The 71,931-nt window shown below is 37.8% G+C and overlaps 4 protein-coding genes across 4 annotated transcripts in view; 3 read left to right on the forward strand and 1 right to left on the reverse strand.

Annotated features, from left to right (window-relative positions):
* The first annotated feature begins 1,474 nt into the window (after positions 1-1,474).
* On the forward strand, positions 1,475-8,814 carry LOC104213805 (mitochondrial dicarboxylate/tricarboxylate transporter DTC-like). Its single transcript, XM_009763351.2, has 6 exons — positions 1,475-1,791; positions 2,503-2,586; positions 5,330-5,391; positions 6,604-6,965; positions 8,234-8,448; positions 8,539-8,814. Exons 1-6 carry the CDS (start codon positions 1,669-1,671, stop codon positions 8,593-8,595), a joined length of 903 nt encoding a protein of 300 aa, XP_009761653.1. The 5' UTR covers positions 1,475-1,668; the 3' UTR covers positions 8,596-8,814.
* Positions 8,815-10,322: 1,508 nt separating this feature from the next.
* On the forward strand, positions 10,323-28,334 carry LOC104213806 (uncharacterized). The gene is made up of 8 exons (XM_009763352.2): positions 10,323-10,521; positions 14,231-14,380; positions 15,265-15,441; positions 26,096-26,184; positions 26,277-26,341; positions 26,750-26,852; positions 27,765-27,875; positions 27,953-28,334. Exons 1-8 carry the CDS (start codon positions 10,422-10,424, stop codon positions 28,076-28,078), a joined length of 921 nt encoding a protein of 306 aa, XP_009761654.1. The 5' UTR covers positions 10,323-10,421; the 3' UTR covers positions 28,079-28,334.
* Positions 28,335-29,245: 911 nt separating this feature from the next.
* On the reverse strand, positions 29,246-33,576 carry LOC104213807 (mitochondrial dicarboxylate/tricarboxylate transporter DTC-like). Its single transcript, XM_009763354.2, has 5 exons — positions 33,127-33,576; positions 32,140-32,201; positions 30,133-30,491; positions 29,619-29,827; positions 29,246-29,498 (listed from the first exon to the last, which is right to left on the reverse strand). Exons 1-5 carry the CDS (start codon positions 33,382-33,384, stop codon positions 29,442-29,444), a joined length of 945 nt encoding a protein of 314 aa, XP_009761656.1. The 5' UTR covers positions 33,385-33,576; the 3' UTR covers positions 29,246-29,441.
* A 32,960-nt stretch (positions 33,577-66,536) lies between these two features.
* Positions 66,537-71,931, forward strand: part of LOC138877329 (uncharacterized) — a 5,446-nt gene continuing 51 nt past the window's right edge. The window contains exons 1-4 of the mRNA XM_070156930.1: positions 66,537-66,696; positions 70,592-70,899; positions 71,402-71,533; positions 71,611-71,931. The exon at positions 71,611-71,931 is cut by the window's right edge and continues 51 nt beyond it. Coding sequence (XP_070013031.1) covers positions 66,537-66,696; positions 70,592-70,899; positions 71,402-71,533; positions 71,611-71,931 — 921 coding nt within the window. The remainder of the gene's footprint in view (positions 66,697-70,591; positions 70,900-71,401; positions 71,534-71,610) is intronic.

The following is a 71,931-nucleotide window of genomic DNA, read 5'->3' on the forward strand; positions in this document are numbered from 1 at the left end:
AATAAAGCGAAAGATTTCTATTTTATATTCACAAAAGTATACAAGAATAACAGGCGAAATAGCACGGTATAGCCAGTTTTCAGACTGGTCATTCAAAAATAGCCAGCGTTTACGAAGTCAATAAAAAATAGCCACTATTTTGCGGCAACAGAGACTGGTCCAACATAATATACTGGAGTTCGGTGCACCTGTGTATGAACTCCAGCATATTATGCTGGATCGGTATACTTTGCTGACTCCAGTATAATATACTAGAGACTGGAGCACCGAAGCTCCAAACTCCAGTATATTATACTTGACAATTATACTTGCTGGAACTCCAGTCTATTATGCTGGAGTTCTAGTGTACTTATGCCGGAACTCCATCATATTATTCTGGAGTTTCAGCATACTTATCCTGGAACTCCAGTATAATATGCTGGAGTTCAAGCATACTTATGCTGGAACTCCAGTACAATATACTGGCGTATTTTTCGGGTTTTGAACAGTGTTTTCGCTCAAATTTATCTTTACATGAAAAATGGCTAAATTTCGATTACTTTTGAAACTAGGCTATTTTTGAACGACCAGTTGTAAATCTGGCTATTTTTAAATTTCTCCATAATAACATAGGTAAAGAGTACCAGTCTGATTTTTACCTTATGCAGGTGAAAAGGCTGTTTCTAAGAGTGCTTATCGGGCGGATAATTATGCTTAACGATTCACCTTATCAGTTATCGAATTATAAATATAGTAATCTGCTAGCCATCCAATAAAACAACAAGCGGATTGATGTCGAATTAACAATTATCGAGCAGTTTATGGGTTAAATCAGATAAAAAAAGATTGAACAATCAATACTAAATGACGAAATGCATAGTTCAAACTGTCTCTGTTAGTTTTTGAACAATCAATATCATTAGTATTTTTATCCACAAAATAATTAGAAAATCCTACTTACAGACAAACTTCAAACTCTAATTGTAAGTGAAGTAATGAAACAAACACCACTTAAGTAAAATGGCGAGAGAGAAATTCAATTCATGCCCGCTCATAATTCATGAGAAGCAAGAGACGACTGCCATTAGTTACATACAGTTCTATCATTCTATGCACAACTGCTTATGCAACAATGTAGTAACAAATTTATATACATAGGGGTAAAAGCATAAATATAGAAATTCTTAACGGGTTAACGGTTTATTTGAAAAAAATTGAGTAATCCGCCCCCAAACCATTAGCACGTTAATTATAAAATCTTAATCTGTTCATCATTCATTACCCTGATAATCCGATATCAATAAGCCATTGGTTCGATTTGGTTAACGATTTCGGTTCGATGTTAAAAACATCCCTAGCGATTTCCGATAGACCCTACTCGAAAGGGAGCTTGCATGTATTAAAAAAAAAGGTGTAATTTTCTAAAAATCAAGGGCCAACTTGGAAGCGACAAATTAAGGTAGTCACACACACACCACCACCTCGTGAGAGGCCAGGAGGAATTTGATTTTTCTTCTCCTTTTGTTTTAAATTTGTGTCAAAAGAGAATTTGGTGGCTGTGTGGACTCTGTCACACAAAGTAACACTCTGCTATTGGCTACTTATAAATACTTCTCACCTACGTTTTGGAAAGCTTCATTCTGTAAAAACCCTCGAGAGCTTCACCACTCAAACAAGATTCGTAGAAAAATGGGAGACAAGGCGAAATCGACGAGCAGCGCAGGTGCTTGGCCCACTGTAAAGCCATTCGCTAATGGAGGTGCTTCTGGTATGCTTGCCACCTGCGTTATTCAGCCCATTGATATGATCAAGGTACTCTTTTAAATTTAACCCCACATTTTTTCTACAATTATACTCCACTTGTTTGTAAAGATTGTTCTTTTGTAACTCCTTGGTTTTGTTTTGAGTAGTTTTGGGGTCGAATTTTTTGGATCAAAATGAATATTGTGGAATTCTCCTTTTATTTTCTTCTCATTTTGATTGTTGTCTACACTTTTGAGTTTGCTATCTTTGGGTCTTTTTGGAGCCTAAGGATGTGTTTGGTACGAAGGAAAATGTTTTTTGCATTTTCTTGTATTTGGTAACTAACCAAAAATATTGTCGCAAGAGCATTTATATATAATTCATGCAAACACTATGGGGAGGGCTTGAGAGGGTTTGGGGACGAGGTGGGTCGGAGGCAGGTTCGGATTTGGGAGTTTGGGGTAGAGTGTTTTTGGAGTGGGGAGGAGACAATTAGCGTGGAGTGCCACTTATGGAACTTGTTTTCCCTACTTCCACAGCCGATGTCATTTTCCTGACATTTACGGATTTTGTTTTCCTATTGAAAGTATTTTCGGAAACATTTTGGATTGAACGGGGTGACTACAAATTTCAAATTTGAGGTGCTTTTGTAGTAAATGCACAAGCTTTAGCCTTGAAAAGATTAAAATTTGACGCTTATTTCCATTGTGAAGTTACTGTTTCAATTCCAGTATGATGGGTTTCATTTATATTTATGGAATTTGTTTCTTATGATGGCAGGTACGAATCCAATTAGGGCAGGGATCAGCTGGAGAAGTCACGAGGACTATGCTTAAGAATGAGGGATTTGGTGCATTTTACAAGGTTTGTTCATTGGAGTTTTACGTATAGACGATTAACTTTGTCCTTGATGAATAATAGCTGTACTTTGTTAAAGTTGAATCCACTTATCAAAACAAAATAATTAGTAAGATTGAAAAACATACAGATAGGGAGTATTTTATTCATCCATCTTAGGTATAAGTTGGATTTTCCCTCTTTCAGGTAACAAAGACGTGGCTGTGGTATGGATAAAAACATTTTGTTATCCTCAAGAAGTCATTTTATGAGTTTTGAAAATAATTGGATACGGTACAAGCTTACCTATTTTCACCACCAAAAACAAATTTATCTATTTTGACTTTATGCTCTTTTGTATTGCTACCACTTCGTATGCTACTGAAAATTCAAACATTCAAAGCAAAGGAAATTTGAAAATATGCATGCAAAAGCTTTTTGCTTTTACTTGTTTTGTGTCCTCTAGTGCGCTATTTATTGCTTTTAGCGCGTAACAGAGATAATCTGATTGCACTCCACATTAACAGGTAATGCAGTGTATTAAATGGATCAGGGGTTAAACATGTGCAGAGTACCACAATTTACTATGTCAGTTGACTCCCATATTTTATTAATCTGTTTAATCTATGTCAAATTTCTTGCTAGATTGATATGAATATATTGTATCAGTTTCTAGTTCAGCAGCCACGATTTTTAGTGATATCTTTTGGAGAAGTTTGTGTAGTGTTGTTGTTAGATAGTTATGTGCAAATAGTTCTAGTCCCATATGTAGTAGGAGTAGAATATGTCCTAGTTCCATATGTAGTATGAGTAGAATATGTCCTAATCCCATATGTAGTAGGAGTAGAATATGTATTATATACAGGGCTCATTATATCATTGTTAATAAAATAGATTTTTCTCTCGTGTATTCTCACATAGTATCGGAGCTTCAGTGAAAAAATTATCGTCGTGCGTCATTCCAGCGACATCCGGGAAGAAAGATCTCATCGCCGTGCAATTTTCCGACAACTTCGTCTTGTTCCCAGGGTTCATCACTACTGCAGTGTTACCGTGCATATGCCAGTACCACCATCACATCTGAAACCCTTGTGCGACCAAACCTCAAAAATTCCAGTCCCATCGGGATAGAAAAGTCAGTCACCATGCGTTTTTCCGGTTGACGACTCAAGATGCGTTATCTCCTCATCGGTAAGTATTGTGCGAAAACCAACACTACCATCTTGTTCGGAAAAGTCAGGCGACAAAACCCCAATCAATTGCTCCGACAGAAAGTCCCTCACATGCCTCCAGAACTAGGGTTACAACGAGCTACAATAACTTTTCCGGTGTCTGTGAGCCATTCTGGCCATTTTTTGACAAAATTTCTTCAGGACAACTTACTCTCCAATGATTACGAGCCTACCCATATAAATTACATCAAATTCTGACAACTTTTATTTCTTCCGGCATTAACAATGATTTCCCGGCGTGAATAGTGATTTCTAGAAAAAGTTTGTATTCTGGTGGTGTTTTATAACCTATTTTGTAGTGTGGAATTCGGCTTAGTCTCACTATTTTCAAATTTTTCTGACAACTTTTCGGCCAACTTCTGTTTATTAGCAACCACCTGGTTTTGTTGCTCAGGGGGAATCTAGTGGCCTTATATATCGAATGATCAGATTGTAGATATTTTACCAAGTCCCTCACTAGTCCTCGTATTAGTTGCATATGTAACTTGCTCGGTACATATGATTTGTATGCACCGGCTTGAGGAGGCGTGTTAGATAGTTATGGGTAAATAACCCTAGTCCCATATGTAGTAGGAGTAGAATATGTCCTAGTCCCATATGTAGTAGGAGTAGAATATGTCCTAATCCCATATGTAGTAGGAGTAAAATATGTATTATATATAGGGCTCATTATATCATTGTTAATAAAATAGACTTTTCTCCCGTGTATTCTCACAGTTGTATGACATATTCCTCTACAAAAGTCCCATGGGATTGTCTTTACTAATTGACCAATTGATATTTATAACATTAATGCTTGAAAATATATGACTTATCTCAATTGTCATTCTTTTAGTACAGTTGCAACTAGGATGTCAGTATATTGAGAAGTATCATCTGTGCATGACTCCGTTCTGTATTGCGGTGTTCGAAACATGTCGGCTTTGATTTTTCATATATCCATAGATATGCAAGTATGAATGCAAGGATATATACTAGCAAGGCATAAGTAGATTATTTTCACAAAACACTTGGTTGATAGTGTACTTTTGGTCGTATGTTCTAGGAGCTTTCAGAGATTTATATTCTCTAATAAAATATAGAGAACTTCTAGTACATTTTATTTTGTATAACATTGGTACGAGATGAGCTTAAATGGAACAACGTGGTCAATAGGATTCATATATAGTCGACTCCAACTTACTTGGGATTGAGGCTAGTTGTTGTATGGGGATGTAGTTTCAGTTGGAAGTCTTTTGGGAGAGCTTGTGATAATGTTAAACATGGAGAAGCATAGCTTCAAGATAAATTGAATTTTCAAATGGTAAATTATCTTGTCTCAAGATGGGTGTCAGTACTGTTAATGTGCCTGTAACTGAAGACAGGTGTAAGGTGTTGGTATGAGGGTTGTCTAACACGACATCATCATTTTTGGGCCAGGACATCGAAATTTTACCTGCTTATATTCTTTTAATAAGTCATGTTGTTACCTTTATGTGTTGTATACCTCTTTATTTGTCACAGACCTTAATTATGGATTTTTTCATTATTTTGAGCAGGGTTTGTCAGCTGGTCTTCTTAGGCAAGCAACATACACAACAGCACGACTTGGATCGTTCAGGTGAATGCTTGTCCTACATTCCTTTTGCCCCCCTCGTTAGATATATCAAGATCCTTAAAATATTGATTGTGATATGTCAAGGTTATTTAAAACTCTTTGCTGCATTATTATTGCCTCACCAATATGCCCATGGAAGCCTATAGAATGCAGTTGCATAAGCCCAACATATGCTCCGTTCCTCATATGTCTTATATAAGTATATGTAGTGCTAGTAAAAGTCATCGCTTCGCCACTTCTTAGAGAAGTTTGCACTTTAAACTAATGGTGCACATAATGATTCCATTGTGTCTCAACTTTGAGCTGGATTAATATTGGCAGTATTGCATATTGAATGCTGAAATTAGTTATTCTAATTGCAATCTAATTTTTGTTGTACTAAATTCGTTGATGCTTGATATTTTTTAACTTTTCGTAAATCATACTCTTCACTCCAAAGAAACACATGCTTTACTTCTCACTTTTCGCTTCAATCCCCATGGAACTTGTTGCTTTTATGAGTTCTTTGCTTCTAAAGTAACTGTGTATACGGGTGGAGTGTATATTGGAGGTTCCCTTGAATTTTCTAAGTTTGAGGAGCCTTCCTGTCCTGCCTAATAGGTCACCTCCCTCCTTTTGGTGTCTACTCTTTCCATTTGAGATGGTTGAGCTAAAGATACATTCTGAATGAGTCAAATCAAGATGGGTTGAAGTAACCTATATCTACTCTTTTACTTTTTCCTTATCCAAAAAAAGGTTGAAGGTTCTATAGCTACTATTAAATGTTTGAAATGAGATATTTATACTGTCACTAACCTTTAAACCACTCCCTCCTATTTAAAAGGAAAAACACACACAATTGTGCTACTTGATTATTTAGGCCAGTTAATCGTGAGCTTTTATAATGTAGTCTCATCATTCGTCCTGCATATGGATCAAAAATGATCAATGAAATCACGAAATCTGCACTCTTGTTAAAGTTAACTACTAAACATTGTTATTTATAGTACTATGTACTTTCATTTAGTTTCTAAATGTGCAAATTTTTTGTGTCAAAAGAAATAGAAAATCGATGACCGAATTTACCTTGAACCTCGCCATACATTGTTGGACAGAGTGCTTTAATCATTTGGATAGACTGGTGACATATTGGTGTCATATTTTTTGCTTATTTAGTAGTTCTTTTCTATTGAAAAGAAAAAAATGGGACTAACCTTCAAGCTTTTTTGGTGCTAGAGTTTTGACGAACAAGGCTATTGAGGCGAATGATGGAAAGCCCTTACCTCTATACCAAAAGGCTTTGTGTGGTCTGACTGCCGGAGCAATTGGGGCATGTTTTGGTAGTCCAGCAGATTTAGCTCTAATCCGTATGCAAGCTGATGCTACTTTACCTGTAGCCCAAAGACGTAACTACACAAATGCGTTTCATGCACTCTACCGCATTGTGGCTGATGAAGGAGTTTTATCCCTTTGGAAAGGTGCTGGTCCTACAGTAGTGAGGGCAATGGCATTGAACATGGGAATGCTCGCCTCTTATGACCAGAGTGTTGAGTTCTTTAAGGACAATCTCGGCATGGGGGAGGCTGCTACAGTTGTAGGTATGATAGCTTTATTAATAGATGCTTCTCAGCATCTTGATGTCAGCCTTACAATTTTTTCTTCAAGCCTGCGCCGTAATTTGGTCGACTGTTGCTTGTTGAGAAGTAACAAATTTTGTAGATTGACTGCAATTAAATATGCGAACTCAATCCAGGGAAAATTATTATATTCATTGGGAAACCGTCCCTTTTTTTTTACATGGCCTTGGACATAAAGTGTTCTTGGATCTTAATTTTGTTTTATTGCAATTAGTAGTATGAGGATAAAGATTGCGGTCTTAGCAGAACCTTTAATATCTATTATTCTCTTTGTCCCAATTTATGTGGCACTGTTTGGATTTCGAGAATCAAACTTCTTAATTTTTATCGTGAATTCGGACCTCGAATCTTTAAGTTTTTTGAAATAAAATTTACATATTTGGAAACTAAGTAAAAAGTATTATAAATCACAATAATTAACAATTCAAAATATTTAAAAGGCATATGTAAAAAGCACGATCAAAGAAATACTTGTTTGACTCTCGGAATCCGAACGGTGCCATGTAAATTGGGACGGAGGAAGTACTATTTTGCTAAAGTTTTTTATATGTAAAAATAAGTCAAGGTGCTGACTCAGTATATTGATAGGAATTAGAGGGTCTGGAATGCTGGTTAGCTATGTAGAATGTTAAATGCCGAGCTATGCCTGTGAGTGTTTAAAGTTGCGTGTCTGACAGTAAAGGCGGCTGTATTCATCTGCTTTTGGATGCTGTATTTCTTCTTTAGGAACTTGCGCTTGTGTAGGATTCTGCAAAATAGGAAGAAATTAGGCTTGGGAATAGGAAAAGTGTCTCGGGGAATTTTCTAAGGGGTCATTTGGTTTCGAAGCAAGTTATGCAAGGATTAGTAATGATCAGCTCGTGATGCAGAGATTATAGTAATGTAGGGATTGTGTTACAGGGATTGTAATGTAAGAATTTTCTCTGCTTGTTGCATTTGTTTCTCTTTGTATTCTCCTTTTTGCATTTGACCTTCACTGCTTTAGATGTCAGAATTCTCGGACCTTGACTGCCTTAAATGTCAGAAATTTGACAGGTTCACGTTTAATATTGCATGTTTTAGTATGCCTTATTGATCTCGTGGTGGTTAATAGTATATAGGTATATGGCCTGTAATAAAATAATATAGAGTTAGATGGTGAATAATAATAATAATATATGCATAGTCGTGCAGTAATTTCAGAGTTAAAGAATTAGAGTTCAATAGTACTTTCCTCTTTCCTAATACAGGAGCCAGCAGTGTTTCGGGATTCTTTGCTGCTGCTTGCAGTTTACCATTTGATTATGTCAAAACCCAGATTCAGAAAATGCAGCCAGATGCTCAAGGGAAATATCCCTACACCGGTTCATTCGATTGTGCCATGAAAACTTTGAAATCAGGAGGCCCCTTCAAATTCTACACTGGATTTCCAGTATATTGTGTTAGGATTGCGCCTCATGTCATGGTATGTTTTCTCTGTGTCCAACTGAGCATTCAACTTTTGATTATGCCTCGAATAAATTTGGGACATTTTCTCTTCGAATTCTCTGTGCAGATGACGTGGATATTCCTTAACCAAATCCAGAAGGTGGAGAAGAAAATAGGATTGTAACTTGCTGAAGACTACACATTCATGCGTCAAGTTGAGATCTATTAGAATAACACGGCCTTGTATTTAGTTCTGCCTTTTCTTTTCTTGTCTAAATTTAGAATTCTTTGCTTTTGTAATTTCTCACCTTAACTGAAAAGGGGTGCCTCAAGATATTTTCATTGACATGAATTTTACAACAGGGATTTGGAGTTGACAGTACTCCTTCCAATTTCTCTTTAAGAGGATTGCTCATAATTCCCAAAAGTTAGATGATTAACGTGAAGAGGAAATTCTGCTCTTCGATTATGAGTTCATATGCTTCTTGAAAGCATTCTTATTAGAATAATCACTTAATGATTCGAAAAAGGACCTAAATGTTGTGGTCATATCAATAGGTTCCTTCCGTTCTTAATCTCAAGCGTTGCATTCGAGCCCTTGAAATGGATTTTTTTTGAAAACAGAGTGTTTCCTCATTTATGCCACACGAGTATGAATTAGTCCAAGTCAAGTATCAAACACCAGACAATTGGTGGAATCTCAGAATTGTACGATATGCTAGTTTAGTAAGATTTTACATACTGTAAGTCCAAATCTAAAAAATAGAGTTTTTGGCCAATATTGTCCCTTATCTTTGAGGGTAGGTCTATTTTGGTCTTTAAAATATAATCCTGAGCATATTTATAGCCTGTTTGACCAAGCTTATTTTTGGCAAAAAATGTTTTTTTTTTTGGCCAAGCTTATTTTTGGCCAAGTGTTTTTTTTGGCCAAAAGCACTTTTGACCAAAAATTGAGGTGTTTGATCAAAGCTTTTGTAAGGAAAAAAATGCTTTTGAGGAGAAGCAGAAAAAAATAGTTTCTCTCCAAAAGCACTTTTTTGAGAAGCACTTTTGAGAAAAATACACTTAGAAGCAGTTTTTTAAAGCTTGGCCAAATACTAATTGCTGCTCAAAATTGCTTTTCAAACTAATTAACCAAACACAAGCTGCTTCTCATTAAAAGTACTTGTGAGAAAAACACTTTTGAAAAAAAGCACTTATTAAAATAAACTGATTTTTGCAGCTTGGCCAAATGGGCTATTAGTCCCTTAAGTATGCTAAAGTGGAGCACCTTTAATATATATATAGATTTTATCATTTTTTCGGCTATTATTTTTACAACGGTTATACAATATCATTTTCTCATTGAAACTGGCACAAAAGAGGATATTTTCAATGTCAAAATTTTAGAAAACATTATCTTAAAATGAGGAATTAAAGTGATAATTTGGGTAACACCGTTAGTTTTTGAACACATCATGTTAGTGAGACTAAAGATCATCATCCACTTTAGGATACTTAAGGGACTAAATATGCTCGGACTTACATTTGAGGCACCAAAATAGACCTACCCTCAAAGATAAGAAATAACATTGGTCAAACACTCCTAAAAAACACCACCACGGTGTCACAACTTAGTCAATGATTACCAATCTATACAAATAATGGTTTGTAAGTGTTACTTATAAACCTTTAATTCTTATAAAGGTATGTTGAAATACAATTTTAACTTTAACAAACATTATGATATTAACATGAAAATTCTTTTTTCATTTCAACTCTAATATTGTCCAAACCATACTAGTATAGTAATAAAAGAGGTCCATTTCACTTGATTTAGAAGACCCAAAAAAAGATTAAAAAATCTCAAAGGAATGAAGCCAAAGGAGCTGAGAAGGAGCCAAATCAGCTGAAAATGGTTTGACCCACAATAGTGATAGGATAAATGGACCAGAACACGTTGCTAAGGGAGAAAATTCATTTATTAAGTGAAGAGTGAAGAAAGAGAGAGTAGTTGTTTTCTTTGTTGATATGGCAGAAGTAAGAAGTGCACAAGTTAAATCAATATTCATATACCCAGTGAAATCATGCCGTGGTATTTCTGTTTCTGAAGCTGCCCTTTCTTCTACTGGTATGAAATTTCTTAGCTCTTGTTTAATTTTGCATCCTTATAGATGTACAATTACAGGTTTTAGTAACTTTTTTTTTTTTTTTTTTTTTTTTTTTGTGCAAGTTGGAATTCTTAGATAATTGGGGATACGATCATATGAAGTTGGTAAGAGTGATTGGCCAACTGAAATTGAGAACTGATTCCTAACCAATGTGCAATAGATGACTGCTTTCTGTTACAATAAGCCCTCTCATTTCACCATTTTACAGTTACAACACTAGATTTGCTGATATAGAGCGTAAACACTCATCCAACTTGAACCCTCGATCGGGAAAAGATGACGGCTTAGTAAACTTTAAATATCTCTCGTTCTGTCAATATTAGCCCAAATTTGTATAACCCCTCTAATCGAAGTATGACAGGTTAGTTGTTCGTATTGAAAGTATGACAGATTAGGCGATTGATATTATTATGGAAGTGTCATAACGGAGTAACTGGGCTAAAAGAGTGTAGCTCGACAAGTTAATTGTCAACGGAAGTGGCAGAGTCCTTAAGAATAGCTGATGTTGTGATACAGTTTGCAACAGACTTCCAAGTTGCAACAGTAAGGATTGACAATAGCAAATGATTTACTTCCTAAAGTTGCATACTTAGTGTGGATTTTGGTACAGGAAGCTTGCCTTACACTAGATAAATTTGATGAGAATGGGGTTCACATATGTAGTGGATGCTTTATGTGTGAAAAGAAATTGGAAGATGCAGAACATTTGTTTCTGCATTGTCCTTTAGCAACAGAATTTTGGAGTATATTTTTGGACGTATGTGAAGTCAAATCAGTGATGCCTAAGACCTTGAAGCAATCTTTTTGCAATTGGTAGAGAAGGAGAATCTAGAGAGAGGGATCAATCTATGTTTTGAAGGGTGTAGGAGATCTTTGTAAATAATTTAGACATTTTGCTATTTTTGTTAGTTCCCTACATACATAGCTAATAGAGAATATTTTTGTACCTTCTTTATATTTAACCGGCACTTTTCTTGATGCTAAATATGAAGAAGAGGAACCTTACTTTAATAAAGATACAAAAGGTTAAATGGGGCATCTCTCTCTCTTGCCTTTCTTTCTTTTTTGGCTGCAAAATAGCCGTTTCGCTCTTTGGAGATTCAGTTTGCAGAAGCTTCTATGTTTGGCTATTGTCGGTAGAACTAATGGGCTAAGCCTTTGCAGCATGCTGAAAATAGCATATGTCTATGCATTTCAGCCTTTTCTGATCCCATGTGAAATTGCTGAAATTTTAGCTGTCCTACTGTTGCTTGATACTCAGGATATCGATCCCTGCCTAGGTTAATTTGAAGCCCATCAGGAACTGCGCTTTTCAACCTAAATGTATGAACAATATATCTGGCTCCATAGTAGATCTTCTCGTATTGTAGTTCAGTTGTCACCAACTAGACATGGGGTACGTAAATTGTGAAGAGAAAGCCATACTATGATAACCCCTGTCATCTACTAATGTTAAAACGTTCAAAAATAAAAAATTGAAAAAAAAAGAAACAAAGTTATTTAAAAGTCAAATCCATCAACAAATATTTTGATAAATAACGAGCAACTCTAAACTTTGGACAAAAAGGAGCGACTGTGAACTACTTGGGAGGTCTTTAACTGAGGCTTCCTCTATTTTCTATAAACTAGTTTCTGGACGCGTGCGTTGCACGTATATCCCATGTTGATGAGTATACTTTAAAAAAAAATGTAAATAATATTAAATATGTGTGTGATAAGTTGCACTAAATTGAAAAGGGAAAAAGATAAGATCAACCTTGATTGTTGGATACAAAAATGATTAGATATTGTTCAAACTACGAATTTGAACAGATAAATTTAGTTAGTTGGATATGATATATACATATACACACAAACCAACAGAATTGTTATGTGACACTTAGACTAATCCATCAATATAGGGCATAAGTAGTATAAAAGAAAAAAGAGCCTTGAGAGAGATGTAAACGCAAAGCTTTTGGAGGTATTTCGTCTTTGTATATTTAAGACGTCAATATACAATATCAAAGGTACGTGGAACACCTAATCTAATTTCTCGTGGGGTTCAAATCCAAATAAAATCAATCTTTAAAAAAAATGGATTTTGAAAAAAAAAATAACGCCATTTGTCTCCATTTTAAGTCTGCACCTTCAACAATCATTTTGAAGGCCAGAAAACAAAGAAAAAATAAGGAGTGAATTCTAATAAGAGGAAACTGAAGATCTATTACAGCAGGAAAAACCGATAGGAGAAAATCAAAGATAACATATATTTGACAAAAATATATGTGTTGCTACCTGTAGTTTAGCTAGTTTTATCATCGTTAGTGTTGAAGCTTCTCCTTTTCCAAGAGTAAACACGTAATGTTCAATAAAATAGACAAAAATACTCAGCATCTAGAAAAGAGAAAAAAGTGAACATAGAAAAAGAAAATAACTCACTAAATGAAAGACTCATTGAAAATTAAAAAGGAAAGTTACAGATTGTTTGAGTAAATTACATATAACATAATCAATTAAGAATACACTTACCAACAGCTGTATAAAAAAATGGCTGGAAAGAACGAATAAATGAAAGAAAAAAGGTATGGCATTAGCAAAACACTCCTAAAAGTAACAGAAAAGAAATAGTACCTGATTTTAGAGAGATTGCATGGAAAAAAGTCTAAGGAAATGAAAGACTGTAATAGTACAACTTTATCAAGAAATTAGAAGGGTGCAGCAGTTACAACTTTATGATGATTTACTCAGTTCATTGTACCTATCTTTACGGAATTGTCTTTTCATTTACTTGGTTTATTGTAGACTGTAGTACACATTTATGATTCGTTGAAGGTAATTTACTTTTTGGCACAAAACTATAATAGGAAATTAGGAATAGTGTTTTAGAAAAGGGCAAAACTTGTCACTCAAGTTTTAATGGGTAATTTGGTAATTCAAGTTTGACATTTAAAGGTTCCTACTTTTAGTATAATATATATATATATATATATATATATATATATATATATATATGATATGATATGATATGATTGTTCATTTTCCACTTAAGTTTGTATCAAGGTTTGAGTTCTCAATTTGCCTAAACTGTCTTAGATTTTGGTGTGCATCAGCAATGCTTAATAATCTTCGAATTGATTGACTATTTAGTTAACCTATTGTCTCAACCTGTACTTACCAATAGAAGAAAAATAAAAGATATTATCATGTAGTGACTGCATTGTTCTGTATCTCTTTTTTTTTTTTTTTTTTTTTTGAGAAGGTAACATATTTTGTAAATAAAATAAAGTAACCCTTATCACAAAAATTGTGATTGTGCTAAGAGAGTACAAAAAGTTTCAAGACCCCCCTAAAGAGCAAAAACATAGTCTTGTGGTAGTTACAAGGCAACTGCATTGTTGTGTATTATAACATTTACCAATATAGAGGCGTATGTGCAAGATCATAGAATCTGTACGCTGGTATGTAATGAGTTACTGCATATGTTTGGTGGCATGTCTTTATAACAGTCATTTAGCACATTTTGCAGAAATTGAATTTTAGAAGAAAATGTTAGTGAGATATTATAACCCAATGCTTTAAATATATAGTACGCAAATAATTCTTATTAATTTCTTAGTTAATTTGATCACTTTCAAATTCAATGGCGCTTGAACTCAACAATCACTTCTTGTGCTTTGTTGTACTCAGGATTTCGATGGGATCGGCAGTGGATAGTTGTAAACTCCAAAGGCAGAGCATGTACTCAAAGAGTAGATCCATCGCTTGCTCTAGTTGAGGTTGAACTTCCGAAGGAGGCATTATTAGAGGGCTGGGAACCCAATCCAAGCTCATTTTTAGGTTAGCGAGAGAATTAATTTTATGATCCTTGTTTTCTCTTGCCTTTGCTCCATTATCTCTGTGTGTGATTATGAGGAAATTTACTCCCAAATTGGAAAAATTATCAGTAGTTCGTGATAATAGGAAAAAATCCTTTCTTCCTTTCAAATCTCAATGCCATTAAAAGGAGCAAGCCAAAATGTTGTGAATATGGAGAGCAGCGAAAAAGTATGAAAGAAGAATGCAGAAGCAGAAGCAGAGGAGCTCCTGAATTTGTTGTGTTCAGTCATTTATATAGTACCGTTTTTGATCTGGTCATTGAACAGGGAAGAATATTAGTTGAGTATGAGATACATCACATTGTCAACTCTAAGTCTATAACAGTTAGTTCATACTTTCTTGTTCTTTCTCTAGTGTTGATGAAATCGGTTCTAATTGATAATTTTCTTCTTTTCTTTTGAATTTGGAAATTCAGCTATGGAAGACCACTTCTTTACTCGGTCTTTAATGAGGCCAAAAGTTATTTATTTGTACTAAAAGTTGTGGACGCAGGCAACGGAAAGTTATCATGTTATATCCCTTCTAATGAAAATAATATATTCTGAATACAGAACTGAGAAGACAAGTGAAGTTTCTTATTTTGTTTGCATCTTTTGCATTGTACCCTTTAACTGGTTATTTCAATCGCTTTTCATTTCCTGATACAACAACTACTATGCGTCAATCCCATGCAAGTTGCTTTGCTTTTGGTGATACTTAAATAAAAACAATAATAGAAAGAAGCTTTGCAGTTCTCAATCTTCATCATTTCTTTTGAGGCATTGTCCAAACTCCAAAAGTGAGGCAATTTTACCTGCAAAAATGTGAAACTTCACTAGTATCAGTAGTTCACCTTTTCCTGACAGTGATAAAGGCCCCTGGTATGGATGTGCTTAAAGTCCCACTGGTTGAGCCATCTGAAGTAGCAAATGGTGTCTCAGTGTGGGAATGGTCTGGCTCTGCTTTGGATGAAGGAGATGAAGCATCAAAATGGTTCTCCAACTATCTAGGGAAACCTAGTCGTCTCGTACGTTTCAATGAAGGTATACTTCTGTCTGGCTATATTGATGGTTTTGTTACTTCTGCTTATAAATTTCCCTTAGTAATCCACCAAAATTAGTGTGTAGTTTGTAACTTCATTGTATCACGTTTACCCTTGAACTGCTTTTGAACATTTAACATTAGAAGCTTCAACCCAGACAAATAAAAGATCAATGTAATATTACCAACAGTGTCCATTTCTTTAAACACTGGACGGCAGTATTTGCTTTCTATTTTGTATCTTTTATATATCTCTTCTAATGCTTGTATTCAACGCGGCTTCAACTACCTCTAATTCCTTCCTCCCGGGTATAGAAGGGGAAGGGGGTTTAACAGAGGAATCCCAAAAAGAGAATCATACGGTTTAGAGATTGATGTATTGGGAAGCCTGGATGTAATCTAGAATATAACAATCTCGCAAAATACCTATGGTCTCTGAAACTACTTTATTGTCGCTGACTCCATAGTCTAATTATATCTTTTTAAAAGCTTGTTCTTGAATAATCAGTTATATTCTTCCATCTCATTTGACAGTATTTCCTTATTAGTCCGTTCCAAAAAGAATGAGATTTTTGTATATTTGGAAACAATTTAACTTTAAACTTCCTATTTTACCTTCAGTGACATGCTTTTATGGCCATAGAAATCACATGACATGTTTAAGATCACAAATTACGAAAACTTTTTTTTTTTGTAACATATTTGTATATTAGGATAGACTTAACTAAAATTGTGAATTCACCTATAATTACAAAAGGGAGTGCATAAAAAGAAAACACTTATAATCCTTGGTCTTCTCACATGGATTCTAGAACATCAAAATGGATTCATGATCCTCTAAAAACTTTTCTTTACACCAAAAATAGAAAAGAGCCAGACATTTCATCTTCCTCTTCTGGATATTTCTTAACTTGTCTTCAAAGCATCTCTAATTTCTCTCTTCCCCGATTGTCCACCATATGCAGGCTGGGACAATTCTCCATCTCTCTTTATGCCTAGAAAGATTACCCTCTTTATTCTAGAAGGCTAGAACTTCAAGTATTCTACTGGGCATTGCCCATACAATTCTCCTTAAGTTGATGAAAATTCTCCATAATTCTACAGTCAACTTGCAATGCAAAAAGAGATGACTAATTGTCTCTGCCTCCTCTCCACATAAGTAACATCTAGAGCACAAGTGGTAACCTCTCTTGATTAAATTATCTTGTGTTAGAACCGCGTCTTTTGCTAATAACCATGTAAAGCACGCAACTTTGTAGGGAATTTTTACTTTCCATATCATCTTTCATGACCAACATCCAACCTGATTATTAGAAAGGTTGAATTCCTGATAAGCACACTTAATAGAAAACTCCCCATGCCTATTCCCTTGCCATATCATGTGATCTTGAGTAATATTGATTCTACTGAATATCTCCAAAGTATTGTAGAAATCTATTACTCTGCCAATCTCCTAGTCATTTAGTAGTCTTCTGAAGGTTAGATTCCAACCTTGACTTGTCCATGCCTCATCTAATGTTGCTTGTTGTTGTTGATTCAAAATATATATGTCAAGAAAAAGTAGCTTCAAGGGTCCTAGGCCTAGCCAATTCTCTTCCCAGAAGAAGTCTTCATACCATTTCCTACTTTGAATTTTGACTCTATAACGATTTTTGGCCACAAATTCCTTATTGACTTCCACAAACTGTCACCATATGGACTTCTCACAAGTTTGGTTGTCCATTTTCCTTCCATACCATACTTCTCCCTAACTACCTCTCTCCACGGTGATTGTTCATCTGCAGCAAATTTTCATAACCACCTCATCATCAAACTATGATTCTGAACTCTCAGGTTTTTATTCCCATTCCCCCTGCTTTCTTGCTAGTTGTAAGAGAAGTCCATTTAACCAAATGGATTTTCTTCTTCTCACTATTGCCTTCCCATAAGAAATTCCTTCTTAATGCATCAATTCTCTTCACTACATCTGCGGGAATCGGGAATAGAGACACCATATAAGTAGGCATGGCATCAAGTACAGAGTTGATCAGAATTAGTATACCTCCCATAGATAGATATTGATTCTTCTAATTTGCTAACTTCTTTTCACATTTCTCCAGTACACCATTCCAAATTCCTTTTGACTTACTCTTGGCTCCCAATGGCATCCCCAAATATACAGTAGACAATTCACCTACTTTTCCATCAAGGATATCAGCAAGATTTTGTATCTCCATTACCTCATTGACAGGATAGATGAAACTTTTATGCCAGTTTATGTGTAGTCCAGATGTGGCTTCAAAAAAAATGAAAATCACCATTAATACTTTCAGTTGTTCTCTATCAGCTTCACAAAACACAAGGGTGTCAGCAACCTGAAGGTGGGAAATCATCATATTGCTATTAGCCCTGCAATTCACCTTGAAGCCCCTTATCCACTTGTTTGTATGAGCTCTTTTCAACATATCATTCAATCCCTCCATAGCAATAATAAATAGGAAAGGAGATAGGGGATCCCCCTATTTCAAACCCCCCCGAGAAGGAAAACAATAGTTGGTGCCCATTTTTGAGGACTGAAAATCTCACAGTAGTGATGCAGAATTTTATCCAGTTAATCCAACTTCCACCAAAGCCCATTTTCCTGAGAGTTTCTAATAGAAAATTTCAGTTCAGATGGTCATATGCTTTCTCTATGTCCAGCTTACATAGTATCCCAGGTTTCTTGCTTATTTTCCTTGTATCAATGCATTTATTGGCAATTAAGATGGCATCCATTATCTGCCTGTCTCTTATGAATGCCATCTGTTAAGTATCCACCAATTTGTTCACCACCTTCTTGAGCCTCTCAGTTAATAATTTGGATATAATTTTGTATATGCTGCCTATCAAACTGATAGGCCTGAAATTTCTCAATTCTTTGGGCCCCACCTTCTTAGGAATCAATGCCACAAAAGTTGCATTAAAGCTCTTTTCAAATATTCCCTGGTCATAAAAGTTTTGGATAACAGCTACCACTTCTCGGTAATTAATGAAAAAGGCCATTGAAAATCCATCTGGGTCAGGTGTTTTGTCTTCAGCACATGCTTTTACACTATCCCATATCTCATGTACTCCAAAAGGACTCTGAAGCATTAAGTTGTCTTCTGGTGTAATCATGTGACTGTTTCTGATAGCACCTAGTAGCCTCCACCCATCTTCTTCTGTGCAGAGGTTTTGGTAATATTTGATAACCTCCCTCTTGATATCTTCAAGATTCTGCGAAGATTACCCTTCTACTATCAACTGATCAATATTGTTGTATCTCATGTGAGCATTAGCTCTTCTGTGGAAGAATTTAATGTTCCTATCTCCCTCTTTCAACCAAAGGGCCCTAGATCTCTGCCTCTACGCCACCTCTTCTTGTTTTGCAATCTCCTTAAATTCCATAAACAAGGCAGTTTTTGTATATATTTCCTTCTCAGTCAGACTCCTTTGATCATGTATCTCTTCTAGTTCTGCAAGTATGAGAATACTTGCTTTCTGCAATGCTAAATTACCTTGGAGAGTTTTGCTCCATTCTTTAAGCTTTACCTTAAATGCTTTAAGTTTAAAAGCTAGAATGAAATCAGGCCTTCCTTCACAAGCAAAAGAGTTCCACCATTCTTTTATTCCACCTTTGAAGCCTTCAGTCTGTAGCCACCAATTCTCAAACTTAAAGAAGGATTTGACTGGATCCCAATTACCACATTGAAGCATCAGTGGGGAATGATCAGAAGTATCTCTATGAAGCACTGATTGTTTTATATTTCTAAAATCTTCATTTCAGTCAGCAAAAATCAAGAACCTATCCAATCTAGTTGCTATTTCATGCCTGTCACCTTTTCTCCATGTACACCTCCTGATAGTTGGATGTCTACCCGTTCCATGTCTTCAATAAATTTAGAGAACTCATTCATAGCTCTTGTGATTCTGATGCAATTCTTCTTCTCTGATAGGAACCTCACAGTATTGAGGTCCCCACATACCACCCAAGGCCCACTAAAGAGACCTTTAGCGCCTGCCAGCTCCCACTAAACTTCTTCCCTTTCTCTCCTGTCATTAGGAGCATACACAACTGAAAGATGCCATGTGTATTCTGTGTCTTACCAGGAAATATACAAGTAATTGAATGTGCTCCCAAGCAACAAACTTCCCCCTTCCCGATTCTACCATCCCACATAACTATAATACCCCCTCTAGTCCCACTAGCTTCTAGTTGTGCAAATTTCACCCATCTATTATCCCATAATTCTTTTAGTATCTCCCTGATATCCCCTTCTATTTTAGATTCTTGGAAACAAAAAATTCCAACTGAGTATCAGACTTTTAATCAGCCTCCTTTTTCTAACTCTATTGAGTCCCCTAACATTCCATGATACAGTGTTCGCTATCATTGGTCATGACTAATAATGCATCCCCCCTGCTTCTGGTTCCATTACTCTTGAAATTACTCCCAATATCTAAACCTTTCGGCTCTTTGAAACCCCTTTTTTTGGAGTCTATGTCACATGTGTAACTTCTTTCCCTTTATTTACTTGCCTTTTGTTGTCAATTTTCATGAAAAGCTCCAATGCTTCTCTCTCACACCCATTAAAATCCACCCCAAACTCTTTGCTCAATCTGAGGATATTCTGATATACCCAAATCGATGCCTCAAATTCTAGATTCTCTTCTACGTCTAGGCTTTGGAGATTTAGAGGAATTGCTTCTTCAATTGCCTAGTCCACGAACTGATACGCAACAGATTTTATAAAAATCAAAAAAGAAGGAACACCTAAAGAGCAACGAGAAGAACTACTCTTGAACAGTGATTCCATGAGCTAGATGAAGCCCAAAGAGTTGAGAGAATAGAGAAAAGGAAAAGTTATTGATCTTCACAACAATCGTTGAAAATACAGAGAAGGGATTTGTGAGCTATATAGGAACCCACGTGAAGCAGAGTTAGTTACAACTAACTTCTGGAAATCACATGACTTGCACGTGTTCTCTAACAACCTTCACTAACGATTTTTAACTGCTAACAGCTACTAATTCAACTACTAACTTGATTACTAACTATGATTATCCACTAACTATGGTTATTACATTCACATACGTATCAATACCCCTCCCTTCAGATGATCCTTGTCCTCAAGGATTAAAAGGTGGAAACTTGAGCTTGAAATCCTGCAGATCCTCCCAAGTACTGTCCTCTGGAGCAGCATTCAGCCATTTGATAAGGACTTGTGCTATTGCCTTGCCGTGCTTCTTGGCCAGCCTCCTATCCAATATTGCCTCAGGTTCCAGTAGTACATGGCCTGAGTCAGAATGTACCACAGGTAGTGTCACAAAAGCAGTGTGAGCTCCTAATTTCTTCTTGAGCAGGGAAACATGGAATGTAGGGTGGATCTTGGAGTGTGGAGGTAGAGCTAAAGTATAGGCCACCTGGCCTACCCTGGCAATGATTTGGAAAGGTCCAAAGAATTTGGCAGCTAATTTCTGGTAGGAATGGCTCTTTAGAGAGAGTTGCCTGTACGGCTGTAACTTGATAAAGACCCAATCTCCTACTGCATAGCTCCTATCAGTTCTGTCTTTGTCTGCTTGCATTTTCATTCTATGTAGAGCTTTCTCCAAGTGAGCCTTCAAGGCCCTTAGTGTTGCCTCCCTTGCCTGTAAGCTCTTATCTATCATATCCAACTGGGAATCAAAGGGTTGATAGGGAAGTAGAGGAGGTGGTTTCTGACCATAAACAACTTTATATGGTGTCAGATTGGTGGCTGAGTGAAAGGTGGTGTTGTACCACCATTCTGCAAGAGGTAACCAACGGGGCCATTCCTTTGGTTTGTCAAATGTCATGCACCTCAAGTAGCATTCCAAACATCGATTAACAACTTCAGTTTGACCATCTGTTTGAGGATGGTAGGCAGAAGAAGTCAAGAGTGAGACTTTTTGCAGCGTGAATAATTCTTTCCAAAATCTGCTTGTAAATACCTTGTCCCTATCAGACACAATAGTTCGTGGCATTCCATGATGTTTGAACACTCCCTCCATGAAAGTCTGAGCCGCCTCTAAAGCTGTGTAAGGGTGTTTGAGGGCCATAAAATGAGCAGCCTTACTGAGCCTGTCGACTACTACAAAAATGACCTCTTTACCTGCAGCTTTAGGCAACCCTTCTATGAAATCCATAGAGCTATCTTGCCAAACTCCGGCAGGAATAGGTAAAGGTTGTAATAACCCTGGGTAAGCCACATTCTCTCCCTTGCATCTTTGACAAACATCACATTCCCTTACATATTGATACACATCCTGTTTCATCTTTTTCCAATAGAAGTCCTGCTTTAACCTATTGAGGGTAGCAGTGATACCAGAGTGTCCTCCCAAGGCACTGTCATGATAAAATGACAGTAGTCTTTTCCTTAGCTCATGATCAACACCTACCAGCATTCTCCCTTTTCTGCTAAGTATGCCACCTTGAAACAAGTAGTGAGGTTTAGAACAAGTACCAGATTGCAGTCTTTGGAGCAATTGTTGGAGTGCTGGATCTTGGATCCAGCTGTGCTTAACTGCTTCCAGAAGTTCAGAAGAGACCCCAGAAAAGCTAAATTGTTCAATTGAATCTTCCTTCCTAGAAAGAGCATCAGCTCCAATATTGTCCTTAGCTTAACTGCTTTCAGAAGTTCAGAAGAGACCCCGGAAAAGCTAAATAGTTCAATTGAATCCTCCTTCCTAGAAAGAGCATCAGCTGCAATATTGTCCTTGCGCTTTTTGTAGGATATGGTGTAATCATAACCCAATAGTTTGACCAACCATTTTTGTTGGCTAGGAGTGGTGATCTTCTGTTCAAGTAGATACTTGAGGCTGTGATGGTCAGTCTTGATTACAAAGTGCCTTCCCAGTAAATAAGGTCTCCATTTTTGGACTGCAGTGACCAATGCTAGCAACTCCCTCTCATAGGCTGATAGTGCTTTGTTTTTCTCTGATAAACCCTTGCTGAAAAAGGCTATAGGACTGTTCTCTTGAGCTAACACAGCTCCAATTTTAGAACCAGAAGCATCAGTTTCCACTACAAACTCCTTGTTGAAATCAGGTAATGCCAAAACAGGTGCTGTAGTAAGTGCCCTTTTCAGCTCTTCAACTGCCTTAGTGGCAACAGAGTTCCAGATAAAATTCCCTTGTTTCAGCAGGTCATGTAATGGCCTTGCAACAGTACCATATCCCCTTATAAACCTTCTGTAATATCCAGTGAGGCCTAAAAACCCTCTCAAACTCTTTAGAGTAGTTGGTTGGGGCCAGTTCACTACTGCTTCTACCTTCTGATGGTCCATGGCAACTCCTTCTTCAGAGATTATATTGCCTAAGTAGTCTATTTGTTTTACTCCAAAGGCACACTTGCTCTTTTTGACATAGAGCACATGGGATCTCAAAACTTGGAAAGCTTCCTCAAGATGAATCAGATGATCTGCCCAGCTAGCACTGTATATAAGGATATCATCAAAGAAAACCAAGATTGATTTTCTAAGGAAGTCATGAAATAGCTGATTCATTAGGCTTTGAAATGTTGATGGAGCATTGGTTAGGCCAAATGGCATGACCATGAACTCATAATGGCCATGGTGAGTTCTAAAAGCAGTTTTTGGAATGTCAGGCTCATACATCCTGATCTGAGGTCTAGCTTAGAGAAATACTTAGCTCCATGTAGTTCATCTAATAGTTCTTCAATGATAGGAATGGGGAACCTGTCCTTCACTGTGCAATCATTCAATTCCCTGTAATCCACACACATCCTCCAAGTGCCATCTTTCTTTTTCACCATTACAATTGGTGAAGAATAAGGACTGGTGCTATGTCTGATTACACCAGAAGTTAACATCTCATCCACCATCTTCTCTATTTCTTTCTTCTGAATAGTAGGATACCTATAAGGCCTCTTGTTGATTGGAGAGGTACCTTCCTTCAGAGTGATTCTGTGATCATGCATCCTTGAAGGAGGAAGTGTGCTGGGCTCTTCAAATAGATCACCATATTTCTGTAGTATTAGCTGCAATTCTACAGGTTCACTTTGAGTTTCCATTTGAGATTCCAAGGAGAACAGGCTGACATCTCCTTCTGCTGTTTCTTCTGTTAGGATGCCCAATGATATCATGCATAGCTCTGCAGGTTTAGCTAGCAACTTATCCATCTTACCAGATTGGATTAGTTTAACAGCAGGAGGCTGGATACCCCTCAAGGATATCTTTTGGCCCATGATAGTGAACTCCATCTTGAGCTTCCTGAAGTTCCACAGGATATCTCCAAGAGTGATTAACTACTGAATTCCTAGCACCATGTTACACCCTCCAATAGGTAACACTAGCATATCTGAATAAAAGGAAACTCCCTGCATTTTCCATATCAATTTCTTGCACACATAATGACTGTGTACCCTATTGCCATCAGCTACTGAGACTGCAAAGGGTGAGATGGCAGTCAGAGCACACCTCAATCTCTTGGCAGTGTTGAGATCCAAGAAGTTGTGGGTGCTACCAGTATCAATAAGCACATGTACTGCCTTTCCTTTAATAGAGACTGTCACTCTCATGGTCCTAAAGTCATGAATACCATTCATAGCATGAACAGATACATGAGGTAGAATGGACCCTTCCTGATCAGTTTCTAAACCCTGTGCTATCATGGTTAGCAATTCTGCAGGATCCAGCATCTCTTCTTCCTCTAACTCTACTGGTTCAATACTCTTATCCACTTCCATCGAAAAGAACTGCCTCCTTTTTTTTACAAATGTGGCCTGGAGTGTACTTCTCATCACAGTTAAAACATAACCCCTTACTACTCCTTTCCTCCATTTCAGCATGAGTCAAAAGTTTGGCATTTTTGTAGGGTGGTTTAGGGTTAACAGGGTAAGGATGTTGGTGTTTTGGGAAATTCTGGGCGGTGGTTTTTGTGAGTGATTGGCTTGGTCCAAAGTGAGAAGAAGGTGATTTTAGAGGGAAATTTCTAGGATTTGGCAAAATAGGTGTTGAAAGGAAAATTTGTTTTTGGACTTCTAAGGTTTGTTCTTGTATTCTAGCTAGGCTTATGGCTCTGGCTAAAGATCTAGGGTTCAACATTTTAACGGGCAATCCAATTTCAGGTTTCAATCCTCTTATGAAACAACTAACAACATATTCATCTTGCAATTCTACTCTATTAAGCAATTCATCGAATAGGTCAATGTATTCTTGAACAGTTGTTACCTGTCTTAAGTCCTTGAAATCTCCCATTGGATCATCAAACAATTCTGCCCCAAATCTGGCATAAAGACATCCTACATACTCCCCCATCGAGGCCACTCCCTTGTAACCCTCGACTTCATGAACCCTTGATGCCATTGCAAAGCTCGACCTTCAAGTTTACCGGAAGCCAATTTCACCTTTGAATCTTCAGGAGTCCCATCCACATCAAAGAACTGCTCACACTTATAGAGCCAATCTTTCAATCCAATTCCATCGAACTTAGAGATGGCCACATCCACCTGGTAATTTCTAGGTTGATGTTTAACAGCTCTAGCTTCTCGATCCTCCGAGCTTCTTCACCCCTATCTGCTACTGGTCCATTCTGTGCATCATTATTCCCATTGCCTAACATCATCTTCTTAATTTCTTCTAAAGCCTGGGCAAATTTTGCTTCCACAGAAGTAGTCAACTCTGCCACAGTATGAACTACAGAATCCACAGAACCCTTGAGATTATCAACGTCCTTGTGTAACTCTGCCATTCTTGTATTATGATCGCCCATTGTCGTAGCCAAGGAATCAGAGCTCTGATACCAATGATATGCAACAGATTTTATAAAAATTGAAAAAGAAGGAACACCTAAAGAGCAATGAGAAGAACTACTCTTGAACAGTGATTCCACGAGCTAGATGAAGCCCAAAGAGTTAAGAGAATAGAGAAAAGGAAAGGTTATTGTTCTTCACAACAATCGTTGAAAATACAAAGAAGGGATTTGTGAGCTATATAGGAACCCACGTGAAGCAGAGTTAGTTACAACTAACTTCTGGAAATCACATGACTTGCACGTGTTCTCTAACAACCTTCACTAACGATTTTTAACTGCTAACTCAGCTACTAACTCAACTACTAACTTGATTACTAACTATGGTTATTACATTCAGATACGTATCACGAACATATCAGATTCTTTCGATTGCATGTGCATGTTGTTGTAATCCTCTGATTCATCTCCCTTCCCTTCGTTTCAGCAATAATTGACATAGAATTATCCCCATGAATAGACTCTTGTTGATTTTCCTTCTCTCCATCGTCTTCTTTCTTCTCTTCATCTTCTTCTGGTTCACTGTTATTTTCGTCTTCAATGGTCTCCTCTGCGTAAATAGTAATCTGATTTTCCACAAAAGACTCAAAGTTTAGTGCTGTTATCTCTTCTTTAAAAGGATCTGGTCTGGACTCTGTATTGGGCCCACTTAAATCCTTAGTTTCAGAAATATATTGGGCCAAGAAGTCTGGGCCCAATTCCTTTAAATTATACATCTTGTCTGCATTCTTATTTTTCTTTCTTAAACCCCATATCCACTCAAACTATGCCACATTTTTTTTTTAAACAGAGGATGTATATTTAAAGATGTGTGCATCTGAAAGCATGCTCAACCATAGTCATTTCACTCATTTCTTTTTGCTCATGCAGTATCAGAGTCTAGACCTACCGATCCTAATTATGCCCCTGGGTACAAAATTAAATTTAATGATGTGTACCCCTTCCTCCTTATCTCCCAGGTTAGACAAGTTATCATTAACTTATTATTTCTTTCTAAAGATGCTCTCAATTTGTTTTTATTTTCTAATCCTGTTTCCTTTATCTTCGGCAGAAATCACTGGATACATTAAATGAACAACTCAAGGAGCCTGTGTCAATTAACCGCTTTAGACCAAAGTACAGATCTTCTTGCTCTTATTCAACCTTTTAATGGAAGTAATTAAATTCTTTCTTCCGATAAAGTGATTTTATATCAAAGGAGCTTCTATTTGGAAGTACTAAAGAGGTCAATCCAGTAGCTTAATTCTTTCATCTTTATTTGACATTGAAGCCCTAACATATGAGCCTATTTCCTTAGAGTTGTTGAGCCAGCATCATCAAGAACTTAATTAATGCCTCAACATGACTCCTCTACATGGTCTACTTGTTAAGCTAATGATACTGGTTTCTTTGGAATAAAAGCTCCGTAAATGAATCTTTATGTAAATCCCCTAAACAATCATTCATTTCTTTTGTTGTCAACATAAATGGTACTCTGTTTTCCCATCAATTTGTAACCTCTAACTGTTGGAAACATGCATACAGCATCCTCGTTGATGGATCTGAGCCATTTTGTGAAGATTTATGGAAGGATATCAAGATAGGCGAAAATACATTCCGTAGCACGGAGTTATGTTATCGCTGCAAGGTAAATGGTATCCTTTCTCTAAGTCTTGATATATAATTGCCATTACCAGTGGCAGATCTAGGACTTTTAAATCATGGGTGTTCGGCTATTTTTAGTCTAGAATGGTGCTCAGTTAATATATTTGCATGAATTACTAGTTCTTCTATACAAGTAATGATGTTTGGATCCAAAAGTAATGGGTTCTTGAACACCCATACCTCATCACTTAGGTCCACCACTGGTGATTACTTTGGGGAGATTTTCAATTCTAAAAGATTGAATGAATGTCATCTAGCATGTTTGTGTCTGAGTGTTTGAATACGAACACACACTTAATATATGCATGCGAATATGCAAAAACATGCGGAACATTTTCCGGATGATATAACCCTCAGGGGTTGGCCTGGTGGTAATTGACTTGAGCCTTGAGGTTTGCTCCCTTTCAAGGTCTCAAATTCGAAACCCACTGGGTGCAAACAATTTCTGGGGGCCATCGGACTGGGTAAAACTTGAATTAACTGTGGTGCACTTGCGGGAAACTCCTTGCCGAGGGCCTGTGCACCCCCGGGATTAGTCGGGGCTCTAAGAGACTCGGACACCCGGTGAGAATCAAAACATTTTCTGGATGATATCCCAATTACAACAAAGAAACACAGTGGAGAAAAAGGGGCTGCAAACTTATAACTGTGTCAAAAGTAATGCTTTGTTGTCTCAAACTTCGAGGTTGAAATTCTCAGTGATGAACTCTAGGCTCTATGTGTAGGAAGCATGAAATTCCACTTTGTTCGCCCCTTTTGTAGTTTTTTATGTGTATGAAACTCTTGGTTCTTATGAAGATCCAATGGTATTAAAATTGCCTTTGGAAAAAATTATCCTAAATCATGTATATAAACGCTCAATCTTCTTTGTTAACTATTCACATGTGGTCTTCAGGTTCCCACAATCAATCAAGAAACTGCAGAAGCAGGTTCCGAGCCAAGTGAAACACTCATGAAATTTCGTTCAGATAAAATCTTAAAAACAAATAAGAAACCGCAAGGACGAGTAAGCAAATTAAATAAGTTCTTGTGTTCATCATTCACTTGACGACAATTTAATTGCTAAAATTTCATTGAATGCAGATTTACTTTGGTCAGAATTTAGTGTGCGTAGATTCCCTTGCTCAAGAGAAGAGAAAGACCATTAAAGTGGGAGATCCTGTTTACGTCATCAAGATGGTCTCATCCTATGTTGATGTGTCTGTTTGAGACTACTATATCATTCACGTCATAATTGTAGTTATTGGCTTTGTGGACACTTTGAGAATAGACTAAGCATGATATAATAACAAGCACTTGAACAAGAGAGTAAAAGAGGAGTTGGAACTATACAAGAGGAAGATTTGTGAATTATTTATATGGATGATTGTTACAAATATGAGATAAAGAAATGTATGTGAATGTTATAATTACAACAAATAATTGTGTGCTTGCATTTATTGTGATAGATCTTTCCTTTTACTTCTATGTGGTGCATTTTTTGAGTGAGATGTGGAGTCTTGGACTTCTTGTTCACGGTGATGTATTGGGGTGAACTTGATTCCTTAACTTCTTCGTATCATTAATTTCCCGGCTTCCAACATAATTTTCTAATCTTCCAACTTTCTCTCTCAAGTTGGTGCATGTAAATCATATGTACCAAGCTTGTCACAAATGCATGGACTTTGAGGTCCTCTATGAGCTTGGTAAAATTTCGCTGCTAGTTTACTTAGATTATGTTATAATTTCCTCGAAAAGAGCTTCCTTTCCGACAAAATGGCAGTGCTTAGTGATTTCACGAAAGATCATATTAGAAGATAAGTGCATTGCTCCTTGGTTATCACAATATTACTTCATTTCTTAATGTCTGTAAACTTGAATTATCAAAGTAATTAATTTGTTTTACATGTGCGAGCTCAAAAGCAACTATTGCCCTTACTCTATGTTCGACTTTTGAACTAGACCGAACAGCAATGTTTTGCTTCTTAGTTTTTCATGATACAAGATTATGACCAACAAAGATGCAATTCCCAGAATTAGATCGTTGATCAATTGGAGAACTAGCTCCATTTGCATTAGAGTATTCTATAATTCGGGTGTTCCCTTGTTTTCATCTAACAATCTCTGATCAGGTGCTTTCTTAGGACTCGCATTTATTTTTGACTCTCCGATATTGACCGAGTAAACTTCATAAGAAAAGCTTTTGAAAATGTCTTTTAGCAGGAGTGAGCGACCTCGATGAATGCGGATGTTTCTTCATTTACGTGATTTTTCATTAAACACATTGACCAAGTGAGGTGGCCCTTGGGTCAAATCTCGTTCAAGGTTGGTTAAACCAATGGACCAATCAAAATTCTACTTTACCCAATTAGTTATGGATAGAAGGAAACAACGGGGTAATTATAAATCAGGCACAACGCTTAAATTAGCACGAGATAAGTAACTGAACTCCTAATCATCTACACCGTCACCCAATTAGTTAAGTTTCAAATAAATATAAAGCAGTAGATGCCTGAGTTTCCTTTGATTAAAGCAACTTCCTAGGCTAGTTTTTGACCTCTACATTTCACTATTTTAATCTCCAGTTGGTGTGCTACAATCCAATGGACTCCTCCGCGTCACGGATGGCTTCCAACAACACCCACACCATCTGCAGAATAATCATTGCATTAAAAGAAAAATAATGCGCAAACAGGTCACACAAACAGGAGTTCTGTAAGGAAAAAAGAAAAAAAGAATTTCATTTCTTAAGCGATGAAAGAGTATTTACCATAACACCAGGAGCATTACGAACAGATTGCTTTCCGAGGCGCGAATAAAAATTAGAGCCTCCACCTGGCTCAAGAACTTTTAAGGCATAGAATAGAAAACTATGTGGGGATTTAACTCTTTTCGATCGAATAAAGCCAATAATTTCAGCTGCATAACAAACTGATATAGTGCAGGCTCCAGAACACATCCCTGAGAAAATTCCTGCACCTGAAGCACAACAGAAGATACATTTAAGTTTTTTTCACTTAAAAAAAAGGATCAAAGAAAAACATTTGAAAGCACACTTTTGCTGTGACAAATAATATGTAACCACATAACTGACAGATCAATAATAATAAGGACAATAATAACAGAAACCAGACAACAACAACAACAAACCCACTGAAATCCGTGGGGTCTGGGGAAGGTAGTGTGTACGCAGACCTTTACCTCTACTGTATGAAGGTAGAGACACTGTTTCCGAAAGGCCCTCGAAAATAACAGAAACCAGACGGATGCTAAAAAGTAATTACCTAAACGTGCAGCATTTTCCCTTAGGCCATATCTTTCTTTCAAATAAATCCGAGTCCGATCATATGATACTAGCATTCCTGTGCATGATGCTAGTGATACCGGATTAACACGCGAGGCTCCTTTCCATAATGCTAAAGGCCCTTCATTTCTTACCACCCGTGTGATTGTACTGAAAATATGTCCGAAGCGATTATGTTTAAGGGTTACTGCTTGAGCAATGCCAGCAGCAACATGTCCTTCTATCAGAGGATAACAAATATAAGCACGAAATGTTGCAGAGATAAGCCCACAAGCAGCCTCCTGATAGATGGTCAAAGGGCTCCCTTTATTCAAGGCTTCCACTTTTCTTGTAAAAATCCTAGAAGAAAGGGGCAAAATCATTCATCTAAGTACTTTCTAATCATCATCAAATTAGCTTGTCAACAAAAAATATTATATTATGCAAATGACTTTATAAGCTCAACCAGGTTAAATATCAAAAGTATGTCCCAAATCACCTTATGTCGTCTCACCCTCCTCCTCGTATAACCAAAATGATAATGAAACAACTTCCTTTCGGGTAATGAGTCAAAAAGTGGAGTAAACATCAATTCTGACGGCCTGAGTAAAGATGCTATGTCTTTGACAAACACAAATATGAATCCTTAAAAGTAAACTCTGTAAAAAAAAATTCTTCTTGATTTAGTAAACACCCCCCCCCCCCCCTCAAAAGAGTCTCCTCTGTGATCAGTAGTGTATTTTTCCCACACTTCTCCTTAGTAACTCTAAGTTCTAACCTGTTAGCTGGAAATAGAGTACTCTACTACTTCAAACAGTTTTCTTGCAGAAATTAAGTATAAGATCTCAGAACCTAATAAGGGTTGCATGAGCAGAATTATATGATGTTAGAACAGGTTTTACTTCATACTACTGTGTCTACGGTGATCAATAGGTGACCTGAGACTCACTTCTTCTACTTTTGATTTGACTTCAGTATTAAAGAAAAAAAGAAGAAATATACCAATATAACTTCCCGGGATTGAAGGCTCTGAAAGCATAGGGCAGCCCATAGAACTATGAATTCTCGACTAACTAGATGCGGTTTCACTTTCTTCCCCTTATATTCAATCATCCACCATTAGTGAGAAAGAAATGTTGGTGGTTATTGAACTTTTTCGAGAAACTTTAAGGTGGATGTTGAAATGCCTGTGGGTATTTTTGGTTGCAAATATTTGGAATTTTACCTATTCTTTTAACGTCAAAAGTTTCCTTGTTCAGTTACCCCATATTATTACCATTTTATCTCAAAATTGCTCGTGTCAGAGATCCAATACGTGCCACATCGTTTCACAGTTAATCAAATAGCTCTAAATTGTGGAGAGAAGCATCGTTGATCAATTCAACCATCTGATGATCTTAAGTTACTAACAGAAAATGGTTCACATCTCAACCGGTTTTAGAAACTAGTTGCTTGAATTGGCAGGTTCACACTGACTTGACTGATGGAAAATAAACGGAGAAAGGATAATCTTGAATTTTATGATAGACATTGAACCAGTTGCAGTTTGAATCCTTGCATATGGGAAGATTTTCGAGAAGTTGCAAGAAATGTTTGCTACTTTTGTTAGAAAAGAGAAGAACCCTTGTAGGAAATTTAAGGCGAGTTATGTATTCCTCGATGCTAAATTTGCTCCTGAAGAGAGTGAGCGAATTTGTCTCGAGCATATAATAAAACCAAAAAGCCTGGTTCTGTTATGCATAAACAGAGTCACATTCCTGCGCATTCACTTAGAGAACAAAGTATCTAACTGAGGATCAGAGGTTGGCCAAACTGTTGAACTTAGCCCATTAAGGACATTTTTGAAAATCTCCAACAGCTTTTTGCTGGATTTTCTTATAAGCACAAGCCATATGTGCCCCCTTTCGTTATTTCTTTTTTACTTCTTTATGATAGGAAGCACTTTTTTAATTACCTTCAACAAAATTAAAGTAGCATTCTTCTATTTCAAGTAAATAAGTATACTTACTCATAGGAGCCAAGTAGCGCAGCCATGTTTATCCCTCGTCGAGACAACACGAATGGCATTCTCTGTAAGATAAACAAGTCAATAACATTGCCAGAAGATTCCATTACAGATAGAAATTGTTGAAAGCTTTGTGAAATTAATCACACTAATATTGTTGAAATCGGAAAAAATATAAATGAAATGACTTGTAAACTTGAATAATACCAATTCTCCAGTAAAAAAGATACAACACAAACAAGGGTAGAAGTATGGTCTTTTAAAATCCAATATGTGCTAGCACTAAAGCAAGACCATAACCAACAAAGAAGATGCTGTTTCCTAAGCCCTTAGGTGCTACAGTCAAGTCTCACATGCAAACTACAAACACAATAAACAAATTGAAGTAAACATCACATAAGGGGCTTTAATCTTTGTCCAAAATTGCATCCAAGAGTATGGCCTAGCTGTCAAAGTAGGTGAACATAATGTGAAATCAGGGCTCAAATTCCAGGAGAGGCAAAAATCTCTAATAATTAGGTAGCTCCAACCTATACAAGGGGGTCGTTAGACCGCCGCTTGCTAAGCACTGGTTCTATCCCGGCAAAGCAACCAAACCCGGGTAAACACATTATGTGATTTTTTTCTATCTGTCATAAGATATTGGTGACATAGTTACCCAGTATCTATGCTGGTGAGAACTAGCAGGTACAAATGGAATAACCGAGCAGACACAAACTGGCCCGAAAACCAAAGTTGTAAAAATAAATCTTTCTAAAAAATTGACTTCATAATATAGAAAAGGTAAAACAAAAACAGGAAGCACATAATAAAATTAAATAAAACATAGAACAATGCGAATTCAGCCCAAAAGAGTAATAACCAAAACAAAACAAAGAACAACATATATATGAAGAGGAAAACAGCCGTTTTTGCGCAAAACTAGAAGAAATTAGACATATAATTAAGTAGAGTAAAGTAGAAAGCATTTTTTTTAGGAAGAGAGATAACCTGAGACACATTAAAATGCGTTTGATGGAGCCATTTAGGGTTGATTAATTCTTGACCGGACGACTTGATCATGGCGTTTAAGATGTGGTAAACGCATGATTGCAAAAAATACACACTACTCAATGGAAGCACTGCAGCAAGCCCTCCATTCACAAATGGCTTCAGTGATGGCCACACACTGTTTCTCAAACTACTCTCAGAAACTTTCACCATTGGCTTTTCTTTTTCGTACATCATATTCAATTCTGAATCTTCCATTTTCTTGAATCCACAAAATATAGGAAGAAAAGGGGCTTTCAGTTTTGTGGCCTACTTCTTGAATTTCTCTTCTCAATATGTTTGGCGTTTCAGTGTGGGTACTGTTGCAGTGTGCAGTGTGTACTGCTACTTTCTTTCCTTTTGCTTGAAAATCACCTTTAGGGTGCGAGAAAGGCAGAAACAGAAGTATACGTTTTGGGGAGAAAGTTTTATTTTGTGTCTAATGCAATTGCATGAATTTTTTTTTAAAAAATTGACTCTTACAACTAATGTCACACTTGCACGAGACACAAAATATATTTGCCGTTTTTGGGAAGTTTGCCATTATTCCGCTGACCAAAAGGAAGCAGCTTCTTACTCACAGGACAATTGCATGATGTAGTGGGTTAATTGGTGCCTCCATGTATGCATGTTCTTCGGTCTACATGTGACAAAATGGTTAAAACAAAGGCCAAATACATAAAAATGCATGTTTTTTATATATTTTTATTTTGGCACTTTAACTCAGCCTTGTTCCATTTGGCCCTCTAACCCCGTTTCTTTTATTCTACTTTGACACAAAACTGATTAGATTCCACATGTGATTTGCCTCACCCTTGTAGGCGCGTGAGAGCCATTTCTAAGCCAAATTTCAACGTAGAGGCGAATCTAGAATTTAAATCTTATGGATTCAATTTTAATGTTTTTAACATTGAACCCATTATATTTTTAAAGTTATGAGTTTATATCTATTTTTTACAATTTTAATGAATTTTTACATATAAATATTTACTCCGCATCGAAAGTTATGGGTTTAGTTTAACTCGTAGTTATTACTGAAAATATATATATATAAAAATATTTTTTCCATGGGAGGGGGCAGAAAAAACAAAAAAAAACATAATTTGAAATTAAAAAAAAATTGCGGGGGGGGGGGGGGAGGTAGCAGTTGGGTATTTGTCCGCGCTGCATTTTATCTGGGATAAAAGTTTTTGTGTCAAAGTGGAACAAAAGAACCCATTATATTTTTAAATGTTACGAGTTTATATCTATTTTTTTATAATTTTAATGAATTTTTACTTACAAATTTTTACTCTGCGTCGAAAGTTATGGGTTCAGTTGAACCCGTAGTTATTACTGAAAATATATATAAAAAAATATTTTTCCCCGGGATGTGGCCAGAAAAAACGAAAAAAACAATAATTTGAAATTACAAAAAAGAAAAAGAAAAAAAATTTTGCGGGGGTGGGGGGGTGGCAGCTGGGTATTTGCACGCGCTGCATTTTTACCTGGGAGAAAATATTTTGTGTCAAAATGGAACAAAAGAAATGGGGTTGGAGGGCCAAAATGGAACAAGGCTAAGTTAAAGTGCCAAAATGAAAAATTGGGCCAAGTTTAATGGTCTGTATATGTATTTGGCCTAAAACAAAATAGTTATCCACCCATATTATCCACTAAAAATAGATACTTTTTAAAAACGGGTCAAATATGGATAAGAAATGTGTTTAACTAATGTTAACCAATGAATAACTAATGTGTTTAATTTTTACATTTGTAAAGGCTCAAATTGGGAGTTCCTCAAGTTTGGCAGACTAAGAATTCTCCCAAAGATGATCATATTCAAGAAGCAATGGATGATATGGATATCCATATTATCTGCCGAATAACCCATTTTTATCCGTCTCAAATACGGGTCGGGTTGGATAATTAATCTATTTTCGAATTACCCGTTTTGACCCGCTCATATCCGAATCGATTTGCCCATTTGCCATCCCTATTCTTCACCAGTCGAATGGATGAATGGAGCATTTTCCATACTTCTATAAATAATGAGAAAAAGATGATATGACCAAAATGTCTTTTTTTCAAGATTTTATTGCACGTTTTAGGCAAATATACCACTAGGTTGATTGCCTAGTCAGCCTAGTGGTCTTTTTTATTAAGATAATCCAAAATATCAACATGTGTCTGGAGGTCTTACAAAATGTAAGTGCGTAAATAATGAAAGTACATGGAACCTAATATCAAAGTCTTGTGGGACACAATTCTTTGATAGTACAAAAAGATCTAATAACCATAAATCTTGAATCAATCTAACTGACTTTAACTTGAAACACCTCTTTGAAAGGACTGTATTCTCTTCGTTTGAATTTGGGTAGTTGCACTTGGTGTCTTTGTCAACTGGGGACTTCATGTGATGTCTATAACTGGTATCTAAACTTGAACATGCCTGCTTGTTCCCCAATTTGCGCGAAATGCATTCTAAGATACATGTCCAGTTCAAGGCAGTAGGGACTTTGTTGCGACTTTGTTGCCTAGTTGTGTGATCATACCTGGACAATCTGGTACCAAACCTGTTATATGTAGGTTCCTTATGTGTAGTAGATGCACAATGTGCATGAGAGCTCCTCCAATACTCACTGAAATTGCCAGCCAAAAGTGGTACAACCCCATGGCGAAGCTTACCTAATGTGGGCAGTAGTGATGTACTTTCAAGATTTTGCACTTCTCAAGTACAAAGAAGAGAGAAAAACAAAAGCAACCCGCTAGAGTTTTTCACAAAACTAGCGAAAGCGTTCTTCAACTCACGTTAGAAGAATGTAAGATGGAAAGAAACCTCACCCCACACGGTCATCAATCCCTCAAGATTGCAAGAACCATTGGAAAAAGAAGAAGAATGAAATAAAAGATCAATCACGTTTTTGAAGCAAAAGTTTAAAAAAACTAATCACCACTCTTTATTTTCAGTATATTAAGCCCTTTAAATAGGTCTTACAATGCATAAAATTGATAAGGTTAAGGAAAACTAATCCTAATTAAACTAAAATAAGAATAAAGCTAAGAAAACCTATCCTAACTAAAATTAGAAAAAGAATTCTAATAAGAATGGGATACCAACTAACAAGCCTAGTTTGACTAGAACTACAAATATAATGCTACTAAAACAAAAATTAAATTATTAGGAAATAAGAAATAACAAATCATAATCTTTAAGGAAAAGAAATCCTAATTTTGAATGGATTCTTCACTTCTTGAATTTCTTGGATTTTTAGCAATCTTGATCTTGCATCAACTAGACAATCCTTGCGCGTAACACTGGCTCTTGAGACTTGATGGACTGTGTGTTTCTTGCCTTTTGTGATTCTCAGGAAGTGGTAGATCCAAAAGGATATGCATTTCATAGTGTAACTCTTCCTGGTTCCTCCATACTAGACTTGGTAATGAATCGTATAGCATAGGCTTGTGCGCAGCCTTCTGTTTGTATTTTTGATAGAATAATCGGGCTGACCTATCTAGTGATTACACCTATAGGGGTTGAGTATCAAAGATACTAATACCACCCTAATAGGTTTGGCCAAAATATAGATCCAAACCCCCTCCAAGGTACCTGCAAAATTAACAAACATGTTAGAGAAAAAATCCTTCCTTCTTTCCTCCCTAAGGATTTGAGTTGGAAGGGTCATGTTTTCTCTTTCCCCTATAATTTGCCTCATTCCTCCATAATAATTTCTCCTCATCCTCTTCATTATTATGATCTCCCCTTCACTCTCCATATCAATTAGTTCCTCCATTAATTAGCATTTGGCTTGGCAACTCTTACCCTCAAGTAGGGTATTTGAAGTTTGTCATTGTTCAGTATCTTCCTCCATTGTATGTCTAGTTACCAAAATGAGCGTACATGTTGTATATGTTGCTGGTCCAATGTCAAGTTAGCTAGATGATCAACTAACTTGTTGCCTTCCCTCAGTACATGAGCTAGCTGGAATACACCCCTAGACAATAATGATTTGGTTTCATCTACCTGGTTGGCTATGCTCCGAGGTGGTTCCCGAATATCATCCAACACATTTTTAATAAGCAAAGAATCAGTTTCAATTATGCATGGAGAGAATGGAATTTGAATAATGTACCTTAGAGCCTCCAGAATTGCTTGTGCCTCGGTTATATTGTTTGTTGCTTCCTCTACTCAATCTGCCTGGGCATAGATGAGGTCTCCTATTCCATCCCTTATACAAAAATCATATGGAGCTCCTCCATTGTCTCCTCTACAAGCCCCATCCGTATTGCATTTTATCCAACCCACAAGAGGTAGTTGCCACATAACCTTTGTATATATTAGCTTTGGAACATGATGGGCTAACTTCTCATGTAGGTCTGGCCAATTTGCCGTGACATCCTTGATGCCTAGTCTCCTCACTTTCAATAGCATTTGGATGAAGTTTGAAATCTGATAAATCAGCCTATTAATAAATACAGTTTTCTCATACTATGCAGAGTTCATCCTCTTCCACATGTGCCAGACAATCAAGTTTGGCATTGCTTGATATACTGCCTTCAAACTTGTATTTCTTGCTTAGTTCTACCATTCATTTATCAATTGTACCAGCTGCTTTTGTTTTGATCCCAGTAGGTGCACCAAAATAATTCCACATAAACCTAGCAGCTGGAGATTTCAAGAAGACATGAGGTAATGTTTCTTATTTAGGGTGCCTACAACACCAACATCTTGAAGTTCTAATATACCCCAGCCTTTGGAACCAATCATCCAAAGGCAGTTTTGCTTTCCATAACCTCCACATGAAGAAGCTAACTTTGAAAGGCAGTCCCTTCACCCAGAAGAACTTGTATAGCTTGCTCTCATCTCTTATCTTCCTTATGTATTGCCAAGCAGAATTCACTGTAAATTGGCCATTCGTTTCTAGGCTTATCCTTCATTGGGGGATGTGTAGGAGGTGTGATATTCTCTACGATATGGTCAGCTAACTCCTAGCTCCCTCAACAACACTTCATTCCATGTCCCATTCTCCACCACCTCATCCACGTGTTTTATGGATTCATCACACCAATAATCTGGACATGAATCATGGTAAAGAGCTCCAAGTCCAGTTCAACTATCATACCAGAAGTAAGAGATTCCATTTTTCAGTTGCCACCACACTTTATGTTCCACCTCCTCTCTCATTTGTAGCATTTTCTTCCAAACCCGGGATCCATTTCTCCAAGGAACTAGCACCTCAATAATCTTCTTGCATTATTTGTTCCTCATAAATATAGACCATAGTGTATCTTTTGTTCTGTAGTTCTAACACAACTTAGCAAACAATGCCTTAGCCACATCATGTAAGGATCTGAAAAGAAGACCTCCTTCACTTTTAGGCAGACACAAATTGCCCCATGAAGCCCAATGTCTAGCCTTTCCATTGCCTAAATTGCTCTAGTAGAACCTAGCAAACATCTTGTGTAACTGATTGATCACATATACTGGTAGGTTCACAGTTGACAAGAGATGAATTGGCATGCTCTCAAGCACATGTGCAACCAAAACAGCCCTGCCACCAATTGAGAATAGCTTACCCTTCCATGATGATAGCCTCTCCTGAAATTTGAAGAGGATGCCCTTGTAGAAATCTTTCTTCCTCCTGCTGTAGGATATAGGGCATCCCAAATATGTGAATGGGAAGGGATTTCTTTGAAATTCTGTAATCAAATAGACTGTGTTAGCTTCATTTGCAGGCACTCCTTCATGCATATAAAAAGAGGACTTTTCCTTGTTGATATTCTGACCTGAAGCTGCCTCATATTCCTTTAATACATTCATGGTAAGCTGCACTGCCCCATAGTGAGAAAAACAAAAAATAATTGTGTCATCTGCATAGGATAAATAGTTGATGTTTTGACTCCACTTTGGCATATCAAATCCTATGAAATCAGGATTGTCAAACAAGGCATCCAAGGCTCTTCCAAGTACTTCAACTGCTAGAATGAAGAATTAGGGAGAAAGAGGATCTCCTTGCTTAACTTCCCTTGATGATTTGAAGAAACCATTGGCCTGCCCATTCAAGAGAACAGAGTACCAATTGTTGGACACTAACCTAAAGATCATATCACTGAACACCTCTCCAAACCCCATTTGCCTTAGCACCTTTGTCAAAAACAACCATGAGACTATCATACGCCTTTGCCATGTCCAATTTGATAACAACATTAGATGACTTCCCTCTCAATCTAATGTCAGTTATGATCTCTTGAGTTAATAAGATATTCTCTACAATGCTCCTTCATTTGACAAAACCAGCCTGATTGGGAGATATTAAGGAAGACAGTAGATCTACTAACCTCTCATGAACTACTCTGGATATGATTTTGTTGGATTGATTGGCCTCATGTCTGAAAATGTAGCTACAGTCTTCTTTTTGGGAAGCAATACAAGGTTTGTGTGAATGATGAATTTTGGAAGCTCAGCACCACAAAAGAAACCCTTGACTATATTGAGCACATCTTCACATATTATTTCCCAGCTAGCCTGATAAAAATGGCCAGTGAATCCTTCTGGACCACTGGTACTATCTCCATTTAAGCCAAATACTACTGCCTTGACTTCTTCCATTGTAGGTTCAGCATACAACCTTTCATTTTGCTCTTCAGTAATCATCTTTGGAACATACTGTATGATGTCAAAGTTTGTTGGATCTTTTTCTTCAGTAAACTATGCTTGAAAGAAATCAACTGCCTCCTTAGCTATTCCTTCCTGTGAATCTATCGAATTACCATTATCATCCAATATCCTATTGACCTGCAACCTTTTCCTTTTACCTCTAACATGATCATGGAAGATTTATGTTTCTATCCCCATCTTTAAACCACTGCATTCCTACTTTTTGCCACTAAAATTCCTCCTCAAACTGATAGTATCTTGTAAGATCAGCTTTAACCTTGTATAATTTAGCTTTATTTTGTATTGTTGGATTCAACTCAAACTCCACCTCATGAACCTTAATGATATCCTCCAGTGATGCAATTTGCTTAAATATGTCTCCAAAGGTCTCCTTACTCCACACTACCGATGCTGCCTTCACCTTCTTCAACTTATTGTGAAATTGAATAAATGAATTTCCCATGCCACCAGTCACCCAATTCTCCTTTACCACCTTCAGAAACGTTTCATGTGTAGCCTAAAAATTAAGAAATTTGAAAGGTTTCTTAATATGGACTGTGTCAATGTTAAAAGAAAGTAGGAGGGGAGCATGATCAGAACCATACTTGATCAGATACTATACTTAAAGTGTTGGGAAATGGCCAAGGAACTGTTCATTTGTAAAGTATCTATCAAGCCTCTTAAATATGCAGTCTATATCAGATCTCTTATTCCACCAAGTGTACAAACTCCCCTTGAAGCCTAGGTCATATAATGCACATGTATCCACACAATGTGCAAAGTCCTCTATTTCACTTATATAAACATGCAGTCCTCCATATTTCTCCTCCTCATATAGAATCACATTGAAATCTCCTACAACAAGCCAAGGAGATTCCATATCTGAGGCTAAATGATACATTGAATATCCCACAGTTCAATTCTTTCTATAGTATCACATTTGGCATAGACTAATGTCACATATAGTTCCTTGTTTAAATTTTTGTTAACAACTTAAGTGTCATTTGCTGTTCCATGTTCATCACAATGTCAACATCTATATCTTACTCAACAAAAGCCCATATCTTACCATTCATATTAGCATAAGCAGAATGAATCACCAGCTTCCTTCTATACTCTCTAGCTTATTGATATCTTACCATGGTTCCATCTGTCACACCTCCTGTTTCTACCCAAAAGGGTATATAAGGGAGTTTTTCCAATTAAAAAGTGACATTAATTAAAATGAGATTATTTATATTCAAATTCATAGTCGCCACTTGAAATAATTTATGGTGTCCCAAGTCACCGGTTTATTTTAAATCCCAAATTGAGGAGAATTTTGACTTTATTTAAAAGTCTGCAAAACCAGAAATTCTAGGTAAGGAATTCTGTTAACCCGGGAGAAGGTGTTATGCATTCTCGGGTTTCGTGGTTCGAGCACAGTCGTGTAAACTATTAAAAATTGGCCTAATTATTTGATTAATTACATGTTTTAGACCTATTGTGCATTTTTAACTTTATATCCACTTTTAATTATTTTAATGACTTTTTAGGATTTATGGAATTACTTCTTGAACAAGTTACGATTGTCGTACACTTGCCATTTTGGAACACACCGCAAACCACGCTACATGAAATGCACCCGCGATTCGCGATACATTTATTTTATTATTGTTCGAAGTTGTTATGATCGGGTCACATGAAATGCATACCCGAATTTGGAAATTAGGTATCACGATTATGCCACGGGAACCGTACCCATAGTCATGATGATTTATTATAAAACGCGCCTAAAGCAAACTACGAATGTTCAAAGTATTTTTTACGCTAGTTATGAATGTCCAAAGTGTCTTTCACACTAGTTGGTATTAATGCGAGGGCCATGGGTTATAGATTTTATTTGTGTATGACACGCCTCAATTTAATTTTAAAGGAAAGTATCCAACTATTAGTAATTCATTAGTTAAAAAAAACCGACATTTGCCAAGTTCGCGCCTAAAGCAGACTACGAATGTTCACATTTATTCTAAAAAAAACTAAATTGAAATTCAAAGTAAAGCTACTAATTAAAGATATGCATTGGGTATACATGCTGAATTTTAATTGTTTTGGAAAAGGTTGGGCCAGAGGTAGGACCATTACACTATCTAAGGAAAGTTTTGTAAAAAAAAATATAGTTGGTGCTGGCTGGGCTCGAAACTGGGCCCAAGAAGGAAGATAAGGGAACAAGTAAGTCCCGTTTTATCCTGGCAGTTTTTACTTGGGCTAGTACATGCTCAACTTCTCAAATACAAACCTTCAAAAATTAAAGCCTATCCTTAACAGAAATAACTTAATCAAACAAATGCTGACCTGGGCTCAAAATTAAGCCCATCAGTGAAAGAAATCGAGAGCATGGTCATATTGGGCTTGGCTTTAGCCAGGTTGTCTCATATGGGCCAACACCAGGCCCAAACATTTTTACCCAAGTAGCCTTTAACGTTAAGGCTCTATGAGGCTTGATTCCTTTTTGTACAGATACACCAAAAAACACTACTGGACTACTGAAGGTTCAGAACACTAATCAACCAAATTTAAGTATTAAATCATTAGCAAGCCATTGATGATATTTTTACTATAAGCTTGAACCTTAAACTCCTCAAATACATTAATCTCAAACATGTAATCACACTATCAATTGCTAGATTCCTAGATAATTAAACTAAATGTACTCAATGTCCCAAATGATGCAGCAACCTCTAACAGTATACTCTAATCAGAAAGCTACTGTGATAATTAAACATCTTAACCTTTGAACAAAACATGGCACATACGAACTAATTTAGACATTCATTTATGAAAACCTTTAACTAAACAGGTCTAAAATACTCAAAAACCAAAGATGGGAACAACATTACAAAGAAGAAAGCTAAATGACTTGAAAGCAACATATGTAAAGAAAAGACTGAAATTCAAAGATTAAACAGTAATTTTCAGGTCACAGAACACAACTTTGAAAGGAAGAATATACTTGCACTCCACTTGCTATTTAAGATTCGAAGAATACCTGGTTACAAGGAACAACAGGGAAGATAAAAAATCTTTGAGAACAAAGGAAGCGGTAGAAAAATCAGTCGAAATCAACAACTAACAACAGCAAATCCCAGTTTCAAATTCAATCCATTTTCTTGACTTTTTTAAAACCAGAAATTCCGAGAACTTTTCTAACTATTTTTCTTCTTAAATCAGAAACTGGATTAGCCACCAATGTAACAGTACAGCCGAACTTTTTAGGGTACTTTTGGATCTGAAAAATCTATCTAATGAGTGAAGGAAAGGTACTCTATATAGGCATATAAAATGCTATGTGCTGAAAGAATAAAGGAATTATTCTCTTCAGCCACAAAAGGCATATTTTAACAGAATTGGACAGCTGGCTGTCCCTAATTGGTTTCAGTATCTTTTGTATTGGCCAAATAGGGCCAACTACCCATATTCTAGAACCTTCTAATCATGGTCTTATCCTATTTCATGTTTGTCCACCCCACACATGACCCCTTAATTTTTCTTTTGTTCATTTGACCCCTAGAAATATCTATTGATTTACAAATTATGGAAAACACAAATGGAACCGTCAACTAACCTAAATAAGATCAAAGGGATTGCCAATATTCAAAGATAAACATGTTGCTTTATATCAATATAGGCAAGAAGATTAAATAAAATACTAAAAATCCTAAGACATGCAAACTGAATAAAAAGAATCGTGAAGAAGAGACAAAGAGGACTAACAGAAGGAATGACAGAAAAATTCCACAAATAATTCAAAACAATCAAAATAGCTAGCATCTGTGACTATGAACTAAGCTAATCAATAGTTAAACCAAATTAAAAAAAAAATCTAACAACAACACATGATTGAACATGACTAACTAAAACCTAAAAAAAGGCACTGACTCAAAAAGAAAAAGAAGGGAGAGGACAGTGGTAAGGCTTTACCAAAACAAAGTTGAAAAGAAACTTGGACCAAAGGGCTCGTACAAGACTGGCTAAACTCTTGGTCATGCTTTGAAGTGGGTCCAAAAAATACAGTAAGCAATCATTCTTGCTGAGAACGATTAGTTAATAAAAATTTTAGACTCAAGTCGTGTCTTGAAGCTTCGAAGGATTAGAAGAAAAAATCAACTAGGGCTCCGGTTTTCCAGATCTGAAATTGGTGGGATTTGGGTGGGATTTAGTGAAAACTAATGATGGATTTGGAAAGAAGGGGGGGATGAGGATTGCATGGTGTAATTTTGGGGTGGTTTGGAGACCGGCCACTGCCATGAAATGATTTCCGGCGGGCGGCGACTAGGGTTTAAGTAGTGTGGAATTGGGAGTGTTTGAGGGCGGCTAGGTTTAGGTTAGAGATAGGGGGGGGGTCTTTAGGACATTTTTATAAGGGAAGGGGTAATCAGTTCCGAGCCATTGGATCAAATGAATCCAATGGCTGTGATGAAAGGGCGTGAAACGGGGTCGTTTTGTAGGGTAGGGATTGGACCGTGTATTTGAAAGGAATTGGGCTGGATTTTCGACGGATTTGGGCATAAAAATTGGCCCAATTTCAAATTAATCCCTTTTTTCAATTTCTTTTCTTATTCTCTTTTTGTTTGTTTTTCTTTTTTCCCTTAATTAAAATCCTAAATTAATCTAATTTGCAAAAATTAAGCTATTATCTAATTATAACACTTACAAAAATTAGTTGATCCTAAATTAAAAAGTGAAAATTACTAATCTAAAATTAAAAGCTAAAATATAAAAAGGAGCAATATTTTTTGATTTTTTATTTCGATAAAGCAGTTAATTAACTAATTAATTCTAAAATATGAACACAAAGTCTACTATGCAATGGATGATGTTTTTTTTGATTTTTGGGGCATTTTCATGATTTTTATAAAAATTAAACGTACACAAAAATACAAACAATTAATAAAATCCTACAAAAAATCCTATAAAATGGCAAATAATTGGGAAAAATCTATTTCTTTAATTTTATAGGAGTATTTTGAATAGGACAAAAATCACGTGCTCACAGCTACTCTCTTTGCTCGGAAACACGGAGAATTTTCGGGCAAAGATAGAATGAGCAACTACGAGCGATATTTGCCCGTTTGAAACTCTATAAGAAGCACTTTTTGGAAAAAGTCCGACCGAACCTTGCTTCGGAGGTTGCGTACATATCCTCGGCTATAAAGGAATCAGGTCAATGTAGTTCTGGAAGTTTTGGTAGCTGGGACTACCGAGAAACTATGATTTCACTGTTGTTACTGTTGTTTCTGCTTACTGAGCTCCTTATTACACCGAGATAAAAGTTAAAAAGCTAAACTAGCTAAACCTATCAACTATGAGTTACAAGATTCTATCTATAAACCTTCTAAATCTTGATCTTGAATTTTGGCTGGTTCTTCCTCCAAACTCTGATTTGAATCTTGATGCTCGTTAGCTGCAACCACTAGTTCATTCTTCTTCAGCTTTTTGGATCAAGGCGGGACATGTAAATCTTGTAACTTCAATCATATCTTGAGCAGTCCGCATCTTTTCTCCGTTTCTGCACTTAGAGTTCACTTCTTTCCTTGTTTTTCTTTTCTTTTATTTGGATTGAGTCTTCTTCTTCTGGTCATTTACTTATGGTAAAAACCAGTTCATGTACCAAAATAAACAAACGAACAAAATTTTTCTGCCCTCAGTTTTCACTAGGAATATTTCGTGAGTTATTGCAACAAAATCTAAACTTTTTTTTTATTGAAAATAATAAAATCAGGATTTTGTATCCTTGAGAAAAAGAGATTAGGGAGTGGAGACCCTATATCTAAAATGGAATCAAATGGGGATCGAAGGCCCTAAGTTGGGAAGATTACCACGTTATGCTGGAAAAATCACCGGGTTATGTCGGAAAAGTCCTCTGGTTATGTCGGGGAAGGTCATTGAGTTATACCGAAAAGGGCCTCGAGCTATGCCGAGGAAGTCATCGGGTTATGCCGGAAAAGTCCTTGGGTTATGCCGGGGAAGTCATCGGGATATACCGGAAATGTCCTCGGGTTATGCCGGAAAAGGTCCACGGGTTATGCCGGAAAATTCATCGGGTTATGCCGAAAAGGTCCATCGGTTATGCCAGGAAAGTCATTGGGTTATGCTGGAAAGGTCCACGGGTTATGCCGGGAAAGTCATCGGGTTATGCCGGAAAGGTCCTCAGGTTATGCGGGGAAAGTCATCGGGTTATGCCGGAAAGGTCCTCAGGTTATGCCGGGGAAGTCATCGGGTTATGCCGGAAAGGTCCTCAAGTTATGCTGGGGAAGTCATCGGGTTATGCCAGAAAAGGTCCACAGGTTATGCCGGGAAAGTCATCATGTTATGCCGGAAATATCCTTGGGTTATGCCGGGATCAACTAGGGAGTGAGACCTTATGTTGGAAAAACGTAGTTAGAGATTGGAGACCCTATGCTACCATGGTTTTGAATTTTTCTTCTTCTTTTTTATTTTTTATTTTTTATTTTATTTCCCTTTTCATTTTATTTAGGAGAATGAATGAAGAGTTTAAAAAGGGACTTCCCTTTTCGGGTTAACTTTTGCTGTAGAACCGTTTTGGTCTCTGTGCACCTTGCTTTTATTGCACCTGCTTCTTGCGAGGTTGTTTTGGATTGTACCTATTTTCTTGTTTTCAAATCAAAGAACAATTTGTCAGTTGAAACGGTGGTTGATTTTGTGGCCTTGATTGTTTCAATAACTTGATCTTGGCCCAGTTTCTTTCAGTAAAATCTCCATTGCTTGCTAGCTCTCCAGAAATTGGCTTCATTTCTAAAACCGGGGATCTGGACTTTCTCAAATTCCATATGATGATTGACCCATGTGAGGCTCGGTATTTTCCATCTTATTTTGCCTTTATGGGCACTTGACTTTGATTTCTTTTCTTTTCAAGTGTTCTCGACCCTGACGCATCAGCCATCATGGCCAGTCGAGGCCGACTTGATGCACCTGCTAAGGCTGGGTGCTTTTCTTGAATTTTGGCTTTCTGTCAGACAAAACCCTATAAAACCAATCTAGCCATCTTTTCTTTGTATTAGTTTCGGAGGATAATTAGATAGAAAGGGATTCAAAGAAAAGCAAACAACAAACATGATAATGAATAAAAAAAAAGAAGTGTCCCTTTCGGGGAAAGGAAAGAAAGACTTATCTGGAGTGCATGCAGACCTTAATAGACATGACATGCTTCTTGGACTGGATACCCGATCTGCGCAAACCATCCAGACTCTCATAAACCCATCATAACCCATACCTCAAAACCTCAAAATCTTGCCAGGACTCTATCAGTGTCGATAGTTGTAAGCGATCCCTTTTTCGATCAGTGGGACCCTTTGCGGATTTTTACCAACCGACCTCTCTTATTTCTCTTCTCACTGTCGCCTTATAGTGCTCTTTGTGAGTTTTTACTAACAAGACTCTCTCATTTTCAATTTCTTTACTCACCATCGCCTTACAGTGCCCATGTGGGTTTTCACCAATAAGACTCTCTCATTTTATTTCTCTCATTTGATTGTATCAAATCCAAGTAACCGAATCTTTCAATCTTGAACATTTTTACCGATTGATCGAAAGGACTTGAACATGATTTGGGGTAAAAGAGTTTGGATTGAATTACAACTTTGGAACCTTTCGGGCAAACCATCACCGAACCATTATAACATCTGCTCCAGTTTCATTTTTGAGGAAACGTGAATTTTTGTTTTGGTGTGACTGAACCCCAGAGAGAGCTGCCTACGTATCCTTTCGGAATCAAGTTGAACGTAGTTTAGGGAACTTTGTTTTTGATTTTTTTTTGACAAACATTTTTGGGTTCCAAAGAGGGTATTCAAAGAAAGGTAACCGGCTCAAAGGGGTTGCAAAGGGTTAACGGTGTTTTGGTAGCGAGAATGAAAGCTTTCGTCATCCCAATCGGATAATATCATAATATCTGTACCGCCGAAGGGTTAAACGTAATACCTTTTGACCGCATCCGCGTTGACAGTTGTTTCAAGGTCACTCCCTTCAATGTTTCCCAAGTACAATGGCCCTTTTGGTAACAATTTTCTTATAGTGTACAGACCCTTCCAATTTGGAGAAAACTTTCCTTTTGCTTCCTTGTGATGTGGGAGAATACGTCTCAAAACGAGTTTCCCCACTTCAAAGTTCCTAGGCCACACTTTCTTATTGTAGGTGTGAATCATTCTTTGTTGATACAACTGCCCATGGCAAATTGCGGCCATCCACTTTTCATCAATCAAGGTTAATTGTTCTAGACGGGTCTTGACCCATTCATTGTCCTCAATCTCAGCTTCGACGATGATTCAAAGAGATGAAATTTCAACTTCTGCGGGTATTACGACTTCAGTGCCATAAACCAATAGATAGGGTGTTGCCCCAACTGATGTGCGCACGGTTGTGTGATATCCCAACAATGCAAAAGGCAACTTTTCATGCCATTGTCTAGAACTTTGAATCATTTTCCTAAGAATTTTCTTGATGTTTTTGTTCACTACTTCAACAACACTATTAGCTTTGGGCCGATAAGGGGTAGAATTCCGATGCGTGATCTTAAATTGTTCGCACACCTCCCTCATCAAATGACTATTCAAATTTGCGGAATTGTCCGTAATGATGGTTTTAGGAATGCCAAGACGACAAATAATATTGGAATGCACAAAATCCACCAGTGCTTTCTTGGTGACGACTTTGAGAGTGACTGCCTCAACCCACTTTGTAAAATAGTCAATGGCAACTAAAATGAATCTGTGCCCATTTGAAGCTTTCGGCTCGATTGTCCCAATGACATCCATACCCCAAGCAACGAGCGGCCAGGTGCTGAAATAGGATGCAGTTTTGAAGGCAGTGCATGAATCAGATCACCGTGTACCTGACACTGATGACACTTTCGGACAAAATTGAAACAATACTTTTCCATGGTCATCCATTAATAACTTGCTCGAAGGATTTTCTTTGCAAGGACGTATCCGTTCATATGGGGTTCGCATACTCCTCCGTGCACTTCATTCATGATTCTTCCGGCCTCTTGGGCATCTACACATCTTAAAAAGTTCAGATCTGGAGTCCTTTTGTATAAGACTTCTCTGCTCAAGAAGAAACCACTGGCGAGCCTTCTAATGGTTCTTTTTTGGTCTCCACTAGCTTGGTCGGGATATTCCTTTGTTTTCAAAAACTTTTTGATATCATGATACCATGGCTGAACATCTGGTTCCATCTCAACTATGTTGCAATAACTGTGTCTTTCTCGGATTCGAATTTCCAATGGGTCAATGTGGACATTTCCTGGATACGGCAACATCGAGGCCAAAATAGTTAGTGCATCGGCTAACTCATTGTGAAATCGAAGAATGTACCTGAACTCGACGGATTTGAACCGCTTGCTAAGATCTTCCACATGTTGCCTATGTAGAATAAGCTTGATATCTCGAGTTTCCCATTCACCTTGAGCTTGTCGAATAATCAAGTCGGAATCTCCCATGATTAATAATTCTTCCACATCCTGATCGATTGCCATATTCATGCCCATAATGCAGGCCTCATACTCGGTAGTGTTGTTCGTATAGAAGAACCGAAGCCGGGTTGTGGCGGGATAGTGCTGACCAGTGGGCAAAATCAAGATTGCCCCAATCCTGACACCTTTTGCATTCACCGCTCCATCGAATAATATTTTCCAAGAATTAGTGTCTTATGGAATTACCTCAACTGAATTTACTTCCTCGTCCGGAAAGTAAGTACTCAAGGGCTGATATTCATCATTAACAAGATTTTTAGCTAGGTGATCCGCAAAGAAATGAGCTTTTATTGCCGTGCGGGTGACATAGACTATGTCAAACTCGGTGAGCAAGATTTGCCATTTTGCTAACCTTCCTGTGGGCATCGGCTTTTGGAATATGTACTTCAAAGGATCTAATTTGGTAATGAGATAGGTGGTGTAGGCCAACAAGTAACGCCTAAACTTCTGAGCGACCCAAGTTAGGGCACATTAAGTTCTTTCCAACAAAGTGTATTTGGCTTCATAAATAGTGAACTTCTTGCTCAAATAGTATATGGCTTGTTCTTTCTTCCCAGTCACATCATGTTGCCCAAGAACACATCCAAAATAATTCTCAAATACTGTCAAGTATAAAACAAAGGCCTTCCCGGCTCGGGTTGAACCAACACTAGCGGATTCGACAGATATTCGTTGATTTTGTCGAAAGCTTCCTGACATTCATCTGTCCATATAATCGCCACATCTTTCTTCAACAACTTAAAGATAGTCTCACATGTGGAAGTCAACTGAGCAATGAATCTACTGATGTAATTCAACCTACCTAGCAGACTTATAACCTCTTTCTTGGTTCTCGGAGGAGAAAAATCCCGAATAGACTTTATCTTTGTTGGATCTAGTTTGATGCCCCTCCGACTGACTAAAAACTTCAGAAGTTTCCCAGATGGTACTCCAAATGGACACTTAGCTGGATTTAGCTTCAATTCATACTTACGCAGACGCTCAAAGAACTTTCTCAGATCCCGCACATGGTCGTCCTGCGTTCTTGATTTAATGATCACATCATCCACATACACCTCAATTTCCTGGTGCATCTTGTCGTGAAAGATGGTAGTCATAGCTCTCATGTAAGTTGCTCCGGTGTTCTTTAAACCAAACGACATGAACCTGCAACAGTAAGTACCCCAAGGTGTAGTGAAAGCCGTCTTTTCTGCATCTTCTTCATCCATCAAGACCTGATGATACCCAGTGTAACAATTCATGAAAGACTGTATCTCATGTTTGGCACAATTGTCAAGAAGGATATGGATGTTTGGTAATGGGAAGTTATCCTTGGGACTTGCTTTGTTCAGATCCCGATAGTCAACACACACTCAGATTTTCCCATCTTTCTTTAGTACTAGGACCACGTTACCCAACCACGTAGTGCATCGGACCAATCGAATCACATCAGCTTTCAACTGTTTGGTGACTTCCTCTTTAATCTTGTCACCGATGTTTGTTTTAAACTTTCTCTGTTTTTGCTGCACAAGGGGATAACCAGGGTAAGTTGGCAATTTGAGCACCACTAAATCAACACTCAGTCCTGGCATATCATCATAGGACCAGGAAAACACGTCTTTGAATTCGAACAAAAGTTGAATCAATGCATCCCTAGTTCTTTCATCAGTGTGAATGCTTATCATGGTTTCCTGGACCTCTTCCGAACTACCCAAATTAACTGGCTCAGTTTCATTTAAGTTTGGCTTAGGCTTATTCTCAAATTGTTCCAGTTCTCGATTTATTTTCCTAAAAGCCTCAACTTCATCATATTCTCGTTCTTGATTCATTATTTCACAGTTAGACAACGTATTAGGATCTAGGCATGAAGTCCGCAAGCATGTCATATTATTTAAGTCCGCATTATTAGAACTGAAAAGAGAGATAAGAAAAATAACAAAAATCAGAAAGAATAAAGAGAGATTCATAGACGATGAAATATTGATTTCATTCAATTGAATTTGAAGATAGAAGGGTTTACATTGGAATTTTAAAGACAACAAAGCTAAAATCATTCGAGTTACACCCTGAAATAACTCAGAATGCAGAAAAGATGGCAAGACTGAACTACCGGGATTCCCACCTGACTGGGAACAGAGTAGCCTTCCAATTTTGAAGCTTGGCATTGGGCCCCATATATTGCACCTCAGCAGTGCTTGAGCCTTCACCTGGCTGGACCATATGAGCCTCATATATCATTTGCCTCATTTCCCCACAGATGTCCTCCATTTCTTCGGCCGTGAAGGCCTCATCTTCTTCCTCTATGTATCTTGGCTTGACAAACGTTTTAGAGAGATGTGGGACCGGCTGAGGCAGGACCCACCCATTGTTCTTACGTTCATTAGCCCATGTTACGTCAGCTTCTGTGGCTTGGAAACCCACACCGAAGAATTTCTCACTGGCATTCAAAGTGATAGGCTTTGTAATGCCTTGCAAAGATGCCCCGAGCCCTTTCCCAAGCTTGTAGCCATGTTTGATCATTTCACCGGTGACCATGATTTATGCATTTGACAAGAAGGGTTGAGGACACGGGGTTCCTTCCTCACATTGGTCTGTGACCACGATCTTAAAAGCTTGGTAGACTATGTGCTCACTACCTTTCCTGGCCTCCAAACATAGGACGGAAGGGTCCCTGTAGATTGATTTCTCATCTTCTCTGTGGACCACGATTTCCTAGTTTTCATGTTCAAACTTAACCATTTGGTGGAGAGTAAAGGGTACGGCCCCTGCAGCATAGATCCAAGACCTTCCTAAGAGAAAGTTGTAGGAGGTGTCCATGTCCAAAACCTAAAATATTACTTCAAAATCCACAGGGCCGATGGTTAGGATCAAGTCAATCTGCCCGATCGTATCTCTCTTGATGCCGTCAAATTCACGCACGCAAACATTGTTGGGCCTAATTGTTTCAGTCCCAATTTCCATTCTCTGTAGGGTCGAGAGAGGACTGATGTCAACCCCAGATCCGCCATCCAACGTAACTCTTTTCATGTAGTATCCTTCACACTTGACAGTCAAATGAAGAGCTTTGTTGTGGGCATCAAGTCATTTCGGCTGAATGAGATCCATTTTACTTCAAAAAATCGTTCCGCCATTCTTTCTAATTACTCAACAGTGATTTTGACTGGAACATATGCCTCATTAAGGGTTTTATCAGCACTTTCTGATGCTCATTCGAGTTTATCAGTAGAGACAAAAGTGAGACCTGGGAGGGAGACTTCCGGAGTTGGTCAATTACATCGTAGTCCATGGATTTCATCTTTTAGAAGAATTCTTCTGCCTCTTCAGCACTGATTGACTTTTTAAGCAGAAAATGCTTTTGTTTGGTCTTGTTCAATTCTTCCAGATTGAGGTACTTCCCATACGGGGTTTGTTTCATTCACTTCCCCCATGATTTCTTTTCTCTTGTACGCACTACTACTTTGTTGTAGTTCCAGGGGACGACAGTGGGGTCCTTCATGGGCTTCTGTGGTGCGCGGATGATAACCACGAGCTCATCCAGCCTTGGTAAAATTATTAGCCCCCGTGCCACATAAGTCCCCTTTGTTATGTACATCTTTGGTACCGTAAGCGTGACATTTTTTTTCTCAAACCTTTTGGGAGGACTCAACACCAACTGTTCTTTTCTGGGGGCCCTAGGAACATATAGAATGATATCTTTGGGAGGTACCGTCCCGTTTTTGGTTTCCACAACCTTTTCTACGCTTTGAGGAATGGAATTGTTTTTCTTCTCATCCTTAGCTTGCTTTTCTGCCATTTTGGGTTTCGTTTCAACATCGGAAATATCAATGATAGCTTTCAAAGCTGGGTCAAACTCTTTGTCTTCACAAATCATCCCAATAACTAGCCCGTTGTTGTGAGCTGGTAATGGGTTATTGGTTACATTGGGGACCTCCTCATCCCTCAACACTACCCACTTTTGTTCTATCAAGTTCTCAACAGCTCTCTTAAGGGTCCAGCAATCTTCAGTGTCGTGCCCTTCTAACCTTGAATGATAAGCACATCGGGTACTGGGCCTGTAGGAAGGTGACTTTGGGTTTTGCCTGTTTAGAGGTACGGGCTGCAACAAAACCATTTGGACCAACTTTGGAAAGAGGCTGGAATATGATTCACCGATGGGTGTGAAGTTGGTCTTTCTGGGTGGCTCACAAGCATGGGCGTTATATTTAAAATTATTTTGTGGGGGACGGGGATGTTGTGGAGCTTGGTGAGGAGGGTTATTTTTGGGAGGTGGAGCTCAGTTCTGGTTATACTGTTGTTGGGGTCGAGTGTATGGATGAGCATTCATCACTGCATAAAGCTGAGGAGTCATGGCATATGCCGCATCTTGGTGAGGGTAATAGTGTTGCGGGGTGCTCGAAGAGGAATCGAAGTAACCTCGGGGTTGACGGGGGTTTCTCAGACTCGAGGCCATCATTGCCACTTCTTCTTTCTTTTTCCGGTTTGCTGAACCCCCCGACCCACTCTGGATTGCTTGAGAGGTGGCTCTTATAGACGATTGGCTCAGGATGCGGCCCATTTTCAAACCATTCTCTACCATTTCCCCAATATTTATGGCTTTTGCAAATGGCTTACCCATAGCGAACATCATATTCTGGAAGTAATCAGCCTCTTGGCCTTGCAAGAAGACACTGACCATCTCGGTCTCATCCATTGGGGGTTTCACCCTAGCAGCTTGTTCACACCACTTGATAGCGTACTCTCGGAAACTCTCTGAAGGCTTATTTTTGAGATTGGATAAAAAGTTTTGATTTGGAGCTATGTCCACATTGTACTGGAACTGTCTAACAAAATCTCAGGCCAAGTCATCCCATATGTGCCAGCGGGAGATGTCTTGATCCATATACCATTCGGATGTGATTCCAGCTAAACTCTACCCGAAGTAAGCCATCAAGAGTTATTCTTTCCTGCCCGCTCCTCTTAACTAATTGCAATACCTTTTTAGGTGGGCTATGGGGTCCCCATGTCCGTCATACTTTTCAAACTTGGGAGTCTTGAACCCGATGGGCAAATGAATATGCGGGAACATGCATAAGTCAGCATAGGAGACACTTTCTGGTCACTCAGGCCTTGTATGTTCTTGAGACTTTGTTTTATGCTCTTCATTTTCCGAGTGATCTCCTCTTGCTCGGGATTCTTTATAGTTCTCTCTTGTCCCGTGGTAAACTCATCCCGAGGTTGTTGAGGGTAAGAGTTTATGGTGAAATGAGTCATGTCCGATGGAAATGGTGGTATTTGGAAAGTAAAGGATGATGACTCAAAGCTTGTCCTGGGTAATGTTGGTTGTGCCGTGGCTGAGGTTGGTGGTGTGGTGAATATGTTAGAGGCTACTCCCGAAATCAGTGCCTGGAGGCGAACCTCAAAAGGCGTTCCGGCGAAATGGGCTAACATGGTGGGGTATCCTAGTGGGATCTTTGGGTAATTTATAGGGATGTTAGAGGTTCCATTTGTTCTAGGAATCAACTTGGGGAAACCAGGTATTGCACTAGGCAGCTCTCTACCATTAGACCAAGCGTCCCACATTTCCAACATGTGGAGGCGCAGTGCCCTGTTCTCTTCAGCAGTTGCTGACTTTGACGTCGGGATAACTAACAACGGGCTGTCCTCTGAGGAGGGAATTATTGGTATATGACTCTCTAATGTCATTTCGACACTTCCTTTGGATCTTGTAAAGTAGGGGTACGAAGCCAGGTTACCACAAAACCAACCACCTTAAAAACAGAACCTGGTCTCAAATCATACGCAACAAACCGATTAGTTTGGGACAATTAACACATAGGGGATCACATGTTGGGGAATGAAATTCACCTAAATAGTTAGATATTTTTCTACATGTTTTGCAACAGTTGTGTGTCTCATCCCGACTTTTGTTTATCTCTCAGATCTTTTCATCTTTCTTTTCTTTTTGCGCCTTTCATTATTTGCTTTCTTTTCTTTGCACCCTCTCTCTTGCATTGTCTTCTCTCTTATTCTTGTTTTTTCTCTTTTTTTGTGTTCTCTTTTCGTCATTTTCTCTCTTATTTAAGTTATCTAAAACCATGACCGGATCCGATGAGGATTGCCTACATATCACGACGCTGCGTGAATCGGATCATCACGTAGTTCAAGGATAAATGCAAAATAAAAGAAAGATATAATTTTTGGGGTTTTCAAATTTTTATTAAAATAAAAACTTCTAATTTTTCTCTATTACAATGACTCCATCATACGAACTTCAGAACTAAAAAGCAAAGACAACAGACTCAAAGTAGACTAACAAACTCTAGAAGGAAACTGAAATACAGACTTGAAAAGAAAAATCAAGAGTACATAAGTGCCTCCAAAACTACGCCAGGGGCCCGCGGGACATCAGTCGGTCTCGACGCGGGCCTATGTGCATGATCTCCTTGGAGACGATCCAGGTCATCCATAATCTGGCGAACAAAAGTCATCACTACATCGAAGAAAGTAGATCTAATCATATCCTCACACTCATGGCATTTCATGATGATGTAATCAACAATTCCTCTAATGATGCCTTTCTCTTGGAGCAGGCGCCCAATTTGTTGAGATCTAGCTTCCAGAACTTGGGTGTCATTATGGTTTTGCTCCTGCAACTGTTGCATATCCTCTTCCAGTTAAGCCATTAATGCATAACAATGTTCCCTCTTTGCCTTAAAGTTCTTTGTCTGTTTAGCCATTTCATTCTCAAGGGTAGGTAACTTCTTCTTTAGATTTGTGACCTCTCTATCATATCTTCCTTTTAATTGCTGAACAAATTCTGCCCGTCTGCGTTCTTCGCCAACTTTGCCCGGGCTCTTGTCAGTCTGCCTTCAGATTTTTCCAAATCATCCCCATAATTACATACTTTTTGCCTAAGACCGTTTATAAGTCTTTCATCTGTTTGGCTCCTTCTCGGGTTTTCAGCAGCTAACTTCATTCTTTGAATCTGGGCTCGAAGGGCTTCGTTTTCTCGGGTCAGTTTTTTCTTCTCCCCTTCATCAGTAGCAGCCTGTACACTACTATCAAATTTAAGATCTCTGATTTGCCCTTCCAATTTGCTTATCGTAACCCTATAGTTTTTCTACTTTGCTAACCAATCCCATTGTTCTTGTGCCCCATTAGTGAACTATTGGACGTGGGGCCTTTTGGCGGGCCGTTCAGGCTCTTGATGGACTTGAACCCTTTTACTATACCAGTCCGTGTAACTAGGCTCTAACTCACCCTTGGACAAATCCCGTACCCGAGTCTGTGGCTCCAGGAACCTACACTGATGCCAAATCTGGCGAACCTTTTCTTTCGGGAATGCAGCTTTTGGACCTAGTTCAGTGACTTGTCGACTCAAATCTTCATCATGAGGGACAATTTGGTACCTGCCCAGCTGGCGCAGAACCATGTGTGGAGTATACGGCTGAATACTCCGAAGACCCATGAATAAAAGAAATCACACTTCGGCCGATATATAAATGACTTCAGTGACCGAGAGTCAACCCAATTTTACTTACAGTCAAGGAACTCAAATGTGCGAACCATGCCTCCGTATCTTCTGAAAACTCATTACCATCCACCTGGTTTTCATGTTCTTCAATGCAGTTAAGGCCAGTCATACCATAGTTCATGTACCCCGGACGATGGCAAAGGTGTTCTTCCATCCAAAGTTGTAAAAGCATGTTGCAACCCTCAAAAACGTTTCCCCCGCTCGGCAAATAGTTAGAGCTTGATAGATTTCTACTAGGATCATTGGTACAATAGTGCCATTAGCCTTTTTAATCATGAAGTTGGCCATTCCTACGAGCCCCAACTCTATATGTCCATCCTTCCTCGGGCAGATTAAGGTGCCTAAAAATGCCACTACAAAGGCCAGTCCCCAATGTGCTTCCCATTTTCCTTTGTTCCTTGGATGACTTAGACCGGTATCCGAAGCCTCAAAATCGTGGGGGTCTCCATAGCGGCGGTATAGGAAGGAGAATGTGCAAAATCCTTTAGCCAGATTTCCATCTTTGACTTCCCAACTAATACTCAGAAGGTCCAGAAACTTGTGAGGAGTTATCGCTCTTGGTGCCACTGGGTATCAACTCCTGAGATTCCGATTAAGGCCAGCGTAGCCTGCTATCTCCTCAAGTGTAGGGGTTAGCTCAAAATCAGAGAAATGGAACACATTATGCGCCTGGTCCCAAAAAGGTATTAAACCTTCAATTATGTCCAACCTCGATTTAATCTTCAAAAGACCAATGATTCCACCTAAAGCCTTTACCGCAACACCTCTGCTGACCTCCCCTAGGTCATTCCACCACATATGGAGTTCTAGCGGGATTTTCTCTATAACTTTGAAAGGTTCATTTTTAATAGTGCTCATCCTGCACATTTATTTTAAGTGATCGATTAAAAGACCATGATTTATTTTGACCCAAAAGAAGATTATCATTTTTTCAAAATTGCAACTCAAAACAAAACACCTTTGCAAATATAGCCCTTCAGCACCTCAAGAAAGAAGATTTTAGGGCTATGTTTGCTAGTTGGCCAAAAATTTTAAAAAAGACCATAGGTGGCTATTCTCGCAAAAATAGCCTTTCGGCTCCCTGTTGGGACATTTTGGCTATTTAGACAAAAACGACATCACCAAACTTTATTCATGATAAAATGACAACATTTCAATTTTTTTTGGGTTATTTTTGCAAAAATGAGGTTGGACCCGATGAGGGTTGCCTACGTATCCCACATCTTGTGAGAATCAAACTTGCGTAGTTCAGGCAGTTTTGACGCAACAGAAAACAACATGAAATATTTTTTGGAAGCAATTTTCCTTTTTCTCTTTTTCTTCTCTCTTTTTTTTCTTCAAAATTTCGGCAGAGTTTCTGTATATTTTTTACACCAGATTTTTCAAAGGCGGGTAATTATCTCTCTCATACCTCAATTTGATTTTCCAACTTTTCTCCCTTATTTTAAAAGCCGGTCAATGTGCAATCCGAAGCAAATGAATGTATAAGTAGCAAGTAAAATGCATCAGGATGGTCTTTTGATTTCGGGTGCACCTGTCCTAGACGGACCCAACCCCTGTGTTGAGTCCCCAAAGTCAAATGCATGTGATGAAAACAAGCGTTACTACTAGGGATCCGTCATGAGGCTATGTTATTCTAGGTTTAAAAACCTGGGTGTATTATTCTAGACCTGGCTTACCCGAGCGGACAACTCTGGGGGGGGGGCAGCATACCGGGAATACAGAAGCTTCACCCGACTTTGCTACTTGTCCGAACCTCGTTCTAAAATTGGGATATGACTCTAACAGAAAAGAAGTCACACAAAGTGCACACTTCCTAGATGATTTAGAAGACTCAGAGAGAATAGGGTTTCGTAACAATTTATGTACAGTCCAAACAATATCAAAGCGGTAAAAAACGGCATTTAGCACATTAAGCTCAAACATCTAAAAAATCAGATAATAAATAAAGCCAAGTATAACAGTTATTCTATGCTCAAATTCTTGAACCCTGAACCAGAGATTCTGTGTTCTTAAACCCCAGCAGAGTCGCCAGAGTTGTCACACCTCCTTTTTCTACTCGAAAGGATATATAAGGGAGTTTTTCCAATTAAAGTGATATTAATCGAAATGGGATTATTTATATTCAAATCCAGAGTCGCCACTTGGAATAATTCATGGTGTCCCAAGTCATCAGTTTATTTTAAATCCCAAATCGAGAAGAATTTTGACTTTATTTAAAAGTCTGCGAAACCAAAAATTCTAGGTAAGGAATTCTATTGACCTGGGAGAAGGTGTTAGGCCTTCCCGGGTTCTGTGGTTCGAGCACGGTCGCTTAAACGATTAAATATTAGCCTAATTATCTGATTAATTACATGTTTTAGACCTATTGTGCATTTTTAATTTTATAACCGCTTTTTAGGATTTATGGAATTACTTCTTGAACAAGTTACGATTGTACCTAATTTACGCTACATGAAATGCACCCGTGATTTGCGATGCGTTTATTTTATTATTGTTCGAAGTTGTTATGATCGGGTCACATGAAATGCATACTCGAATTCGGAAATTAGGTATCACGACTATGCCATGGGAACCGTACCCATAGTAATGATGATTTATTATAAAACGCGCCTAAAGCAAACTACGAATGTTCAAAGTATTTTTTACGCTATTATGAATGTCCAAAGTCTCTTTCACACTAGTTGGTATTAATGTGAGGTCCATGGGTTATAGATTTTATTTGTGTATGACACGCCTCAATTTATTTTTAAAGGGAAGTATCCAACTATTAGTAATTCATTAATTAAAAAAACCGACATTTGCCAAGTTCGCGCCTAAAATAGACTACGAATGTTCACATTTATTCTTAAAAAAAAATTAAATTGAAATTCAAAGTAAAGCTACTAATTAAAGATATGCATTGGGTATACATGCTGAATTTTCATTTTTTTTGAAAAGGTTGGGCTAGAGGCAGGACCATTACACTATCTAAGGAAAGGTTTGTAAAAGAAAAAATGTAGTTGGTGCTGGCTGGGCTCGAAACTGGGCCCAAGAAGGAAGACAAGGGAGCAAGTAAATCCCGTTTTATCCTGGCAGTTTTCACTTGGGCCAGTACATGCCAACTTATCAAATACAAACCTTCAAAAATTAAAGCCTATCCTTAATAGAAATAACTTAATCAAACAAATGCTGAAGACAATATGGCTCAGAATTAAGCCCATCGGTGAAAGAAATGGAGAACATGGTAATATTGGGCTTGGCTTTAGCAAGGTTGCCTCATATGGGCCAACACCAGGCCCAATCATTTTTACCCAAGTAGCCTCTAACGTTAAGGCTCTATGAGGCCTGATTCCTTTTTGTACAAATACACCCAAAAATACTACTGGTCTACTGAAGGTTCAGGACACTAATCCACAAAATTTAAGTATTAAATCAATAACAAGCCATTGATGATATTTTTACTATAAGCTTGAACATTAAACTCCTCAAATACATTAATCTCAAATATGTAATCACATTATCAATTTCTAGATTCCTAGATAATTAAACCAAATGTACTCAATGTACCAAATGATGCAACAGCCTCTAACAATATACTCTAATCAGAAAACTATTGTGATAATTGAACATCTCAACCTTTAAACAAAACATGGCACATACGAGCTAATTTAGACATTCATTTATAAAACCTTTAGCTAAACAGGTCTAAAATACTCAAAAACCAAAGTTGGGAACAACATTACAAAGAAGAAATCTAAATGACTTGAAAGCAACATATGTAAAGAAAAGACTGAAATTTAAACAGTAATCTTCAGGTCACAGAACACAACTCTGAAAGGAAGAATATACTTGCACTCCACTTGTTATTCAAGATTCGAAGAATACCTGGTTACAAGGAACAAAAGGGAAGGTAAGAAATCTTTGAGAACAAAGGAAGCAATAGAAAAATCAGTCAAAATCAACAACTAACAGCAACAAACCCCAGATTCAAATTCAATCCATTTTCTTGAACTTTTTTAAAATCAGAAATTCTCATAACGTTTCTAACTATTTTTCTTCTTAAATCAGAAACTGGATCAGCCGCCAATGTAACAGTTCAACTGAACTTTTTTGGGTATTTTTGGATCTGAAAAATCTATCTAATGAGTGAAGGAAAGGTACTATGTATAGCTATATAAAATGCTATGTGCTGAAAGAATAAAGGAATTATTCCCTTCAGCCACAAAAGGCATATTTTAACAGAATTGGACAGCTGTCTATACCTAATTGAATTCTGTACTTTTTGTACTGGACAAATAGGGCCAGCTGCCCATATTCTAGAACCTTCTAATCATGGTCTTATCCTATTTCATGTTTGTCCACCTCTCACATGACCCCTTAAGTTTTCTTTTGTTCATTTGACCCCTAGAAATTTCTACTGATTTACAAATTAGTGCAAACACAAATGGAATCGTCAATTAACCTAAATCGGATCAAAGAGATTGCCATTATTCAAAGATAAACATGTTGCTTCATATCAACATAGGCAAGAAGATTAAATAAAATACTAAAAATCCTAAGACATGCAAACTGAATAAAAAGAATCGTGAAGAAGAGACAAAGAGGACTAACAGAAGGAATGACAGAAAAATTCCACAAATAATTCAAAACAATCAAAATAGCTAGCATCTGTGACAATGAACTAAGCTAATCAATAGTTAAACCAAATTTTAAAAAAAAACTAACAACAACATATGATTGAACATGACTAACTAAAACTAATAAAAAAGGTACTGACTCAAAAAGAAAAATAAGGGAGAGGATAGTGGTGAGGCCTTACCAAAACAAAGTCGAAAAGAAACTTGGACCAAAGGGCTCGTACAAGGCTGGCTAGACTCTTGGTCATGCTTTGAAATGGGTCCAAAAAATATAGTAAGCAATCGTTCTTGCTGAAAATGATTAGTTAATGTAAATTTTAGACTCAAGTCGTGTCTTGAAGCTTCGAAGGATCAGAAGAAAAAATCAACTAGGGCTCCGGTTTTCATGATTTGAAATTGGTGGGATTTGGGTAGAATTTAGTGAAAACTAATGGTGGATTTGGAAAGAAGGGGGGATGAGGATTGCATGGTTTAATTTTGGGGTAGTTTGGAGACCGGCCGCCGCCGTGAACTGATTTCCGACGGGCGGCGGCTAGGTTTAGGCAGTGTGGAATTGGGAGTGTTTGAGAGTGGCTAGGTTTAGGTTAGAGAATGGGGGAGGGTATGGGGATTGATCTCTAGGGTTTGGGAGGGGGGGGTCTTTCAGACAGTTTTATAGGGGGGGTAATCAATTCCGAGTCGTTGGATCAAATGAATCCAACGGCTGTGATGAAAGGGCATGAAACGGGGTCGTTTTGTAGGGTAGGGATTGGACCGGTTATTTGAAAGGAATTGGGCTGGATTTTGGACGGATTTGGGCATAAAAATTGGCTCAATTTTAAATTAATCCCTTTTTTCAATTTCTTTTCTTATTCCCTTTTTCTTTGTTTTTATTTTTTTCCTTAAGTAAAATCCTAAAATTAAATCCTAAATTAAAATAATTTGCAAAAATTAAGCGAATTATCTAATTATAATACTTACAAAAATTAGTTGATCCTAAATTAAAAAGAAAAAATTACTAATTTAAAATTAAAAGATAAAATATAAAAATGAGCAATATTTTGTGATTTTTTATTTCGATAAAGCAATTAATTAACTAATTAATTCTAAAATATGAACATAAAGTCTACAATGCAATGCATGATGTTTTTGACATTTTTGGTTCATTTTCATGATTTTTATAAAAATTAAACGTGCACAAAAATGCAAACAATTAATAAAATCCTACAAAAATCCTATAAAATGGCAAATAATTGGGAAAAATCTATTTCTTTAATTTTATAGGAGTATTTTTAATAGGGCAAAAATTACGTGCTCACACTATCAAATCTATCAAATAGAAGATGTACTTTCTATGTAGGTTAATCAACCCGTTGAAAGCTTTTTGTGTGTTAATCGACCTCACATTCCAAACTAGAGCATTATCCATAAGATTATTTGGAAGTAGAGACCATTGTCTTCTTTGGTTGCACCCTTTGGGGTACACTGTCCTTGATGTCTTTCTTTTGTTTCCTTGCAGGCTTTCTAGTTGACTTCTTCATGTCCACACTCTTAGGATATGTACCCAGTTTTGGCTACTTGTTGGAGGTTTGCAGTTTCCGAATCTTCCTCAATATCTTCACTCAAATCTTCTTGATCTTCCTTGTCATCACCTATCACTTGAAGAGCTAACAATTTTGGTTCATGGTTTTTGGCAATCATCCCAAGCTCCTTTTGGCCCCTGTTGTTAATGAGGACTCCCTTTGACAATATGCCACTAGTGACACTAAATATTTTTCCAGCTAACAGTCATGGATCATCTATTGCAGGTGCAGCAATTTGAATTGCCTTGTTGTTATGCCCAATTTCAAAAATTCCTGTATTGACAGGAAACTCAATTTGATCACGAGCCCTATCTGTAGCCTCCTTCAAGACCCCAACAGACAACTTCTTTACACGCATGGCCTCCTGAATTGCTTTGAACTGCAGTGTATATACATCTCCCAGTTTAGGGTTTCCAGAAATCCCTGTAGCTAGATGCCCAAATTTTACTGTTCTATTGAAATCAGTGGTCTTTCCTTAAGCTGTTTGTTGATTTGCCATTATTGTATTATTAAAGGTATTTACATCTACCTTGTCAACCTTTCCCTGCCCCAAAATCTCCACCTGAACCCCTCTAGACTGATTAAAATTTTGAACAGTTTCTCTAGGATTTACTGTCCAATGGGTATCTTCTTAGCTGAGGCTTTTTCAGCTGATCCACTTGTATTACCAACTTCCTTATCTGTTCCTTGGCCTCCTACAATCATCATCTTAGTTAATGATCGATTAGACCTTTCAGCAACCCTAGTTTCAGAAATTCTAGGGTTTATTGTTGATAGTAGGTTTACAGTTACTGCTACTTTCTCAAGCATGATTCCTCTTTATTCCTTCCTTGTGTACTATTATTTGTATTTTCTTTTCAACCTCCATAATCTAAGATTCATCACTCCACAACATTCTACCAGAACTAGCCTCAATATTAGCTTCATTCTTCTTTGAACCATCATAAGTTTGTGATGGAATTTCATGACAAGAGTGATTTAATGCCACATTCATCTCCCTTAGTTCCTCCTTACTCATGCAAAATCTCCTATGGACCCATTCAATTGTGGATTCCTTTTTGTTAGCCTCTTTAATCCCAATCCTAACATCACTAGGATTAGGAATTTGATTTGCCGGATTTTGCATTCCTGCCAAATCCTAGTAGGAGTAGTAGGAGTCAACTTTGCTTCTACCTTCTCCTTGTTTTAACACCTTATCTACCGCTTCCTTCTTTATTTGTTTATGAATTTCAATCTCACCTTTTTCTAACAATGCAAACTTATTACTAGTTTGCACCAGAGCGTTGGATTTTTCTTTCCCAACATCATCGGATTTTTCAGTTAACTCCTCACCTTTATTCTCCTTTAATGCTTGAGAGTTCTCAATATCTCCATTCCCAACCTCTTCAATTATATAACCTCTACTATCCCTTTGATATTTATTCTTTCTCCTTTGCATTCACTCATTCCTTGTAGCATTTGGCACTGGCTTGCCCAGTATTTTCCCACTTGTTAGGACCTTCGTAGAAGCTGCAGCAGCTCCAACATCACTTTGCACAGTTATATTCTTCTCCTTGCCTTGCACCACCTTCTTCATTAAATTTTTTGTGAAGCTCTGGGTGAATTACCTATCATTCACTCACATTATGACCTTGGCTTTTTACAAGTTTTATAGTATTTAGGCATGTAGTCGTACTTGATCTTCACCCATTTAGATTCCTTAGGTCTAGTTTCATCTTCCTCTTTAATGATCTTAATCCTTTGAGACAGTGTAGCTAACAAATTTACCTCCACTTTGACCTTAGCATAACTAGGTCTTATGCCATTTTGAGTGGCTAAATCCATATGAAGAGGCCTACCAACTGCATTAGCTAATGAAAACACAAAGTCTTTACCAAAAAAAATTAGGAGGAAGGTCCAGAAACGATATCCAAGCAATTGCGATGGAAGTTTCCTCGCTAGGTTTCCACCATGGACTCCATTTAGTACATATCATCTGCCAAAAATCACCTTGAGACTTTAAATAAAAGGCTAGCTGGGACAACAAGGGAATGTATTCCTCCATTAACGCTAGCTTGATCAAAACATGTGTATCCTCAATCAAACCTACTGAGCATGGACCTTTTAATTCATATTGGATGGGGATAGCCTTCCTTAACTCCTGTATTACTGATTTTCCATAGGAAAACTTGCCCAGAACTGCGAAATTCAATCCTTGTTGCATTATTAATTGCTTAACTTCTGTTTTTTTCAATCGCACCATTGGTTCTCCGTGTAGGTATCCAACAGATTTTAGGTTTAAAGCGGCTATGTGCATGAGAGCATTTAATGCTTGGGGCTGTAACATTTTTGCATAGTTAGGGACCAAAGCAGGGTTTGATAGTGTTTGAGAAGATTGTTTAGGGTTTTAGACGACTGACCAACCTCCATTAGAGGCTGGCCAGTGGCCGACGAGGCAATGAAAGCTAGGTTTAGGCGTCAAGTTTAGGGTTTTTCGCATGAGAGAGAAGAGAGCGTTTGGCGTATCTACCTAGATGTCATTGTATTGCCCGATTGCCTTTACCTATGACCCTTTTCTTCTTTTTTTTTGTTTGTTTGTTTTTTCACATTTATCTTTTTTGGTTTTTTGCACTTTCATCAGTATGGTTGGGCATATATCAGGTATAATCGATAGTCTGAACTAATAAAATGTTATTGGGTTATCGATATCGGGTTATTGGGTAAATAGTTCAATAATGGTTTAATGTTATTTGACTGTTGGGTTATCGGTTCAGGTCTCAGTTTGCCCAATTTTATTAACGGCTTAATCGATAGCCCAATAAGCTTTAACAAAATTATAATTTTGCCCACTAAGTATATAAAGCCACCTTATGGCTTCATTCTCTCAATTCTCTCGGCAATAACTCTTTATCTTCAGGCCTTAATCCTTAGAGTAAGTTTTAAACTTTTCTGAATTTCTCATCTAAATTCTTCAATTATGATTTTTAGTTTTTAAACATTAAAGAATTAATTGTTCAGAATTTTAGTTTTTCTGGTTGTTTCTTTTGTTTCAGTGATTCTTTAGTATTTTCAAGATTAGAATTTTATTATTTTTCTGTGAATTACGCCCGCTAGCAGTGAAATAGTTAGAAGGATTAGATTGTTGAATGTCTTATTCTTTACTCCTACTAACTTATAACTTTGAAAATTGAGATCACTCATTGGGATTTTCAAATGCAAAGAAAATTTTCTTTTCCAAAGTTGAAATTTAATCCCTATGTTTTAAGGGCAAAAATTCAATTCCTTTCTCTTAACAGTATGATCACAATATCTATAATTATATATTTTTTGGATATTACTAATTCTTATTGGGTAAACCGTAACCTAATGGATAAGGATCTATAACCGACCAACTGAATACCCAATAATTTATATCTTATCGGTTTGATTATCGGTTTAGTATATTTATAAACTAATAATTGATATGTCGAACACGTAATATTCACAACCGAACCGAACAAACAACGCCTATCCCTATTCAGCAGGAATATGTACAAGGTCTGGGTCGGTCGATACGATGAATGAGAAATCAGAAAATGTTACGTCATTGAAGTCACTCGTAGAAGATGAATTGGTTGGTGTGGAAGGTGCTCAAGTGTTCAACCTAGTAAAGGGGCTTGGGTACCTTCGTTTGCATAATCACTCAAGTTTTACATTTGGATTTTGTGTTGTCTTTGGTATATGATATAAAGATAGTCTAATATCAAACTAAATGCACTACCTAAGCTATCCTTTCTTTCTAATAAAAGTCAGCATTCTTTTTTAGTTTTTGTTAAAAAAGTTGGAGTCATTTTTTAGGTCTTTCTAGTAGTAATCTCTCACTCTTTTTATATTATTTTTAATTGTATTTTTTATTTTTCTTAAGTAAGGAATATTACAATAATTTTAAAAATAATTTGGCTTTTAAAAGATACCATCATGGGATCTAGGAAAATGGGCACTTCTTGTCTATTTTTCTTTGTGTTCTTGTAAATGAATCAAAGCTCTTCAATTTTATTTTCTTGATTTAGGCTCTATTCTTCTTTCCAAATATGGGGTTAATGAATTCTTGATTAGACCATTATAGGTACAACTGCTTTGGTTAATGACTTCTTGATTAGAGGTTACCATTATAGGTACAACCGTTGCTTTAGTCTTTGATACCAAATTATTGGTATTGAGGACCAGAGACGAATTAGAGAAGAGAAGACGAGGGAAAATAGATCAGAAGAGAAGGGATATTTAGGGGATAGAGACACAAAAGAGAGGTTGGGAGAGAGAAGAGAGTAGATACAAGGGAAAATTCAGATTTATCATTTCTCAATGAAATTACAATGGAGTAGTAGTAGTTTTTATACTCCTAATTAATATCATGTGAAGTATGCTGAAAATGAAATAAAAGAGAACTGAAAATGAAAATAAAGTCTAACAAACTCTCCCGCCAGAATGGCTCTCACTCACTTAAGCTACTTTTGAGCTTGGTCTCTAATTTCTATATCAATATCCTCATGTTGAGGAACATCCTTGTCCTCAAGGATGGTAAATGTAGAGCCACTAGGATCAAAAGGAAATTTCAAAAAACGTTCTCCAAGCTTAGCACGCAAAAATCGATCATTTCTGGTTATACCTTTATACAAGGTGAATGGATAATATGTGTTCCGTCCAAAAGCTTTACTCCACTTCTTAATAGTTATATCAATAGGAAAGTCCACCTCTCGGAGATATGAATATATTTTTCATCTCGATTGTATAATCATTTAGTGTAGAAATATCAAAGTTGCTCTAGAATCACTCAAGTAACAGAACATCATGAAGGAGCCGCCTGGATCAATTGAAAACTGATGTGGAGGACCTTGAATAGGTGTTGTAGCAAATAAGTAACTCAATTACACAGCAAGGAGACAATGCTCCTCTTTATTAATGTTAAGCATATACCAATAAAAATTGTCGAGTTGCTTATGTAGAAGGTATAGTGCAAGTTTCTCCACCAATAGAAGAACAATAAGAATATCAATAGATCTGCATTCGCTGGACTCCATGAGGAAATAGGGAAGAATGATGTCACATATCCAGTGAAGCTACATGTGTGTTGGTGTAAAAAGTTTAAATGTTGCAATTTTTGAAATGCAACCCAACAGCTTGGTTCTCTAGGTCAATTAATATACCACCTTGGTCAAAAGTGAAATACAAACCATACATAGCTCCATCCCTTAAACTAGCAGAACTATTGGTGTCTGACAAAATACAATATGTAGTTCAACCACCTCAACTCCAGATGTTGTAATCAAACTCCTCGCAAATGCAACCTTAAAAAATGTCCCTAGTTGAACTTTACATTTGGTTGGCCAATTCACTAGCATCTCTTTGTGAGTTCCCTATAACCATGTAACTTTGCCATCTTCAAGTCTACTATCAAAGTTAAGAGCACCAGAATATATTGTAACTTAAAAACCCATAATGCACTATTCGTGGAGATGTAGAGATGCTGAAATATGGTTCCTCACAGAGAAGAATATTGTTTACCTTGAAAAATGGTATTAACAATTATATTTGATGTGTGGTTCTAAAAATACGTGATTTATCTTAATACTGGTTGTTATGTGAATAACGCTAAGTATAAATGAACAAGAAATAATAAGCAAACCAGTGTGGTCACAAGACTGAGGGCCTCGAGCTCAGCAATATGGGACTTCAAGGGCGACCTTTTAAGGTTGATGATGAGCAATAAATGAACAATAAATGAGGAACAACGGATGAACACAATAACTAAGAGGCAATAAATGAAGAACAATGCAATAAATTCATAGAGTAATTGTTGAGTATGTTTAGGCAAGAAAAGCAGAGAATGTTTTATTGTATTCAATATTATGTATGTTGTAAAGTAAAAAAAAAAGTCGCCCCTACAAGAATGTTTGGGTCCCCTTTATATAGGAGGGATGAATCCCAACACAATACATGTCTAATCATGACAGAGAAATACTATTGGTACAACTGTGTAATGGCCTAGCACGGATTGGTACTATTTCTAGCAGACTTTGTCAGCTTTACTCATGTGCCCTCGGGAGTTTCCAGCCTTTTTATGGCGGTCACCGATTTTCATGCTGCCTCGAGGTACGCCGTGGTGAGTCTTCGATATAACCCCTCGAGGCGAGTGCTTCGGGGACAAGCCTTAGACTGTGCTCCGAGCCCATCGAGGTCGGGCCTGAGACGCCACAGAAGCCTTAAAATTGGCCTTCCATGATTTTGATTATATACAGACAGTGCCCGCGTTCCTTGAAATCAAATAAGAAGGAACGACTTGAATTCTTCAACTCTTCAATGCCTCCATCATTACGTCAGTTATGTCATGTGAGCAGTTGATATGACAAAAAGGGATGTTCAAAAGACACGTTCGCACAGTTCTTGAAAAGCCTCGAATTGGTTAAGACGGTTGGTCGTCGTTTGGCTTCCCCCAATGCGCACTATTGCCCCTATAAATACTCCAATACTTCACTCCTTAATCTTTATCACATCTCCAAACTTTCAACAGATCTTCTTACTTCTTTCTTGTTTTCGTCTCTCATCTAGTTTTATCTTTTTCTCTGAAATCTTTCAGTAAAAATGGCGAAGACCTCTAGAACCATTCCCCAAGGTGATAAAGCTTCTTCATCTTCACGCTCGTCTAAGGGAAAGGCTATAGTACCTCCTCGCCTTGAGTAGTGCATCCCCAGAACCTGCGAAACATCCTCCGATTTCACGGTTGACAAGCCTTCTTTGAAACCAGGGTGGTGTGAACCCATGTCCCGATACATTAGCCTGATAACCGATATTGGGAAGGTGAAAGCCGATTGCCGCTGGGGAGAGGCGATGCAAGTGGAGATTCCTTCTCGAAGGAAGATGTAACGACACACAAGCCTGGTTTCCTTAATGTATACACATATCCGTTTACCCTAGGTCCGGTAGAACTATCCTCGCCATCGATAGACCCCGTAATCCTTGATTTCTGCAAATAATATCGGGTGACACTCATCCAAATCCATCCATCATTCTGTCGCATTGTTTATATGATTAGGCATTTTGCAAACATGGTTGAGGGGATTACTTTTATCCTTGACTATCTGATTAGGATGTACAACCTCCAACTTTATCGAGGCGGTTTGATTAAGCTTCAATATCTGGCCTCGAAGGTTCTCTTTTCTTACACCAATGAAGTCAAGGAAAGAAGGGGGATGAGCCGCTTTGTTCGATTTAGGACCTCGAATCTAATTCATGTTGAAAGGATGCCATTCCCCAAGGAATGGAATATGAATCGTAAGCGAGTTTGCTAATTAAATATTTTCTCTTTCCTTTGGACCATCTTCCCCTTGAACTGACTCCCTTTGATGATGTAGCTGTTGTGTGGTACCCTAATACGGTTAAGGATCTCTTGGACTGGGTTCGCCAGCTCGATTCGACTTGCCCGTATGCTAAGCGCGTGTGGCATGATCTGGCCAAGACCCGATGGGAAGCTAAAAATCATGGTGAGGTTTTTCTTCTGCCGTACTTGAGCTCTTTGCAGGAGATATCCCTTGACTGTATTCTCATTTTTTGTACCTTCCTTTTGTGTTTGTGCAGTCCTGAGAGAGGCCTCTTTGATGAGGGAGTCCCCTTCCAGGGAGGCAGGTAACCCAAAACTCACCAAGGAGAAGAAGAGAAAGAGAAAATCACCCACTAAGTCCCAGAAACCGAAGAAGGCTAAAACTCAAAAGCCCAAGGTCGATTCAGCGACCCTAACTTCAGAAGTAGCAGAGAGCCCTCGAGCTGGGGGCGAAGAGAAAGATGACTCCCCGCTAGCGCCTGAGGAAAGAGGAAACGTTACTGCTTCGGACCTTGCTAAGCCGATGGCTGTTGAACCGTCGACGAATAAACCAAAAGTTGCTGATGTTGTTACACCTCGGGGCTAGGAGGTCCTTAAGGGTGAGTCAGATGATGTACCTATGCCGGTTGACGGTTAAAACATTTCCCGAGCCGAGGGGCATTCGGTAGATGAGTCAGGGGAGCCTAGTTCTGATGCTCCTCGGAGGCAAGAGAAGGCCCCGATATATCCAGCCGGAGTTATTGATGTGGGTGATTCTCCGCCGGGCCTGATATTCCTTCTAAGGGAGACACGGGATGCCCATAATAGAGAGATTTCTGATGAGGGGGTGTCCCTCGGGAAAAATGACGTGTTTGAAGGACTCTTCACTAGGGTCGAAGAAAACCCCAAGATTAACACCTCGCTCATTTTTTAGGAAGCCGAGGGGCTCCGCAAACAGGTAATCTTCTATCGACGATGCTCTAAGCTCCGATCTTCATCTTTCTGATTTTGTTTTTTCATGCTTTCAGGCTATATTGCTTTATAATCAGGCCTTTGTTAAGTCCCAAGCTGAGTTTACCCACTGTTAGGGAGAGTGTAAGAGGCTCTCATCAGAGGCTGATGAGCTTAGAGATCTCTTTACTAAAAAGGAGGAAGAACTGCATGGCCTTCGAGCTCGTTTAGAGACGATGTCTCGAGAGCGTACCAATCTTGCCGAGCAGGTAATACACTCTTCGTATGTTTTTATTTTCATGCTTCTTTGACTTTAGCATTTACCACCTTTGGTTGATTTTTGCAGCTTGAAAAGAAAGACGTCCTGATGAGGGAGGGGCTCAGAGCCAGGGATATTGAGATTCTCGGGCTCAAGCAGCGTGTGGACGAGATAGCCTCTAAGAGAGATAACCTCCAGGGGAAGTTGACCTTGGTTGAGCATCATCTTCAGGATGCTTGGGCGGATAGTAACAAGTATAAGGATCTCCATGCTGAATCGGTCACCGCGCTATCTGTAGCCAAGTCCGAAGCTGATGCGCTCATATCCTCGTACCGAGATGTTGTTGGTTCTTCAAATGCCCGAGTCAAGAAGGCATCTGAAGAGGCTGAGCTTGAAATGACCCGATCC

Source organism: Nicotiana sylvestris, chromosome 9, assembly GCF_000393655.2.
Source record: "Nicotiana sylvestris chromosome 9, ASM39365v2, whole genome shotgun sequence".
NCBI classification, from domain to species: Eukaryota; Viridiplantae; Streptophyta; class Magnoliopsida; order Solanales; family Solanaceae; genus Nicotiana; species Nicotiana sylvestris.

What these genes read in the sequence shown, in the direction of transcription:
- LOC104213805 (XM_009763351.2), top strand. Translation starts at nt 1,669, where the DNA reads ATGGGAGACAAGGCGAAATCGACGAGCAGCGCAGGTGCTTGGCCCACT. An exon ending in GCACGACTTGGATCGTTCAG is followed by an intron (nt 5,392 to 6,603) that starts GTGAATGCTTGT and finishes TTTTGGTGCTAG; the next exon opens with AGTTTTGACGAACAAGGCTA. An exon ending in GGATTGCGCCTCATGTCATG is followed by an intron (nt 8,449 to 8,538) that starts GTATGTTTTCTC and finishes TTCTCTGTGCAG; the next exon opens with ATGACGTGGATATTCCTTAA.
- LOC104213806 (XM_009763352.2), top strand. Translation starts at nt 10,422, where the DNA reads ATGGCAGAAGTAAGAAGTGCACAAGTTAAATCAATATTCATATACCCA. An exon ending in TCTCGTACGTTTCAATGAAG is followed by an intron (nt 15,442 to 26,095) that starts GTATACTTCTGT and finishes TTGCTCATGCAG; the next exon opens with TATCAGAGTCTAGACCTACC. An exon ending in AGTTATGTTATCGCTGCAAG is followed by an intron (nt 26,853 to 27,764) that starts GTAAATGGTATC and finishes TGTGGTCTTCAG; the next exon opens with GTTCCCACAATCAATCAAGA.
- LOC104213807 (XM_009763354.2), bottom strand. Translation starts at nt 33,384, where the DNA reads ATGGAAGATTCAGAATTGAATATGATGTACGAAAAAGAAAAGCCAATG. An exon ending in CGCATTTTAATGTGTCTCAG is followed by an intron (nt 32,202 to 33,126) that starts GTTATCTCTCTT and finishes TTTATCTTACAG; the next exon opens with AGAATGCCATTCGTGTTGTC. An exon ending in GTAATGCTCCTGGTGTTATG is followed by an intron (nt 29,499 to 29,618) that starts GTAAATACTCTT and finishes ATTATTCTGCAG; the next exon opens with ATGGTGTGGGTGTTGTTGGA.